The sequence below is a fragment of the Uloborus diversus genome, chromosome 2 (assembly GCF_026930045.1).
Source record: "Uloborus diversus isolate 005 chromosome 2, Udiv.v.3.1, whole genome shotgun sequence".
In the NCBI taxonomy this organism is placed as follows: Eukaryota; Metazoa; Arthropoda; class Arachnida; order Araneae; family Uloboridae; genus Uloborus; species Uloborus diversus.
The window spans coordinates 27,784,630-27,856,718 of NC_072732.1; the positions used below are offsets into that span (position 1 = coordinate 27,784,630).

At 31.8% G+C, this 72,089-nt stretch overlaps 3 protein-coding genes across 4 annotated transcripts in view; 2 read left to right on the plus strand and 1 right to left on the minus strand.

Moving 5' to 3' along the window:
- Positions 1–10,595: 10,595 nt before the first annotated feature.
- Positions 10,596–42,989, plus strand: LOC129216936 (zygotic DNA replication licensing factor mcm6-like). The gene is made up of 18 exons (XM_054851154.1): positions 10,596–10,726; positions 10,919–11,065; positions 16,510–16,620; positions 17,719–17,881; positions 18,947–19,086; positions 19,695–19,807; positions 20,068–20,213; positions 21,471–21,627; positions 23,900–24,041; positions 25,163–25,304; positions 25,388–25,495; positions 26,658–26,813; positions 31,967–32,095; positions 32,204–32,365; positions 33,194–33,344; positions 35,260–35,376; positions 37,065–37,201; positions 41,842–42,989. Exons 1-18 carry the CDS (start codon positions 10,635–10,637, stop codon positions 41,932–41,934), a joined length of 2,406 nt encoding a protein of 801 aa, XP_054707129.1. The 5' UTR covers positions 10,596–10,634; the 3' UTR covers positions 41,935–42,989.
- A 7,407-nt stretch (positions 42,990–50,396) lies between these two features.
- Positions 50,397–68,612, minus strand: LOC129216937 (F-box only protein 28-like). 2 transcript variants are annotated; one of them, XM_054851155.1, is made up of 6 exons: positions 68,516–68,612; positions 66,703–66,922; positions 60,597–60,845; positions 58,816–59,008; positions 54,043–54,190; positions 50,397–51,260 (listed from the first exon to the last, which is right to left on the minus strand). In XM_054851155.1, exons 2-6 carry the CDS (start codon positions 66,892–66,894, stop codon positions 50,777–50,779), a joined length of 1,266 nt encoding a protein of 421 aa, XP_054707130.1. In that variant the 5' UTR covers positions 66,895–66,922; positions 68,516–68,612; the 3' UTR covers positions 50,397–50,776. The 2 variants fall into 2 exon arrangements, with proteins under 2 accessions (XP_054707130.1, XP_054707131.1); XM_054851156.1 differs by lacking the exon at positions 68,516–68,612 and adding an exon at positions 68,215–68,466.
- Positions 68,613–68,844: 232 nt separating this feature from the next.
- LOC129216939 (double-stranded RNA-specific editase Adar-like) overlaps positions 68,845–72,089 on the plus strand; it is a 21,356-nt gene continuing 18,111 nt past the window's right edge. Inside the window, exon 1 of the mRNA XM_054851157.1 lies at positions 68,845–68,978. Coding sequence (XP_054707132.1) covers positions 68,931–68,978 — 48 coding nt within the window. The 5' untranslated portion in view covers positions 68,845–68,930. The remainder of the gene's footprint in view (positions 68,979–72,089) is intronic.

Here is a 72,089-nt window from a genome sequence, read left to right on the forward strand (position 1 = left end):
AAGTATCCGAGTTATAACAACCACCTCCACGCTTAACGTCTCAACATTTCGCTTATGTTTTAAAACTTCTATAACTGAGGACAGCTCCTGAATCATAGACTCTTCTTCTTACATCATACTACCAGAGACAAGGGTGGTTCTAGAGGGGGGCCATGTCCTCTCCCAATCTCCTTGTGATTGTAGGAATTTTTTAAAGAAGAATAAAAGAAGAAAGAAAATATGATGAGAAGTTAACAAAAGAAATTAAGAGAGAAATTATGTCCTTCTCCTCAAAACAGAGCTATTATTTCCAAAATTTTGCTCCATCATTAACAGCATTTCTTGGACGATCTCAAAATGCAACTGTCCTCAGAGTATAGCTACTGATCGCGAGACCAAAGAGAGCCGTATCTTGTGTTTTATGGCTTTAATTTCGAAATTTTTCTGGGGGAGAGCCCTATTTTCCCATGCTAATCCACAATCACCGTAAAAGATAACCAAAAATTACATTTTTGAGCAATTTTCAACGGAGATTAGCTTACCCATCCTTGTCTTTAACTTGCCCAAAAACAGCCTAATTAGCCTTTTTGGGAGCTTCGATTGCAAAAGATTTCCGATAAGACTCCCCCCCCCCCTCCCATCGCGGCTAATATCGTGATTATATCTTTCAAATTATGATAGCTCACGAAGTTCCATGATTTTCTTTAATACGTCCAAATATAGCTTAAAATTGGATTTTTAGAGCCTTCAACGGCAACATATTTTTAAGAAGGGAATTCCAAGCACTCTCCCTTTAATGTCAGCAATCATTGCCAGGAAGTGCATTTTTAGGCAAGCAGAAGAGCTAGAAGAGCACCCACCCCACCTCTCCCAATGGGGTTGTTTCCAAAATTTTAAAAGTATTTTTTTTTCTGAAAGGACATGCTTAAAAATATAGGATCTAACTATTTTTTAAATAATTTGTTTCAGTTTAATATTTAAAAAAAATTACTTAAATCGGTGTGCTTTCATTGTTTACATTTCTTGCCAATGACATCACAAATGATGAAATGCCCTTCTGTGTTGCCATTCACAGAGCAAAATATTTAATTCTCATCTTTACTCGTGTATTAACAATATTCAACTACAAAAGAGCAACATATCGCAATAATGCGTGAAATAATTTTTAATCCGATAAAAAATTTAGTAGGTTGTTTGTTTTTGTTTCTTACTTGAAATTAATTGAATATTACTATACTTGGCTTATCCTGACTTTAAGCTGACATCTTACTGTAGTTCAAAAGGACAGATTATCTTATTTAAACTCTATCTTAATAATTTTAAGTGCAATACATTTTAAATTTTCGCAATCTGTACAGTTAAATATTAATTATTGCAAGAGCTAATTTTTATAAAGGACGCACGTCCCCCAGCTCTGGTATATAGTATACATCTGAGAAACAGTTAACAGAAAAACAGAAACCTAATGTGCTTGAGATCAAATCTTTCGGTTAACCCTTTTTTTTTTTTTTTGAACACATATCTTAAAAATGTTAAAAATATGTTTTCAAATGCGCTTCCGTTCAGATTATTTTCATTTACAGTACAATTTCATTTTTCCGAACTAGCGGGGACCAAAGGCAATCCGGATAATGAAAATCCGGGTAATTTGTAAAACACATTCGTAAATAAGCAGACTTTTTTTTTATAACAGCAAAAAACGCTGTAACAAAATTACATAGGATTGTTACTCGCAAACACTTAATTATTTATAATTCAGCTGCTGTGGTGTAGGAATGACACTCCAAATATGCCATGTTGTTTATTAGATGACTATAATTTATTGCACGTCCTATGCAGGAGTTGTGTATTTAATAGAGTGGTCACAAGGTACATGGAGAAAAACTTTTTTTAATTAATCTTTTGCGGCACCCCCATAAAATGTGCCAATAGATTAGAAAATGTGATTTGCAAAGTTTCAAGTCATTTCGATGATGTTAACACGTGCCGCAAATAGGCTAAAGTTACAAAAAATAGCAATTTTTAGAAAAAAATCGTAGTTTTTCATCTGTAAAACCAAAACTATTCATTCTAGAAACTTCGTTCTAGTTTCATTTTATAGGGAATTTCATTCTCTTTAAGTCTAATTTCATTTAAATTCTTGTAAAGATTGATTGAAAATTTTTCAGGATTTTCCAAGTCAGGTCGTAGCTAATATCCTCAAAATCGCTTAAAAAGAATGAAACATTAAAAAATAAATTTTATTAGTTCTTTTAGTTAATGGTTGTAACCCCCTTACAATGCTAAGTAATCAGAGCAAAAACAGCAATATTATCAGTAATCTATACAGTAAAACCCCGTTACAACGAATACCGATACAACGAAATATCCAATTTAACGAAAGAAATTTTCAGCCCTGATTTGATTTCCATCACTTTGCTTGAATTTCATTACTACTAAAACCTCGTTACAACTAAAAGTTCTGGTAATTCGAAGTTCGTTGTAACAGAATTTCACTGTACAATAGTTATGTCTCTAAAACTCAAAGCTAAAACAAGCAACTGCGTGTAAAACTTTTGAAATTAGCTGTAGAGGCCATAAATACGGAACGTTGCTTTATTCCTTGGTAGTCAGAGCTAAGCAATAGCTTAAAAATCCCAGTCTTGTAAGGGCTTTCGACCCCCTAGAGAAAGGAAAATTTACGATTCCCAGGAAAGTGGTCTGTGTTCTTAGACGGGGGCTTGTTAGTGCTTCTGCAGTGCAAAACTGCGTTTTGTGAGTACAGTTGCTACAGAAAATGTTTTTGTATTTAGCAAATCTCTACCACATTTTAGAAGTTGGTTTAAAAGAAGATATGATTTTCAAAAATAGGTACGTCAACTAGTCCTCAATCATTATTTTTCAATAATTTCAGGATGAATGGTATAGATAAGAAGCAATCCAAAGCAAGTATAGCAGATTAAAAACAAAATAAGCAATCCTGGTGATATTTCAGGCTTTCTTTTTGAGAAATAAAATCAGTAGCAGCAAGGGATGACTACAAGCAATTCATTCAACTTTACCTAACTTGTTTAGGGAGTCTTTCCCCAAACAACGTTACTTTTCGAGTACCTGGCGCAATTCATCGCACCAGATGGATGACAAAGGCCATATGACGTAGTGAGAAGCAAAGGGATGTAAGTGGATTTTTAAAAATCTTTATAAAACCATGGGCGGATTTATGGGGGGGCAGGGGGGGCAACGCCCCCCAGTTTTGGGAGGATTTTATAGTAACAACACTTTTTCCAAAAATTAAAAAAAATTTTTTTTTTCTTTTTTCAATAGTTCAGAAGGGCATGGGTAGATTTATAGGGGGGAGGGGGCAATGCCCCCCAGTTTTGGGAGGACTTTATATAGTAACAACACATCTTCCAAATCATAAAACAAAAAAATCATGACTTTTTCTTTTTTTGAATAGTTCAATGAAAATGAAGAGAAAAGCGAATGTCCTTTTCTGATGGGAAAAAAGAAAAGGGGGGGGGGAAACCAACATTAAATACAAATAGTACAGCTGTCACTGGGGTGCTGAAAATGTGTCTAAATTCACTATTTTGGACTGAAAACCATTTGGGCGAGTATATGAATGAAAATATAGGCTAAACGAGCTATACATTAAGCTGCAACACTTCATAATAATTGACGATTATTTTAACAAATTAGATCCTAAAGCAAAGAGGAAAAAACACCCCCGCCCATTCGCGCTAACAGAACGATCTACTCGTTATGATTTGTGTCCGAATTTCAATTATATTTTTGCATGATATTTATGTTCTTAGTAGATTAATTGGTCTTTTGGGAAATTCTAAAAAACATAGTTTCTCTCTTTTTTTTAAAGAGAGAGAGATAGTAAATACTACCGCAAACTGAATAAATTTCAGTTATCTGAGTATTCTGATTAAATGAATCTTTTAACTTAGAGGGAGAGTACAATTTTACTTACTTTATAAATACTGTTTAAAAAGTAAGGTAAGTCTTAATCATCTAAGTTTAAGTGAGTCAGTCCTTGTCATTATTGAAATCTAAATAATTGAGTCATCAAAAGTTTTGCAAAAATTTACTAAAATTTTATAAAAGTCTAAAAACCTAACTAAGATTGGGGTAAAATCGTAAAAATCCTTTAACCGTAAAAACTGACGAATTTTCGTAAAAATTACAAAAAATCATGCAAAAAGTTGCAAGTAAGAATGAATTACAAACAGGGCCGAATTTGCCTATAAGATAAACAAGCTATTGCTTCAAAGCTTAAGGCCCCTGCTTTGAAGTGGGTCCCTAACTCCCCAAAAATAAATTCATGATTCGTTCCTTAAAAAATGGAAATTGCTTGAAAAAACTAATTTCATTTTTAAGTGCTTGAAAACCTTGAATATTTGGAAACGTGAGGCTACAAACCTTAAATTTTAAAATTTCTAACAAATGGTAGAAGGGGAGGAATGCCAAAATATGTCAAATTCAGCTCCTTGCCACATCTTGTATTAAAAAGGTAAAAATCATGGTTCTCACGTTTTTGACATATTATTTGAAATAAATTTTTGTGGCTCACATGCAGGGGCGGCATTTCAGCATTTCATTTGGGGGGTCGAGTTTCTTAAATATGAGTTACCTCAGTATGGTAGGGTACAAAACACACACTAACAAGAGGTGGTCATAAAACGGGTCTAATATTAACAAAAAATAATGTTTAAAAAAACATGATAACTTATAAAATGAATTAAAATTTATGACAAAATTTTAATTCGTTTTTTATGAAACACCTTGATACAACAGTTTTTACCTTTTAGTGAATTTTTAATGCATACTTTTCAGAATTCAGAAGAACAGGATACCATGCACTAATCCATCAATGCCCATGTTAGCGCTCTTTTGCCATTAGAGATAAGATAAAAAAAATTTTGACCCATGGTGCTTCGAAAGTAATTCTCTAAGCACCTGAGACATAAAAATGATCTTGCTCAACTAGCGGAGCTGGTTGGAATGGTTAAGCAAATAATTGAGGGAACAAAGTTATGCTTAAAAATATACTTTTCAGATCTTATTCTTCGAAACCACCCAGGCAACTTTAAAAATTGTAAGGGGCTTCATTTTTCATCATTGAATAATCTAGTCTCTATCTAAAAAACTATGCTATCTGACTCATTGGAATATTTTATTTTTTGTTTTCAACATCCAACTCAGATAATATACAGAAACATATTCATCAAATCTTGGGTTAATTTCATTAAAAACTGAATCTATTAGTTTATACAAAATATTAAATCAATGTTTGACTTTTCATCATCATGTAGATATCTTTCACGTATTCTAAATTCATTTTTTTTTTAAATTGGCGCAGAGAGAAATTTTTTTGAAAAGTTGCACGCTTGGTTAAAATAAACATCCAAGTTAAAATCATTTACAGTTTCAATTGTAGACTGAACTAGAGCTTGAATATCCTAAAAATAAAGGTTAACGGATTGAAGATGTTTTGATAGAGTAAAGCATTGTTCAAAAACTTTCCACGCTATAAATAAATTAAATAAAATTTAAACGCAGCCATTTATGTTTAGAGGGCACCACCTTTCTCATCACTGAAAGAATCGTTTTGCAATAATTCTGCCAGGCGTCAAATCACTGCTTTGAAATTGTCGAGAAATGCTTTATGGTTTTAACTATTGAAGTCACAATCAATAACTATTGAAGTCACAGTTTCACTCAAGTCACAGTTAAAGAACCCCAGAAGAGAAATTTTTTGACGCGCGATATTTTTTTTTTTTCAAAAATAGCATGTATTTTTAGAAGTTTATGCAAAAGAAGGCTATACGTTGAGTAGCTGTAATGTTTCTACTTGAAGAAAGCAATACATACTCAATAAATAAACATACACTTAAAATATAAGGGTAACAATCAATGTGAAGTCCCAAAGAATTTTCATTTGAAAATCATGCATACCACTTACTTGCACGAGCCGCTCATACTGTACATACCATCGGTCCAGATCCAGACCCGGATCTGCGTTCCCATAGATCCCGCAACGAGGGGTGGGGCAAGTCCTTAAGGGACCCAACGGCCCAAGATATTGAAAAAAAAAGAAAAGAAAAGAAACTAACACTAAGGCTTATTAACGTTGCAAATATACACTGATGGCCTTTGGGGAGAGCCCCTACAGATTTTATTGCAGGGGATCCGAAATTTATAGATCCGGACCTGATGGGTGTTTTGTGTATCCCATTGGACACACAAAATGAAGAATTTAGCCTATATATAGGAAAATTACTTCTTTAGTTAAAGCTCACCATGGTTCTACGTCAGTTTTTCTGTGCTGAAAAGGCCAGAAAGTGCTCCATGAATTCAACGGAGAACACATGCTTGTGCCTGGAAATGTGTCAAGTTTCATCAACTACTACTGAGAACGAGAGAGATTTTTTTTTAATGAACGTTAATTTGGAATTTACAAAGATTGAATTTACCTATTTTTTATCATTCTGCTCAAACAATTTGGGGGTGCGATCGCCCCCTCTTTCCCCCCCTATTTGCCGCCCCTGCTCACATGTTTCATATCTTGCTATTTATTCAATCCCGAATGCAGTATTTTGGAAATTCTTTTGTATTGATTGCTTTTATCTTACTTCTTCTGCATATTGTCTATCTGTTTAGCACGGAAAAAAATACACACTACTTCTATTTCTTTTCGTTTTCTGTCCCACTTGCAGCTGAAGAAAAGTTGTTGTCATGAGAAATCTATGGTTTCTTTTTTCTTTTAAAATTAAAATTGCTATTTCTCACAAAGTTAGAACAGGACTGTAAAAATGTACAATCAAGTACTAAAATATCTGAGACTGGAAAGTACAAATGAAGTGCGTTAAATAATTTTATTTATTCTAGAATCCTTGAAAATAATTAGATAAGTCTTTGAAAATCCTAAGCAAAGTGGGCTCCAATTACTTCTACTGCATATTGTTAATCTGTTTAGCCAGGAAAAAAAAAAAGAGAAAAATGATACACTACCTCTATTCCTTTTCGTTTTCTACACTACTTATAATTAAAAAAAGGTTGTTGTAATGAGAAATCAAGAGTTTATTTTTTCTTTCAAACTTAAAATGGCTGTTTCTTACAAAGTTTGAACAAAACTAACTGTATAATCTAGTTATCAATTTTTATGTCTATCCAATTAACCTTTATAAGGCTTCAAAATGCAGACTTTTATATCCATTTTACAAAATTTCCTCCTGGGGAGAAACCCCCGGCCCCCTAAAATTGGAGATATTCTATTTCCCACTTAAAAGGAAGGCCTGCGTCACTCTCTTCATACCAACTCCCTCTCTTAAGGTCAATTCAAAAAGGACACCATGAAAACACGCATTAATGAAAACGACACACAAAAAAGTAAAGCTTATTCATCACAGGAAACAGACAAAAACATGGGAGTGGGCAATAAAAATGTTGCTAAAGAAAAAAAAATCCTGCCCCCCCCCCCTGGAACTGTCCTAAATCCGCCTAAGTATAAAACGCGTTTCGAGTTCAGATCCTAGGCTTTCATTTGAACTTTTTTTCTAAATCATGCTATATAACAGCCCCTACCAGAGCTACTAGTACCATCTCTTGCCCCTAAGCAGAGTAGAGGTTCCCCTATCATTTGTAATGATTATCTCCAAAATTTTACTTCTGTCAATTACATCCCTTTGCTTCTCACTGTCTCATATACTCTTTGAAAATGTATCTTTTCATGGGTCAGCTTTCCTTAATCGATTTAGAGATAAAAGGTATTGAAGATATTTCGTTGTTTATCATCGATATTTACGGAAAAGTATGGTTTATTGTCTGCGATCCAGCTTTGGCCCCCAACCAAGATCTACAGTTAGTAAAATCCTTGGTTCAATACTAGAGTATTTATGAAGATGATGTAGGCACAGAACTACATAAAATAATTAGCCATCTGTGGTCCTGAACTCAGAGAAGGTTGCATTTTACTTTTTTGATGATACTTAAAAAAAAAAAAAAAGAAAGAAAGATCAAAACAAGGGAGGCTGCAAAATTAAAATCTGAAGTAGGAGATAATGCAGATGATTGTGATGATAGGGATACAAAGCACAGCTCAATCTGAAAGAAGCTTAGTTTATTGGACAGAGAAGTAGATATTTTTTTCATTTCTCCTCCAACTATTTTGAGATTCAATTTTTTTTAAAGAGATTCGAAATCGATACAAAGTTTTTAAATACTAATCTTGATGAATAGTGTAGAAACCAATATTATATTAAAACTAAAAAGATAGTAAACAGTTTAAGGGTTGTCAATGTCACAGCAGAAAGAGGTGTAAAACTAATTTCTAACTAACTTGTTTCTATCACAAGTCATGACTGAATGCGCGCACAATTTTTCCATATTCATCAAAATCTACCATATCGAAGCCATTTCCGCTTTAATTTGTCAGTGAAAAGTAATAACATAATGACGTATGTCTTTTCAGTGTATGTCATTTAACAGTGTAAGTAATAAAATGCATTAGATTTTTTTTTCTTTTTTGTAGTTAAAACTCTTTGTTTTCTCTTCTAAACAGCTTAGTTCCTTTATTTTATATCAACAATTTGTTGCATTTAATTTTTAAAATACCTCCAAATGAAGCCTTTTTAATGGATAAAATGAAATTAACATAGAGCAAATAAATGTAATTCCTTATTGATGATATCATCCATTACCTGACCTGAATAATGCCAAGAACCATTCTGTAACTTTTATTTTAAAAAAATGGATAAAACATCTCATCACGAGAATAAAATTTCCTATAAAAGGAGACCTGAACGAAGTTTTTAGAATGAAAAGTTTTGGTTTTAAAGAGGAAAAACTACGATTTTTTACTAAAAATCGCTGTTTTTCGTAACTTTAGCATCTTTGCGGCACGTGTTAATATTATCAGATTAAGCTGAAACTTTGCAAATCATGTTTTCTAGTCCATTGGCACATTTTAGGGGGGTGCCGCGGAAGAAATTCGAAAATCGAATTTTTGTGACCACAGTATTTAATCAAAATGAAGAGCAAATATTTGGTTCATTGACAGTTTCGTTCCGGCTATCATAATTTAGAATTATATCATTTCAGTGAATATATTTTTTAAATTTAAAAATTTGATCTGGATAAGCCGGAGATTTGGATAAACGGGAGCAAGACTTCTACTGTAATTATAAATATGCATCAAAAGTACCAAAGAAAACTTCAAGTTTATAGCCGTACAAAATTGCTGATTTCTGACACATTGATTGAAGTTGATGATTTAAGCATATTAAAAATATTGTGTGGGTGGAAAAAATATATTGTAACTAAGTCGAAAATGTATCGTTTTAGTTCAAAATAGCCCTAGTATTTCCTAAGGAAAAATTGGCAGCCTTCTGAACTTTAAATTGAATCTCCTGTAGCGCGAGATTTTTTTCCAAGAATGAGAAAAATTATAAAATTCAACAAATTTGTATTACATCATTCAAATTATACAAACAATGCCTTACCTGCTCTCCTAACGTCTTTAGCATTTAACCACGATGATAAATGAGATGAAGATTGTTGGGGGCCTTTTTTTCGTGGTCCTTCGCTCTCTTTCTGAATTCAGCTTTAAATGGTTTTTTCGACATATCTTAAAATTGATTTAAAACTATACAATGTGAGAAAAAAACATCCTGAGAACGGAGTAAAAAGCAGAAAAAAAGTTCGTGGTACGAGCTAGAGAAGATACACTTTAGAGAATGGTTCTGTTGGATAAAGATAGTGGCTCCAATTCCTAAGCCATGGGCTACGGCCAAGGGAACAGTAGTGTAACGATTTTCCCTTAGGCCCTTGGGGTGGGGTAGACAAGTTCTCGTCATTGTAAAAGCTGAGAGGAAGACATCATGTTGACAGCTTTATGACGTTTAATTGTAGAAAAAGGACATTTGAGCATTTCCACTGTTTTGTATTGGTGTGTGCTTCCCTCAGCTTAGCTCTCATATTCCTCCTCTGAGAGGAAAATTCTTAGATAAAATATAACAAGTATTGGTCACTCTGAGAAAATACATTCATGCTATTTACTGCGCCCTCCTATTCTCTCTCTCTGTCTGTCCTTTAAACTCTTTATCCACATTAAACCATGCAAACTTTCTGCCAGCGCCAGCACAGCGTGTTTTTTTGTTTTTTTTTTTGAGGGGAGGGGGTTGGCTTTTAATAACTTGTCCTTTTTTTAAAATTAAATTTAAGCATCAGTTTAGCTCCCCGAAAATCTGGCGCCCGGGGCACGAGCCCCGTCTGCCCCCCTCTAGTTACGTCCCTGCCGCAACTTAGCATCACAATTCCTTTCCAAATATTTTCGTGTTGAGAGCGAGAAATTCGTTGCTCCTGAAAAACTCGCGTTATAGCCATTTCGCGTAAGTCGGATCGCGTTGTAGCGGGAGTCGACTGTATTGGAGTTGGGAATACAGGCCGACGCAAGTCCCAAGAATTAAAAATAAAAGAAAAAACGATTTTCTTTAGAGATAACCACTGTGACGTCACGTAGAGTCGCTTTGAAAACAAAAATCTCTTTAAAATGTAGTATTTTGTTTCGTGGTTGGCAGTAGGTTGTTGGCGGGAAATGTTGATGCTGTTCGCGCTCTTTTTGTGTTCCTTGTCAAAATATTGTTAGGAAAGAAAGTTTTACTACAAATATGGATGTTAATGCTCACCGTACTGGCCCAATCCGTAAAAAGGATGTTGTTGGGGATCGTATTCAAAAACTGTTCCAAGACTTTCTTTCTGAGTAAGTCAAAATTGTATATTTTAGTGAAAAAACTATGCATTAAATGTCTTTTGTTGTTTCTGTCATCGTAGTTAGATTGTTTTCATGTTTTCATTTTAGACATTTTTTGTATAGAAAAGTAATATAATTTTACATGTATTTATTATTAATTATCTTTAATGATTCGATTTGTTGCTACCTTTAATATTTTAGATTTAATGATAGTGAAGGGAAACCAAAGTATTTGCAATACGTCAAAGATCTTTCCCGTCCTGAAAGAAATACCTTACACGTAAGCTTTGAGGATGTGGGAAAATATAATCAGAAACTTGCTGCCACAATACAGGAAGAGTATTATCGGTAAGTTAAATTTAATTTGACCTCTAATATTTAATTACTTTTTCTCTGATGATTTTATTTCTGCCAGTTTGAATGTTACATTATAAAGAGTATTGTGTTGATTTAAGAATAAATCTTTCACGGAAAATAAGTTTTTATTTTATAATATTTTGTTAGACAACTCTTGTTTCTCTATCATTTGATTAATAAGCCAAATGGAGCCGGGTTTAAATGCCATGGCATATACGTGTTCGGTGGGAAATCTCACAGAGAAGGATATGTTTAGTTTTATAATTTTCTATAGCAAAAGTGAAATTTTCAGGTCCTACAAAACTGGTCGATGGGTGATGGGTTAAAGCTTTCATGATGTCACTAGAAGTTGATTAAAATTTAACCAAAATTGATTTTCAGCACAGGTGTGCACTCAGGTCTATTTCCTGGGAGGGACTAGAAGTTTTGCAAGAAACTACCATAGGTGAAGTGAAAGGCAAAATCAATAAAATTTCAAAAGGCCTTCCCCCGAAAAAAAAAAAGGTTAACAAGTCTACAATGCATTTACAAGTCCCAAAAAACGCAGTTTTAGGAAGTCTTTAGTGGCATCAGAGAATAGATGGAGGTGTGCGTTTCAAGAGAACTATCCCGTAAATGCTTCTTAAGCCTTGAAAACGAAATTTTTGGGATGTTAAGGGAAGATGGGAGGTGGGGAGGGGAGGCCTTCCCCTGGAGAAATTGCTTTCAAAATCGTAGTCTACTTTTCATTAACCTCAATTACCAAAATGGGTTGGGATCTCCCCTGAAAATTTTCTAAGTTGAGGTTTTATCATACAACTTTAGGCTATCTTTAGCAGTTCTAGGTGAATGGAAAGGTTCAGAAATCTCTCTGGAAATATTTTAGAAATGAATAAGGAAAAATGCAATTGTAGGTTATCGTTGGTGATATTAGTAAAGAGAAAGAGTTCAACACTTGAAAAATATTCAAAATCAAAGTTTTTCATAACGGGCCTTTTTCAACCAATTTTTTGTGACCTTAGGAATTTGACAGTTCTTATCCGGTGAAAATTAAACTTATCTTTGATGAAATTAGGATAGGGTTTTCGAATTGAATGCTCGGTCTTGGTAAATTTGGAAAATTCAAGGCCAAAAAAAAAAAAATAATAAATATAAACGTAATTTTTGACTTTCTTTGGTCAAGGGATTTCGTCTTCATGCTTCTGGGAGGGGCTTAAGCCCCTTAGCTCCCCCCATGGGTGCGCCACTGTGTGTGGCACACCTGAAATGCACCTGTACAAGGCACTGATGCATTTTTAGGAGGGGCCTTTTATACTTTTGGGATGGGTTCAGACCTCTCCCAAAAAATAAAAGGCGCCTCTGCCTTATAGTGCATATGGATTACATTATTTTCAAACGTGAATTGGGCAAGTTCTTACATGTAGCTTGGGCTCTTCGGGAAATTAATTTGATGCTCCTGGTTTTGAGAGGTTGTATTCACTGTAGAACGTTCATCCATAATCAGAGCCGTGTCCAAAGGGAGAGTTTTAGGGGTTAAACCCCTCCCATTGGGGAAGAAATATATGTCAAATGAAGAAAATGATTGACTTAAATTAACTTTAATGTGAAAATCTGTGTTTCGTGTTTTTTTTCTCTCTCTGAAGTTTTTCTGTAATTTAACTCAGTAATTCTATACTTTTTTTTTCTCAAACTCAACTCAGTTAGGCCTAAGCGCTTGAATTTCTTTCTTCTTTTTTAACTTTAAAAAGTTTCACATAACATTCAAGTATTATGTAATTTACAATTGTTAAAGCTTTACCAACTGAAATAATATTTTGGAAAAACTATGGTAGTAAAACCACTGAATGATCTACCAATACAAAGCATTAAATACTGCTTATTGTGAGTAGGTAATGAGGAATTTAGCATATGTTGCAGCTGTGAAGATTTATTAGTGATTGTGTTTATTTAGTAATGTAATTTGCACCTACAATAAACTCGTTCTTATTTAGTTTACAAGTAATTACTTATTAAGCATTATTTCAGAATATATATACATTCTACGTTATTAAAGAATTTGTGGAGAGTTTTTAATACTTGTTGCAATAAATCGCATAGTAAACAGATTTAATTAAAAAGAAACAAACAAGGTTTGATTAAAGTGAACCTGTAAAATGAAGGAATACTTAGGTCATTTGTGCAGCCTGAATTATTCTTGAGGGGAAGCAGCAGTACTTACAGGTGGATAAACGCCATGCTGGAATGGACAATTTGTCGTAAAACTAAAGGGTTGTGAGGGTTGAATCCCCCCCCCCCAACAGGTGAGATTAAAACCCCTTTATTTATGAAAATCTGGACACGGTCCTGTCCATAATATCACCTCCTGAGCCAGAATGATGCATCTCTTAAACTTTTTTCTTAACAATTCATTTATTAGCCTCTCAATATAGCTATAAATAAATATATTAATTCATTTTTTTACAATGAGCAATTGAAAATTCATCCTAGGGTAAAATGTCTGTAATAAATAACGAGCTGCAAAACAAATATAAAATAAATGCTCCTAAGAAAACAGGGGTCTGGCCAGAGGATATTTGGGTCCGTTAACGGACCCTTCACAAAAATCTGATCAACCAAAACGGACCTTTCACAAAATTCCGATCAAACAAAACGGACCTTTCACAAAATCCCGATCAAACAAAACGGACCCTTCACAAAATTCTGATAAACAAGATCGGATCTGTCAAATTGTTTATTGAAAGAGCAAATCTGAAAGCAAAATAACGCATACTTCTGTGTATAAACCGATAATTTTTGGAACTTTTTTTTAAGTCAAAGTAGAGGGATCAGCTTACTTTGAATCGGCTACTTTTTTACAAAATCGGCTAATTTTGAAAAAAAAAAAAAAAATATCGGCACTCTTGGAGCTGCAAGCACTCTTGGAGCTGCAAGCGATAAAAAATGGCTACTGCCAAATAAATATAATGGTTGTTTGTTTTATCACAGCTAATTAGCAGCGGTGTTTTTGTAAACTTTTCTGAAAAGGCATTGGTAAGCACTTTTCTCCGCTCATGATTTAATAAACAATAATAATATATATCTGCGAAATGAACTTAGAACTGCAAAGGGATAGTAAGGGTGAGGAAAAAATATGATCGCTTCAGATAGTGTTACCAACTTCAAAATTATCACAACTTAGCGTCTGGCGTTGAACCTTTATAATGACTTGATTAGAAAATATTCTCATCATTTTGCCAGCTTGTCAATATTTGCGTTTTTACGGTGCAGTGCGATGTTTAATTGTTATTTTGGGAGAAATTTATGTGGGTTTTGATTTTTCGATGCTAACAAGGATGATTAACTTTAAATAAACTCTTTTAATTACCTTTTTTTTTCTTTAGATGTCTACATTTTGAAAAATGCAATCTTTCAACATCCGATATGAGAATCATATTTTGTTCTTTTTTCAAGCTAACTTCGCTTTATTAGGATTCAAATAAATGAAAAGTCTCTTTATTTCTGTTAGAACTCTCATTTCAAGTTTTTAAAGCAAAATTCCATTTTCTGTTATGAGTCAAAACTTAAAATGCTAAATAGATGGTTTATTTTATTTTATTTTTTGGGTCAACTGTGTCCACAGATATTAATGATATGTTTATTATAGGACTCTAAAATGCAATTTAAAAATAATTTTATCAAAAATATTTCTTTTACAAGCTGTTTTTATACTTTTGATGCCTTCACTTTGAGAATTGCGATCTCTTTGCATCCGCTATGGGAATCCGATTTTTCGAATTTTTAATGATTATTACGCTTTGTTAAGAGGTAAACAATTGAAATATCTTTTTATTTTCGTTAAAATCACGGAATTTATAAGTTTTAAACGAAATTCTGTGCTTTTCAAGAGTGTCTTGGGTCAAAAAGTTGAATGCTGAACCCTATTTTGAATTTTATTTTATTTATTTATATTTTTGTTACAATTATTTTAAGTACTGTACAGAAATATATCTAGTATAATTTAACATAATGTAGAATGGTAGATAAATATTGATACTTGAAAGAGCGATGCCCCCCCCCCCGCCAAATATCAGAAAAAAAAATCCAGAATGATTTTCCCAACGTAGAAGAGGAAAACACTCAACTTTAAGTTTAATTGATGCAGTTTGTGCCATCTCTAAATTCTAAAATTTCGTTTTAACAAAAAAAAAAAAAAATTTTTTTTTTGCGAAATTTTTTGGTTTTTCGCGAAATTTTTTGGTTTTTCACAAAATTAATTCATTTTTCACAAAATTATTTGATTTTTCACAAAAAACGGACCCTGTGAAAAATCCTGGACAGACCCCTGGAAAAAGTTATTATTTTTAAAGTGCACCTTGGTTTGGAGGAGAGGATAGGCGTATAAGGAGTAATTTGATAATTCTAGAAAATTTCCTTTATAATGATGATGTTGCCGCCTTAGCTTTATTCTTTTCAGATTGATCAATGTTCCCCAGTTATTAAAAATCTTCGTAATTAATATTACTTGAGTATAAAAGGAAAACATTGTTATTAAAATTGGATTGTGCAAACATTGGAACTGGTGCACAAAAAAATTGGAGCCAAAGGAGTTGTGGAGAAGGGGGAGAGGAACATTTAAAGCTAAATTTTTGGGGCGTAAAAATATTATTGGATTGAAACATGGTTGCTGATACGAGGACCTCTAAAAAAATCGGAACATGGCTTTAAAATCTGAATAAATTCATACAATCGACTCTCTCTTTCTAATTCACAGTTCCTTATTAATTCAATACAAGTTAATGGAATACAAATATGAGAACAAAATAAAACACACTTATCGAGACATTGATTCTTCTTTCTTTAAACATGTGAATTGATCACTATTATTTTTCAATGAATCGTTAATTTTTAAAAGCAAAGTGGAGGAGTAAAACCTCTTTATGTATGGAAATAAGTGGATTGTTGTCCTGTTCGAGCCCCCTGTATGTTCAGGAGACTTTTGACAGATGAAGAAGAACAGGAAAAGGGTGTTAGTCCTGCAAAAATCCATGGGATTTACGCTGTTTCTGAAATAATAGATTATTTTAGCAATTGCAAGTAAATGTTCAAGTATAGCCACTTCAGTTTGCCAGCTCTGTTTTTATTTCAACTTTGATACATACGCGGACACTGTTGCAGGGCGTTGGTCCTATTAAAATCAATAAGACCTACGCCCTTAGTAAAATCTATTCATTTGCTTTGTTTATGTAAGACCAATATGTAACTCAGAATTTTCATTTGTTTGAAGCAACCAAGTATCACTTTGTGTCACATTTTTTTAAACAGGTAAAGTACGAAAGTAAGTGTCGAAACACTACTTTACATTTGCTTCTGCGACCAATTGTTCTGCAAATCAGATAAAGATTTTTTAAATACTCGTCAAAAGTGTTTATTTTTCAATTTCATTCTTATTGACAAATAAAATTTCTTTCTTTTTTCAGGGTTTATCCATATTTATGCAGAGCTGTTGCTAACTTCATGGCAGATAAAACTGTCTATGTTCCTGAAAAAGAATTGTATGTTGGTTTTTGTGATATACCTACCAGACATAAGTAAGTAATTGCTGTATTTCATATTTTAGCATTCTATCGTCAAATCTTTGTTGAAGTATGATCTATATTTATTTGGTGAAAACATTCAAACTTGGGATGTTTAAAACATTTTTACCTTAAAACTGAAAAAAAAAAAAAAAAAAAAAAAATCTATCCAATGTTTTGAGTTATGAAGATTTTTTTTTGTTTTGGCATGTGTGAAGCTACTCTTGGCTATTTTCGGTCATTTATTGGATTATCTGTGATTGTTCTGCAGCAAAGCTAGTTCTTCCACAACATGTCTTGCTCTCTGCCACATTCTGCTTAGGAGCATACAACTTGCTCAATGTTCGCAAGCCAGTGCAAAAATAAGAATTTTTATACTGGTGTCATGATTATGCCTAGGATTAGTGTCTAGGCATCGAAAAAAACTATTTATGTGTCATTTAAAATGACTCAAGTAAAAAAAAATATTCAATAAAAATGCTACATATTGTGGGCAACATGTTCAAAAAATCTATAAAATATATTGGGCGAAAAAATAAAAGAAAAAATTGAATGTACTTGAAAATTAGTTATTCAAATTTGTTCTCTATCAATTGGGGGTCTCAGTCATGATGAATTGCGAAAGAAAAGCTTTGATTTGATCCAAAACTTTAGGTGTCTTGTTTGGGACATAGGATTTTAAATAAATGTGTACCAGTCATGTAAACTTGAAGTGCCAAGTCTTTAAACTCCCCTTCTGAAAGTTAAATTAACGACCACTCTTTTTAACACAGGTTTCAAACAATGATTGAAAAAAAAAAATGATTGTTCACTATGGCCCTGTAATCGTTTGAAATATAAGTCCAAAATTTTTTTTAATTTTCCTATTGAGGTGAGAGAGGCAGTTAAGCAGCTCTCTTCCCGACAACTTTGGAAATTGAAGTCCTAAAAGTGCAATTTCAAATTATTTTTAGTGACATTAGGAAAGAGCTTGAGGATTAGAAGTTATACTCTAGAAAAGTTATACTCTATGGGCATAGCCCCACATTGGCTATGCCCATATTTATGACCAAAATGTGTATGAATGCTTCATTTCATTTTAATTACAAAGCAATTAAACTTTGTTTTTTCCAGAGTTCGTGAGCTGACTGCCAATAAAATTGGCACATTGCTACGAATAAGTGGACAAGTTGTAAGAACTCATCCTGTTCATCCTGAGCTTGTTATTGCCACCTTCACTTGTCTAGACTGCCAGACTGTCATTAAAGATGTTGAGCAACAGTTTAAATACACTCTGGTAATGGTTTAAAAGATTTTTGTTATTGAACTAGTTTTATAAGATGTATTGCATTTCATTACTATATTGTATTGATTATGTTGTATTATATTGTATTTTGATGTGAAATTTTATGGCAAAAATATTTTTTGCAGATTTTATTTGTTGTGTAATATTTAAGAAGAAAAAATTCTATTTATTTTTTATGTAATAGCTACAAAATAGAGTAAGTGATTCCACTTGAGTATGATGTTAAATATTCATTTCTACATCTTTATACAATGTAACTACATGTTACAAAAACATGGAAAAAATGATGAAGTTTGAAAATCTGGCCTGAAACTAAAAAATATGTCACAAAAATTTAGAATATAATTTTTCCATCCCAACAAATTTCAACAATATAATTTTGAGTATGTTTGACCAAAATGTAGTTATAAATGCTTGTTTTAATTTAAGTAGTAAAAATCCAATATTTTCGTGCTGTGCTTCTTCCTCATGACAATTTCAAAATTTTTTGAAGATTCTAGCTCAAGTCTTAATTATTTCACATATACAGTAATATTAATACTTTTGATAATGTAAATGAATCTTCTGTTATTCTTTACAGAAAAAAACAGATAAAAACAGAAAATATAGTTATTAGTTTTTAGATTTTTCTACGCTATTGTTGGAATGTATCTGAAAATTTGGAGCAATGTTGTTTTAGTTTATATTTTACTAGTTAACTAAGATTATATTGTGTCCATTAGTTTTCATTATATTGAATGCCTATTTTTTTATTTAAAAAATTGTATTAGTAAAAGTTTGTATGATTATATATATATATATATATATATATATATATATATATATATATATATATATATATATATATATATATATATATATATATATTTCATTCTTGCGCATTAAGATAACGATCATGGTAAAATTATCATTTTTTGATACCTTAGATGTAAAATGTTTCAACTCATATTGTTTGGTTATTAGACAAGACTTATCTTTTACTTTGTAGTTTTAAAAATGATTATCGACTTGAATTTTTAATTATTTGTTTTTCTGATACTATTTTATTCTATTTAGCCAACCATATGCCGTAATGAAGTTTGTAATAATAGAACTCGATTTCAACTTGATGTTAATAAATCCCGTTTTGTAGACTTTCAACGAGTCAGAATTCAAGAAACTCAAGCAGAATTGCCAAGAGGTAGCATTCCAAGAAGGTATTGTGGTATTTCTGAATTTTCAAAGTACAAAGTTCTAAATCATTTTCTGGTGTTAACATTTAAGTGAAGAGGGAAAAAAATATATGTAAATTAATTTTTTGGCATAAATGCATTTTGAATCATTCTAGACTTTAAAAAAGGTAAGATATTGACACTAATATAAAAAGGTGTACAATATGAAAAGGATGCTAAAAAGTTCTGGAAATGTTAAGGTCCAAATAATTAGTAAATATATTATGGATTGAACATAAGGTTCTGCAGATTACAAAAGAGAATTTACAACAACTTTAAATTTTTAGCCTTAAAATAGCCCCAAAGAAGAATGCTGCTAAATTTGTAACGTACGTCGCAGGCAGGAACAATTTTAGTCAAATGATTTTACGTTGCAGAACATTGTCAAGTATTCTGCTTTTGGGTAAAATAGAAATAACAGTATCAATTACTATAAAATAATGTTTGCCTCATTGTAAAATTGTAACCAAGTAATATTATATATTGTGTAGTATTAGCAAAATGGATAATTTTAAATTTACCTTTTATTATTATTTTTTCAAAGTTAAAGATGGTTTAATTAAACTTGCAAATAAATTGTTTACTTATTTTAGTGTGGAAGTAATTTTAAGAGCTGAAGCTGTAGAAATGGCTCAACCAGGTGACAGAATTGATTTTATTGGAAGTTTAATTGTAGTTCCTGATGTCAGTCAACTTGCAATACCCGGTATGTCTGCTAAATAAGAATGAACCGTTCATTACTTTGTTTTTATTATTAGTTAAAACTTTTTCATTCTTGTGTTAGTGATTTACCATATTTTCAAAAAATCATTGTAACATTTGTTTTAGGTTTCACTTTTTATGATTTGTTTTAGATATTGGGAATGAGTAATTTGCTAACTTTTCTATTTTTAATATAAATACATATAAAGCTTTTAAGAAAGTATTGTTGTTGAACATTTATTTATCTTGGACATTGTTTTGTAGGAGTACGTGCTGAATCCAGTGCACGTCACAAAGGAATGGAAGGCTTTGAAACTGAAGGTGTCCGTGGCTTAAAGTCTTTGGGTGTTCGGGAATTATCCTATAAAACTGCCTTTTTGGCAACAACTGTTATTCCTACAGAAATTCGTGTAAGTTTTTGTTGTGTTTGCATAGCAGAATTGCATATTTTTGTCTGTAATTCATTATCTAATATCTTATTTGTTAATTTAGTAATTTATTTTGAAAGGAAAATTTGCAAATGTCATTCAGTATTTTTTTTTCTTTTTTCTTTGCATTGCAAAAAAAGTTACTTTTTACTTAATCGCGCTAAGACCAAATATTTTAGAGATGTTCCTGGGATGTTGCTGGTCCCAGAAAGTTTTGCACTTTTTTACAAAGCAACTTCTAATAAATCTAAAATTGTATGTATTTGAATGAAAAGATTGGAGTTTGAATATTTAAGCTATGTTATTATGAATAATTTAGTAATCCGTAATTTGCATGAATGTTTGGAAAATAACAAAATCTTACAATGTGATAGCAAAGGTAAATTTTTTCATATTCCTGCACATCATTCTTTTAGCATTTTCATTAAAAAATTCGGCCTCAAAGTTCTTCTCGCAGGAATGTGCTGATAATTTTGCATCTTTGAGAAATTGTGGATACAAGGAAGCAAAAAAGTTTAAAACTGCAAACATTACACTATCAAGCAAAAAAAAATGCATCTATTTTCTTGAAAACATTAAATGAAATGTTTTTTTCCCCTTTAAAAAAAGACCATTTTGTTAAGCAGTGAGCACTGCTTGTTGAAAGCTTTTTTAAAACATAGTATTATCAGAAGCAGTGTTTTGTTTTTGTGATAAAGATTAGGTTTATCTTTAGGGTTGCAGTTCACCTGAGTCCCAAGCAGGGCAGGTTTTAGACCCTCAGGTGCCTTAATCACTAAAGAGTTTTGGTGCCTATGCATATGCATGATTCGAAAGACATTAAAAAAAATTTCTATTGAAAATTTTAAAAAATATTTTGCTTAGTGTTGTGTGCAAATAAGCTATGATTAATACATTCTGCTAATGATGATACAATTTATTCTTAATGCAGTAGATACATTTGTTATTGCAAATGAATATGATTCTTGTAATAATGCTGATTTTATGTACTGACTGCCACATAATTTTATGGTGGTGGAAGGACCACTAGAGTAAACTGACTGTCATTTTCTGTCCAGAACTGAGTTTTTTTCTTATTTAATTCACACTTCTGAATGAAATAATTAAAAGATTAAATGTTCATATATTCTGCTGTCCAGAACTGAGTTTTTTTTAACTTAATTCGCACTGCTGAATCAAATAATTAAAAGATAAATGTTCATATATCTGCTATCTTACACATAATTTTTATCTTTGCAGACTAGTGCTGTTGAGATGTTATCCACCGAAGCTTTGCGGAATGGGGATTTTTCGCAAAGAGAAACAACAGCACAGGAGTGGCAAAACATTTATAACATGAGTTGTGACAATAATCTTTATCAGAATTTAATAAAAAGTCTCTTCCCAACAGTACATGGTATGTTACTTTTTGCATTTAATTTTCCTTTGCTATCAGTCAAGCTTAAGTTCTTTTGCCCAAAATCAAAGTTTTGAGTTATGGGCCTAGTGAACCTATTTTATCATTTTCCTCTCTCTTTATTTATTAGTGTGTAAAAATATTTTTCATATCTCTATTAACGATACAGTATTATTTATTTGCTGAAGTTAAGGAGAAGTGAAAGCAGACCATTCATCAAAAATAGGCAAAAGGAACTGCACCGAGGGGGCAAAATTTAGGGGTGCCAAATGTGGTTGTTATGCCATCATGTTTTATGAATTTTGAAAATACAGTGAAACTTGAATAAGTCGAACTTCGATGAGCCGAAAACTTCGATAATCCAAAGTGAATATTTGTCCCCGTCTTACTGTATGGAGAACTAATGTTATTTATTTTCGATAAGACGAATTTTGTTGTGTCGAAATATTCGATAAGTCAAATTTTATTTCATGACTGTCGTCAAAGTTTCCTTGTTAACGTAACTCTATAAGTCGAAATCTTTTCCTTTTTTTTTGTTCTCCCCAAAAAGTGAACAAAAAGAAATTAGCGCCATTGCATTGCATCAAAAGGTTCCCAGACAAAGTGGATCAAATAAATCTCTGAGCCGATTATTAGTGCATAAATTGGTAAGCTTTTTTTTTTTTCGTTTTAAATTATTGTTTACTTCATGTCCTTCCATAGAAAAGAAAAACATGCTCATAGGGGGAATTAAGGCCTTGATTAAGGACAGTCTGAAAATGGGACTTAATAAATGATCAAGAGGGGTGCGTATATTTGGGCTTGTGGAATAATTCTACTTTTATGGGAAACGGGTGAGGGGCAGGGGTTATGAACTATTTTTGGAGATGTTTGTTTGTTGCGCCGTTTCATTGATTCCTGAATGTTTAGATTTGTACTTCAAAACAGATGAAGAGAATATTTAACCTTTTAAACTACCAAGAAAAAGTTGCATTTATTCGATTGTAGTGCATCAACAAAAGAGGAAAATTTCATTAAAATTTGATGTGCCTCTAAGTTTTCAACAATTTTAAAAAATCGAAAAAACGTTTCGATTGGCGGTGCTCCCTCTTTGATGCTTTTCCTCCTTCTCTGACGCTTTAAAAGTATCCTAGGACTATTTAACAAAAGAACAAATTTCTGCAAAAAGCAATGTTTGATAGAGTTTTTTTAAATATGTTTTTTCCCTGGTAAGTAAAAATTGTTTTATCCAACATAGTTGTAAATTTGTTTTCAAACCTGTTCAAACTCTTGAATTCATATTCTACATTATTTATGTCATGTATTTTCTCATCAGGAATAACAGTAAGGTATCCTATACGGTTGCTTTGAAGTGGCGATTTTTTATCTTTGATACATTATTCTATCACTATTTTGCCCATGTTATAAATTTAATGAGTGTCGGTGGTGGTATTTGTTTTCGTATTCAATAAGACAAATTTTCGAAAACTCCAATTTTTTTTCCGCATCCCCTGCAACTTCGACCTATCGAAGTTTCACTGTATATAAAATTGAAACGCCATTGAGCAATAATCTTAGGCACAGGGTATTCCACCATATGCAATTATAATTTTAAACTGAATGTTTTATATCTTCCAGTTCATAGTCCTCTGATAAATGAAAACTTTAAGTATATTTTTATTATTTTTTTCAAAGTTTAGTTCTTGGGAAATGAATCCTGAACATCACTGCTACACTATACTGATTCAAATTCTTGTTTAATGAAAAAGAGTGAGTTTCATAATTAATCTATCTTTGGACTGGTAAACTTTTCTTAAAAATGGCTAAAAAAGTATGCATCTGCTTTATGCAAACAAGTAAGTATTTATATTTACCCTAATATTTTTCCTCCAGTCATTATTGTTTTGAAACATCTCTTTGACTCAGCAGTAAGTTACTGCCCTTAAACCAGGACTAAGGGAGGACCTCATGCAATGTACCGAGAGCTCGGTTATGACATTCCGAAACTGCAGTTTCATCTTTGTTAGATTCATCAGTCTGGTAATCAACTCTTACAATAGTTGATAACCGAGCTGGAAGCAGACGTTCTATCATTAAAGATGAGATTACTAAATGTTTATAGTTGAAATGTAACAGCAGAACATTTTTATTCCACTATAATAAAGGAATGAATGGAGCTTTTTCGCAAAAATCATATTCTGAAATTTTCAGTGCTAACATTTATAATTGAAATATTAAGAGTTACATTCGGTCATTTTTAATGTGTCTTAAAATACTATTTTTTTTTCATTAGGAAATGATGAAGTCAAAAGTGGAATTTTGTTGATGCTCTTCGGTGGTGTCCCGAAAGTAACTGAGGAGGGAACTTCATTAAGAGGTGATATAAATGTGTGCATTGTAGGAGATCCCAGTACAGCTAAAAGTCAGTTTTTGAAGTATGTTTTTCTTTCTTTTTAAACTGTGCTGGTGTCACTAAATGTATTACATGTCAGTGGTGGCCAGGGTTTAAGCTGGGTTCAAAAAATCTTTATCATAAAAGCTAAAATTAAGAAAAAAGTTTTAGCAAATTGCTAAAATGTTACACATTCTCATATCTTTCTATATGCCGCTGTGTGTTTCAACTCCAGCAGAAATTAAAATTAAAATTTCTTCATTTTTAAAGATATAAGTACAGCAGCTTTTTTTTAAAGCAAAATAAAAGATCTTGGATTGTGCTTACCATTAAGAAAACACATGCTTAGTTTTTAGAACGTTACAGTCCCCTCCTCCTAATAATACAGTTTTAGGGGGGGGGGCATAATGCCGGATAAGAATAAGTATTGTAGAACTTAATAGTAATTTAAACATCTTAGTTAAGATTTAAGTTTACTATGGGCATGCTTGCTTCTTCTCTTGGATCATAGATGGTTCCCTTTTTTTTAAATTGCTGTATTTTTTATTTGAGCAAAAAAGCAAAAATGCTTTCGCAATTGGTAGTGTTTTCGCATTTTGCAAAAAATGCGACCATAGCGGAAACTCTGGTGGTGGCTAAGTTGTCAATCGTTATGATCAACTTTATGTGATATGTCCCTTTCTGTGTTCAAAAATTTTACCTTCATGGTTAAGAAGAGATTGGAATAATTTTATTAAAATAATTTAAAATTTACAGCTTAGTGCAATTTTTAAATTATTGATACAAAAAATAAATACATATTTATGCCATGGATTTGTGAAGAGCTGAATATGAATATGTCAATTTCATAGTTTCACATTTAATTTCATATGACTCTAATAAGTCGACTTCGATGGGCTGAAGTTAAATGTGTTCAACGAGATTCAACAAGTTGGTTTTGGTTGTCTATAACTTTTATTAATGTTGAGCCGTTTAAAGAATCAACCCAAACATAACAGAGATTATCCAAAGCCAAGCCACAGTAAGTCTCTAGCTTATGAGGTTAAAGATATGGTGAAAATTGTTGTTTGGCTTTTCTGTGTTTAACTTTTGAGCTTTATGCAGAATAATTATGTACGCCTGTGAAAACCTTGACAGTGTTTTAAGTTCATATTTCTGTTTCAGGCAAGTTTCTGAATTCTCTCCCAGAGCTGTGTATACTAGTGGAAAAGCTTCTAGTGCTGCTGGTTTAACAGCTGCAGTTGCGAAGGATGAAGAGTCTGGAGAATTTGTCATTGAAGCTGGAGCTTTGATGTTAGCAGACAATGTAAATTTTTATTGCATTTGTTGTCATATAGTTTTCCCATTTTGTGAAGTCCCCACACCTTTTTATTAATCGTTTTATTTTAGGGTGTCTGTTGTATTGATGAGTTTGACAAAATGGAACTAAAAGATCAAGTGGCTATCCATGAAGCTATGGAACAACAAACTATTTCTATAACTAAAGCAGGTGTAAAAGTAAGTCTCAAAGTTAAAAAAAAATACTTAACAATACAGTTAGATCTTGATGTTGATGGTACTATTTAATATTAAACTTCCTTGTTAAATTATTTTTACATTCATTATCTTTAAAAAAATCAGACACCCCCCCCCCCCCCAGACATTGGTACTGTCTGTTTTTAATATAGTTTGAAAAAAAAAAAAAAAAAAAGATATTTCAGCATATGACTGTAAATCTTTATTTACTGTAAAATTTTCCTAATTTTAATCTGCATTGGTTTTGCTTTATGTAATGCATTTTAGACAACAAATTTCCACTGGTCTTAAGTGAACAACTATATGAATTCCTTTAAATGGTAAAATGTCAGTCTAGTTTAAAAACAGAAAATTCTTATCTCCTCTCTGAAATTGCACATATGGGTGCCTATGAGCAAATATTGTTATCTTTTGTTTATTTATTTTTTTAAATGTTGTTTTAAGAAATTTTTATTTTTATGTTATGTTGAATACTTTTAATATTGTTATGCATTCGGTACAACTTCACACTTTCTTTGAATGACGACACAGTTCTTGGAGATTTATTTACAACTATGTACAAGAAATTTCGTTAACAACTGCTAAATTCACCATAGCAATTAGGCAAATCTCAACTAAAACCGCATACTCAACGATGGCACACGTATTTACATCCAAATACGCAAAAACACAGCGAAATGCCTCACAATAAACAGAGCAACGCTCAGAGGAATCTCAGACAGCTAAAAGCATAACTGACTGTCCTTCAAACGCCACTCGGCTTTTTATACTGCTTTGGAAAGTTCAACAAAATTCGAAATACTTCTCCTATTTTCTTTTTATTCCATTCACAAATCTTATCATTCAGAAATGGGGGGACCGTATACTTCAGTCGAATGTTAGGGGATTGTATGTACATTACAAAAAGCTATTTACAGGTTACGGTACTAAGATAATTTTAGATGCAAAATAATAGAACAAACGCCAAATTTAGTCTGATTACAACAAATTAATCACAAAAGTAATTACTATTTTACAGAATTTGTAACAATATTTTTAAATGATTGTGTATCTAGGGATATCTCCTAACTATATTTTATGCTTACTGTTTTCACTTTTATTTTGATTTATCGTGATTTTTCAAACTCTTATCTTTTTCCTCTAGGCCACTTTGAATGCTCGAACCTCCATCCTGGCTGCCGCTAATCCTATTGGTGGAAGATATGATCGAACTAAATCCCTTAAACAGAACATTGCCTTGACAGCGCCTATTATGTCCAGATTCGATCTGTTTTTCATTTTAGTAGATGAATGTAGTGAGGTTCGTAATTTTTTTTTAACCCATATTTACAGGGTGGGGGCATTCCACGGTATTTTTGACATTTATGTAGAGTCCGTAACGTGACCTTTTTTGCCATAACTTTTTAATTTACTGTTTGATTAGCATATTATTTTATTTTGATCTTTTCCTACCAACACACCAGCTGTCAAAAGTGAAAGAAATAATTTATTCACTATTGAAATGTTAAGCTAATTTTTATGTAACTCCTTGCACAATCTCATATTGAATCTTATTTCTTCTGCTGGTATATCTAACGTTTAATATAAAAACAAATGCTTCTTTCAAATAATCAGTAATCCAACGTTATAAAGCACAAAATTGCAAATTATTGCAGACATGTGTTTCGGTGTTACAAGGAACACCTTTTTCAATGCAAAGAAGTGTGAGCTTCTGGATGAAAAGTCATCCGAGAAAAGCAACACGGTGGAACAGGAGATAGTATAAATATCAAAAAATAGAAATTAAACAAAACAAAAAAGATAATTTAATAAATTTACCAGCGGGAAAAACTATGTTCCTGTGAAAACTATGTTTTCCTGCATTTCTCCATTTGATACATTGCTTCTATACATAGTTTTTCCACTGGTAAATTTATTGCTAATTTATTCAGAGTGGTTTCATTTTTGGACTTTTTGCATTGTTTATGGGATTTCTTGGAAAATTTATTACTTAACGGTTTTTCCTGATGGAATTATATAATAAATTTTGCCTCCAGGTGTCATTTTATCTTTTTTGTTTTGTTTAATTTCTATTTTTTGATATTTATACTATCACCTGTTCCACCGTGTTGCTTTTCTCGGATGACTTTTCATCCAGAAGCTCACACTTCTTTGCATTGAAAAAGGTGTTCATTGTAACACCCAAATACGTTTTCGCAATAATTTGCAATTTTTGTGCTTTATAACGTTGGATTACTGAGTATTTAAATTGTCAGCACAAAGGTATTTATTCGTTAATTGATTCTTTGTCCACCAAGGAATCACTTATCAATCTAGATTGATTTCCAGATACTTACACTTTTATAAATTCCCAAACCTCAGCCCCCCCCATTAAAGATTGTCTCAAATAAAAGTTTTTTTTTTTTGGGCTTCCATTTCTAAAAAAAATCCGGAGGAATGCACTTTAGCGGATCCCTTATCGTAATTTTGTCAAAGGTGTCCTATAATTACTTTTTTTTGACTTCAATTCAAAAAAACTTTCCAGGAGAGAGTCGCAAACCCCACATATTATCTAAGATCATCTAAAAATGAAATTTTTGTAACTTCAAAAAACTTCCTGTACTAAAAAATACGTTCGAGATGCGTGATGCACACTTTGCGGTTTCCTTCCAACACAATAAAGGCCAATTTACGTTGATTTAAACACTTTTAGATTGCTCAGTATAGTCTATCTTAAGAGGCAATAGTTTGTGCTAAACCTTATAAAAATTTAGCTTTTCTAAAAGAAAGAAAAATCTTTAAAAAGAAAATGGGGGCATTTTTTTCTTTTCTTTTTCTTTTCTTTATTCTTTTTTTTTTTTTTTAAATAAATGAGTGGCAGTCTACTGCTGAAATTTTGTAAATGATTGAAACTTAGCATTAACCCATTAAGCGCCAAGTCTCCCATTTTGGGAACCTTCAATTAAGATTTTTTTCTTCATCAAGTAATTAAGATATCATTTTGAATTTTTTTAAAATGAATGATAGAAAACCAAACTTCACTGGTAATTTTTTCAAAAAGGTTTGGAATGTAAATTTTTTTTTGAAAAATTTTCAAATTCTGCAAAAAATTCTTGTTTTTGCATTACATGGGGAAAAAATTCCCTAAAAATAATAAATGCAAATGCAGGAAATTAGGAACATGGAATATGAAGTTCAATAGACCTTTTTTCAAATCACAACAAACAGGGCCCAAGAAAAATAATTTAAAGTAGTTTTAGAGGACTTTATTTACTGAAGTCCCAAAATGGGAGACTTGGCGTGTTCTGATTAGCAGAGCACGTCATGCCCAGTAGAAATCGTCTTCACCCATTTTGCATGAATGAACTCTCCCTTTTTTTCCTGTTGAAGTCACAGCCCCTTTTGTAGTTTCTCATTGTAAACACTCTTTTATTGTTCAAGGTCAAGAGCAGGTGCTTTTATCAAAACAAGTGACATTTCATTCGTTTAGAAGAAAGTTCTGGAGAAACAGGGGTGCCAATACTCCCTAAGGAGGATGACGCATCTCTCTGAATTTCTACAGATCACGAAGGAGATTTCCGTAAAAGAAGTTCAAATTCCCTTTGAAACTATTACTCCCCCCACCATAAAATAATTTTATAGCTCAGTCAGCTCCATGCTCCCCTTCCCCTTGAGGGCGCTCCCCCTTCAATTAGGGAGGTTGAATTTCAATAGAGAAATTTCTTCACTTTTTTTTTTTTTTTTGAAATCAAAAATGTAGTAAGAATTTTTGACTTTGCTACGAGCTTCAAACACTATTAAAATAATATATTTTAGCTTAAAACAAGAAGATGAGTGCAGGATCACTTGTTTGTGAATCGCCAAATTCTTTTCAGATAGTTGAGAAAAAAAACTTTAATCGAAATCGTTTAGATCAGATATAATGCGATAACTGTCTCACTTTATATTTTTACCATTTATCGTAATTTGTTGGATGAAATCGGAGAAACTATGACCTTTGATAATTCCTCAATGCGAAGCATGCTAGACATTTATCTCTAAAAACATTATGATAATAAATAAATCATGTCATCAAACATGTTGTGAAGCAACCGAAATGTTAACTGCAAAAAAACCCTTGCCTATAATAACACAATTACACCATCAGGGAGCCCAAAAATATCTTAGTTCCATTTTATAAGATACATTTTATATAGTGCTCCATGTCCTTGTCATTTACCATTGCTCGATCCCCCTACATGATTAATAGAAAAAAGCTACCTCTTCTCTTTTTGTGTATGAAAATCCTAAGGCTTTTTGCTATAAGGTAGTAAAATGTGTGGGAAAAGTTCCATTTTGTACAAAAATGTATAAGAAAAAGGAATTCAACACGAATGAAAACCAGACGCGGAGTGATGTAAGGGCATAGGAGGGGGGGGGGTAGACGTTCTTAAGGGGGCCCCAACGGCTCAAGAAATTGAAAATAACTAGCATACTAATACTTATTAATGTTGCAAATATACACTGCTAGCCTCTACTGCTGGCCTCCACGGCTTTTGTTGCAAGGGGGCCCAAAATGTATAGCTATGGGTGTCATGAAAACTTAAAAGTTTTACATTTTAAAGCTTGAATATGTAAAATATGTACATAAAGTACCAATACCTAGCCATATTAATTACATAAAAACGATTTTAGGGCTTTCTAATTGAATTTAGCCAGAAATTATTCAAGTATCAACATAGTGGCAGGGATATGTATGTTGTCCATATTAAACGCCAAGTGTCCCATTTTGGGACCATACCATATCTCCTAACCTAATAAATATTTTTGCGAAATTTCAGCTACATATGATTAGAGATGTGTATTGAATATCAAAACACATGAAAACTTAAGTAATTTCAATGTGGTTCATATAGCGGCGCTTAATGGGTTAAAGCCTAAGGTGGTTAGTTATCCAAAGAAATATAAATATGTTATAGTTGACATTTTAAACAATTTTCAAACAAGTATTTTGCACATGTTATAGGTACTATTCAAATTACGTGAAATACACCGCCAGCTCAGTCATTTCCAGCCGAGGACTGCAGTTTCGTGCTTATTCTATATTAGCTACCAGTTTGTTTCGCACTCTTGGCTTCCTTAAGAGGTTTTCCATCTCCAGCTCAGTCGCTTTCCTATGCCGGGCTGGTGAGTGCTAATAAGCACGAAACTGCAGTCCTCGGCTGGAAATGACTGAGCTGGCGGTGTATTTCACGTATTTCTGCTTTAGCCCTGGCTAATGGGCGGTAATTTACTGACTATTCAAATTATTTCAAAAAATACGAGTCCAAGTTATTTCTTGTCACTTGGCGCTTAATATATTGAGTTGGTTGGGGGAAAGTGGAGCCTTTGTTAGAATAGTTGGTTTTGAAACCTTATAGAAAAATTTTGAAGCAAAAAAAAATTTAATTATTGACCTTCATTTATCTTGGACTTAATGAATAAGCAAAATTCATCGTTTCCTAAAATAATGCTTTAAGTATTTTTAAGTTTTTTTCAAAACTGTGTTAAATTATATGAAGGTCCCACTACCCCATACAAAGGTGTAAGTGGACCATTCACCTTTTATTTATTTCCATTATTATTTTGAATTGAAAATGCAAAAATTAATGCCCAAATTTCTAAACTACCAAAAAAAAAAAAAAAAATTTATTATTATAAAATAAATAAAATAAAAAATAGTTTTACTTTTAAGTTTTTTTTTTTTTTTGTTTCTTTGTTTGTTTAAGTAGATATTAAAATGTCTGTCTTAAAAGCAAAAATTATTTATTGTTTTATTTGACATGCTTCTTGAATTTTTTATTAATTTAATTTAGAGAGCATGAGATTAGTCACTCGTTTGATACTGCATTTCCATACAGGTAAAACGCAGGGAATTATTTCCCCGCAACTCTGCTATTGGACATTAGTTCTGCAAATAACAATAGGCTTATGTTTTTTCAGGTTCAACACAGTATACAAAAAAAAAAAAAAAAAAAAACGCTATGAAAAAAAAGAGATAACTTGTAGAGATTTAATTCAGATGCATTGCTTTTCACCATACAGAGGAAGAAGGGGGTAGACAGCTTAAGACTATAAATTTAAGCACACATTCAGATACTTGACTATGCTTACAGTTTTCTTTCAAAGCCTCTGCAAATTTTGCTGGTTTTATAAATTAAATTCAAACACTGCTTTTTAAGTACTGGATGAGATTTTTTTTTAACATTGGAGGTCAGCAAGTTGAATTGACCGTTTCCTTTTGAGAAGTCCGATATAAACCAGCATTCAAAACATAACTTTCAGGAACTGAAACACTAAAATTGGTGAATATGGCACTAATGATGTAATTTACTATGTGTAAGGTATTTTAATCCCTCCTCGACATTTAAAAGATTAAAGTTTTACATCTGATTTTTCTTTTAAATATGTCTTTGAACTCTTCAATTTGTTATTTTAATGCATTTAATTTTCCAGGTAACTGACTATGCAATTGCAAGAAGAATTGTTGATCTGCATCAGAAGTCGGAAGAATCCATTGAACGTGTTTACACACTTGATATGATATTAAAATACATATCATTTGCACGGCAATTCAAGCCAAAGGTTTGTGATAATTTATAGCTGAAATTTTTATTGATCTCATGCCAATATTTAATTATTTTATTTTTGAATTTATTTATTATTAACTTTTTACTTCTTACAATTGTGCAGATTTCTGAAGAGGCTCAGAAATGCTTAGTTGAGCATTATCAAAATTTGCGTTTGCGTGATGCTGCTGGAGTTACGAAGTCTTCATGGCGAATCACTGTTCGTCAGTTGGAGAGTCTTGTTCGTTTGTCAGAAGCTATGGCTAAAATGTACTGCAAAGAAGAGGTAATGGTTTTAGGTGTTTAAGATTAAAAATTTCACTTTGCTGAAATGCCAATAAAAGTACAAGGTTCAAAGTGAAATTATACAAAAGAATCTCAAGAATAGGGACATTTTGGACATTTTGTCGCTAAATTTGTCCTGCTTTGGAGGTATTGAAGTTGATGCATGCATATATAGTTATGCAATTTGTTTTAATTTAAAAATGAACGTCTGACAACATTGAAGTTAAAATGGTGAAAGTGATTTATAAAAAGTTTAATGACAATAATTTTGTAAGGGCAAAGCTTTGTAACTTTCATTTTTTGCTAGTAATTCTTTGTATGCTTAAACCTGAGGTCTCGATTCACAGGGACTGGACCAGAGAAAACGTCCCTTATCACATTTGTGACAATATTTTGAAATCTATTGTTTCACTTCAAAGAATGTAAAATCATTTTTAATAATATTGTTTCCTTGTGTTTTTTGACTCAAACTATTTATTTATTTCATGTTTGATGTATTTTTTAGTATTACATTTGCTATGTTATATCCCTTTATCTATATTTACATAGAATTAATTCATAATTAAATAATCAGCTTAACAAGCAATTAAACTAGTGTATAAATTCTACCCTTTTAGCTGTAGGTACGATATAAAAAATTATCTACTCTGACTCAAGATTTTCATAAATTTAGTGAGTATATTGAAAATAATTTCTTTAGAAAACTGCTGGTTGTGTTGTAAACCTTTTTTTTTTTGCTATTAGAAAACTTTTGCTTTAATGCATCTTTCAGTAACAAGAAATTTATTAATTAATCTAAACGTATTTAAAAATTTCTTTTGAATCCTAGGTACTGGCCAGGCATGTTAAAGAAGCATTTCGATTGCTGAACAAGTCCATCATTAGAGTTGAGCAGCCTGATATTAACTTGCAAGAGGATGATGAAGATGACGCAGCAATGGAAGTAGATGAAAATACTGAAAATGTCGCACAAAATAACAGTAAAGATTAATTTTCCAAACTTCATTATTATGTTTTTAAATGGCGATCATTATTGTTGAAATTTGATTTTCTTCCAGTGTTGTATTCTTTTTTCAAAAATGGATGCAGAATAATTCTGCCTTGAGCAGGTAAAAGGCAGTAGCTGCAAATATTTCTTTTTTTTTTTTTTTTTTGTCATTTATTCTATGTTAGTTTGATTGTGCAAGCTTGCTTATTTGGTTTCTGCTAAAAAAAAAATAAAAAATAAAGGTCCAAAAAAAAAAAAAAAAAAAACTATTTCCAATATTTCCCTATTGTTAGTATGGAATCCAAAGTGGGTTTCTTCAAATATCTGAAAAGCTCATTTCTGCAGATACTGCTGTTTACCTGCCTGCTGCAGAATTGCTTTTAATACCTGGATTGAGAGGTGCTAAATTTCAAAATAAAAATGATGAACCATATTTTTCCAAGCACATGGTACTATGGTAAAGCAATGTGCTTAATGAAGACATCATGCATGCATATATTGAAATTTTGGAAAATGTAGTTAGTCAGCCCTGCTGTCTGCAAAGTAGGATTCTTTATTTATGCAGTCAAACCCCATCAACACAAACTCGCTTAACACGAAATTTCGCTTAGCACGAAGTAAATGCCACTCCCTATCTGATAAAGCTACAAATTAGTGTTAAATCAATCGCTTAACACAAAGAGGATTTAGATGAATTTTCGTATAAGACGAAGAAAATTTTAAGGGCTTGAAAAAATGGGAGGGGGGGGGGAGAAATTAAAACCTCATTCTTTTACATGCAATTACTGTTATAAGATCTGCACTGGAACATACTCGACGTGAATGGTAGCAAGCAAATTTCTCGTTGTTTCAAGAAAAAAACTACCTAAAGCTGTAGGCTATGCTTACAGTAAAAAAGCTTGGATGAACAGTGAAATCTTTACCAAGTGGCTGATAAACTTAGATTTAAAATTTCATTGTGAAAAAAGAAAAGTGTGTCTAAAAACAAAGTGTTTTTTTACCCGCCAACAGCGAACATCCAGTCTTTCGATCAAGGAAAAATCCAGATGTTTGAAAATGCACTGTGGTAGAGAAATGCCTCGAATAGCCATGGCCTGTTTTGACTTACTTGTCTTACTTAAATTATATATATAAATGCTTGTGTCTTGTGCGTATATTTTTGTACAAATGTACTTTGATCCCTATATTTTTTGAGTCTCAAAAACAAAAAAACCTTGTTTGCTTACACAAAATCCGGTGAACTTGGAAATTGTTTAACACAAAATATTTTGGCGTCCCCGTCGAGTTCGTGTTAACGAGGTTTGACTGTAATTTGAATATTTCAGTATAGTTTTAGCTTAGAAAACCGGTTTTGCAGCATTTTACATAGGTTTTTCTGACATTATGGGATAGATGCCATGTGTATCCTTACAGTTATACAAGGATCTAACCAGTAACTGTATTGGTTGAGTACATTATCATGAATTTCCCTTCCTCTTTTAAATTGGCTATACTACAGCCCCGCAAAAGAACTTGCCCGTTAAGGTGAGCCCATTCATTAGAAGGGGTTGAATTTATTTGAAAAAAAAAAAAAGATTTGATCTATTGAAACTGTAGATCAAAGCGCAAAATGGAGTGGAACAAGTGTATAGTTCTAGAATTTTAATTTTTATCTATGTTAATGTGGATGGTTTTTGAAAAAAATATTAATGCATGAATGGGAAAAGCACAAAAGTAGAGAATGTTCTGAACCAGGTAAGTTTTAAAATGCTGAGAAACGAGATTTCATTGTACCTTTTACTCCTTTAACTAATCAGTAGTTTATATGCTTCATTGTTACTATATAATGATAAGGTTTATTTATGTTTACTACTTTAACAACACTTCTGAGTATCATTTTCTTTATATATGAAACTTTTATTTTGTAGTTCCAAATGGAATTATCCCACCATCTGAATCAGATAAGCCTCAGAAACTTGTACTTAGCTATGAAGAATACAAATCATTGTCAAATGTTCTTATTTCACGTTTACAGAGAGAGGAAGGTAAGTCAGTGATGTATTATGAATTTGGAACTATTGCTTTTAGTTTAAAGTAAATAATATATTAACATCCAACAACATTAAATTAACAGAATTTCATCTTTTGAAGACTTTTGATTACAGTGAATATAACATGCATTTGTGTCAGCTTCCACAATTATTAAAAGGCCCTTAAAAGGTAGAAAAAAACTTTTGCAAATGTACGGCCAACCTTGTTTATAATGACAGCATATAAGGCAGTTGGGCTTAAAACAAAGGTTTTGTTTTTAATATTATGGGTAATTTGTGTTGTGCTGTAAGGTAAAAGAAAAAAAAAGTTATTATTTATTTATATCTTATTATTAAAGGATAAATTTTGCTGAAATTATCCCAACATTTTAAGTAATAACTTAATAATGAGAAATATCTTGTATTTATGTAACTAGGACCTTCTGTTATAGCAACCAATTTCCTGTGGATTGTGGTGGTTATAACAAGCATTTATTGCATTTAAATATGTATAATATATTTTAAAATATGTTCATTGCAGATTATTCTCTAGAAAATAGTTGTATATAATGGAATTTAGTAGCACAAAATGTTATCCTTGTACACCATGTTCCTGTCGCTTTTATTCTAAGAGTAAGTTTAGGCCAGCTGCAAAGTTAGTCATTGAAATAATCAATATTCAAGGAAATTCGCCAAATAAATTAATCATGTTTCAAACAACAAAACTTAAAAAAAAACAGACATTCTGATACTTCTAAGTGCACAAAAGGTGGTACTTGTAAATGTAACTTATATCATGTTTTTTGGAACCCTGCATTTGACTAATTAGAGGCTAAAAAACATGATTTGAATATTATTGTGAAAATACACTATTATATTATCATTTTATTCTTTATACACGCTCCACACAGTTTTATGCTATTTTAGATCACCTTTCTGTATATTTGAAAAATTTCTCTGCTTTTACCATACATAGGTTGTGTTCAATGAGCGACAGTAGCTCACCGGTTAAAATAATGACGTCAAATAATGAAGTCGTCTCCAATGCTTTAGCATTAGCTGACGCCACTAGCTGTGACGTGATCAATCGATCAGTCACTACTGGTTGAGCTCGTCAAACGTGAGCTTTTAAATGTGCAGATCTACCAACGTTCCCGATTTAGCCCAGAAATGCTGGGTTTTTGCCGTATCTTTCAAGTTATCAGATTATTGTGCTTTTTTCTCGAATTCCACTAATTTTTCCGTCGGTGATAAAAAAAAGTTGAAGAGGTTCAGATTTTCTTATGTTATGAACGACAGTCTACCTTTACCTACTGCAAGTCGGTAATTGATTCGCCCTTCCAACGATTGCTATTCAGACGCCATAGATCGTTCTGTGACTGCGCCAAGCAGAACATTGGCAGTTCTGTATGTGTAGGATAATGTAAAAAGCTATTTATTTAAGAAGTGTTGCTTCTAATGCCTGAACAGGAGTAAACAATCCCATTCTTTTGAGTTATTAAAAAACATTATTTAATAGATGTAAAAGGAAGTAGTGTGGAGTCCATACTAGGTTTTTTCTATTATATTTTGTAAAAAAATGTTGCAGATGTTAAAATTTGACCTATTGAAAAAACCACTACAATTTGTCTTTGAACTTCTCTTGTTGCAAGCTTGACTGATTAATATTTACTTGAGTTATTTGCCTGTTTTTTATTGTTTAGAAGCAGAAGGAGGCATGAAGAAAGTTGAATTGGTGAATTGGTATTTGAAAGAAATTGAAAGTGAAATTGAATCTGAAGCAGAATTAATCAAGAGGAGATTTCTAGTGGAAAAAGTGATTGATCGCTTGATTGACCACGTAAGAGAATCTGAAAATTTTATTTCATTACTTTTATGAAAAATATTTTATCATTTTTAACTTTTTTGAGTTGAATATTTCACAGTTACTAACATGAAAATCAATGTACATTCTTTTTATTGATTTAGTTTCCTATTTTAAATAATACCAATTATACTGGTCTACAAAGAGAAACTTTTTTCCTTTACATGGAATAAAATGCCTGATCTTAGCGTAAGATGTTGCGCTGAATTCAAATATGTAAACAGTTTTTCTCAATCACCCATAGATTTTTTATAACACTGGGCTAAAGATGAAAACAATATAAAAAAACCCAGAAAATTTCCAAAAAAAACACGTTTTTTTCCACCAAAGGGGCTTATTTCCCCTGCGGAAGAATTGAAAATATGAATTTTTTCAACTTTCCAGAAAGTTTATTGAAATTTTCAGCAAAATTGATTACAAATTTCTCATACTTTAATTCTGATGCAATTCCCCCCCCCCCCTCCTTGTACAGGATTCGTACGTAAAAAAAACCTTTAAGAAACCCTTATTTTCATCAAACAAAATTAAGGTCCTTAAAAAACCCTTAAAAAGTCCTTAATTTTCTGAAAATTTCCTTATTTTTAAAAAAAACTACATTGAGTTCAGTCGCCATTTTCTTATTTCCCCCCCCCCCCTCAAATCTTCATCTTCTGCCATATCTGCCGAAAGCATATGTTTGGAAAACATGCCAACGATGTCAAACACGTGTTTTGCCGAAAATTGCATGTCTTGTATGAGATTTCAATCTTTTTGCATCCTGCAAAAGTTTCAATCATTTTTAATGTTGGAAGGTTTTTTCACCATATACTACTTTATATATGCTTATTTTATTCATTATTTCAATATTATTTTTATTTCTTAAATTTATTTTAGAAAATAGCAGTAGTCAGTCAAAAAAAAAAAAAAAAAAATGTGGTCCAACTCCCACAATCTCAGATTGTATGGAAACTTGGCATGGTTACTTTTTTCATGTATTTAAGAAAGCATTCAAAAAATTTATGGTGAATCTCTAATGGTTTAGGCTTTACAGCATGTAAAATTTTTGTGAAACATTTTCAAGTTCTTTTTGTCCTGAAATAGTATTATAGAATTTTTTAAACCAAATTATAAGCTCCAATGCAATGAAAAAGGATAAACAATTATTAATACTTATAATTATTTATTTTCAATTCTCGCTGTGAAAAGTATGTTCTACCACATGAGGAAAACCTATTTTTTTTTAATTCTGTTGTAAGTTTTTACTTTACAAACATACCTAATTTTGAAATTTACGTTCTCATTTTCAGTTCCTTCAATCAAAATGTTTTTAGTTAAGAAAAGCTATTTTTCTCTAAAAAATATTGGAAATTGATATTATAACTGAAATTTGAGAAATAAATGCAATTGCTTTAAAACAGTATGTGCCATCTATTGTATTAATTACTACCCAATTATTTCAAACATAATTACTAGGGGGAAAATTTCATATTATCTTTGAAACTGGTAAAATTGCCATTTATTGTTGAATTTTGGATTGTCATGGACTCCAGGGGCTTATTTGATCTTATCCCTTTCCTGCGTGATTTAAAAAATTCTTTTTTTTTTGTATTCCCTCCCTTATGCTCTCTGACCACTCTCATCCCTGTCATGTATGAATTTTAAAATATAATTCACTGATAATTTGCCTCTCCCTGCATTTTGGGAGCAATTTTATGCATTTGAGTGAATATGTGTATATATAGGGGAGACTGCGGACACTTGATCCCTAGGGATACATGATCCCACAGCCAAAAAAGTACCAAAATAATAAAGTAGAGATTTGAAACCTGACAATTATGTTAAAGGTATACTTGTACATAAAAACTGGCAACACTTTGTTTTTCTCAGTCATTTTGTTTTAGCTCAAGAAATGATTGTCTTTTTTTTATTAAAGCATTCTGAAGTTTAAATTATCTGTTTAAGCTTCTAGCATTAATCAGCAAGAATTCAATCACTTGTACAATGTGGGGAGGGGATGTTGCTCCAAAGATGCGATTTTTTTATCTTTACATCAATAATGCGTAGAAATTCTAGTTTTAAGTATTCAAATTCAGCACCAGTGCTACAAAGTCTCCACTAAGTTTTTGAAAAGATTTAATTTAATATGAAAGGCTAGTAGAATAACAGGTCCAGTCTTTTTTTTTTTTTTTTTTCTTCTTCTTGCCATTGCTATCCCATTCACATAGGAGAAATCAGCATTATATTAATAAAATTTGGCAGTAAATAAAAATTTGTTTCATTTTAGGCCCGAAATAATTGTCCCATGATATGTGCTGTACTAAATTTTATCTAAAAGACTCACAAATCTCCATATGTTTCCTTCATTTCGACTGATTATGCTAGTGATACCAAAGGCAAAGTGTTTGAATCATGCTATAGTATAGTTTTTAAACTAATTTCGAAAGAGTTAATAGTTTCATCTGTTTTGATATTAAACTACAAACATATTCATTTTAGAGTCAATACTACAGCGAAACCTGTGTAAGTTGACCACTTGCGTAGCACTACTTTATTGGTCAACTTAAACAGGTGGTCAACTTACAGAGGTTTATTTATACGATCAAGGCTAATTTCGTGCCTGGAAAAGGTGGTCAACTTAGACAGGTGATCAACTTACAAGGGTGGTCAACTTTGCAGGTTTTACTGTATTACGGTATGCTAAAGCATTTTTCTTAGAGAAAAATCTATGAATTCTTTATGCTTGTATTCAGATGTAAAATTACTGAAAATGACTCTATTCAGGGAGCGTATAACAAAAAAATGGGGTACCATTGAGACTGACTACCATGTTACCACTGCAGTAAAAGCAAACCTGACTATCTATCTCCACATTTCTTGTCTTTATGACTCAATTTTAATTGTTAGTTATGAGTTTTTATCTTACGTAATATAGGAAAGCACGGGAAAAATAAATCACTTAAAACCTATGATTACACAAAAACTGTGGGTGGTTGGGAAATTCTGATTGAATATTTGAAATCAGAGTCAAAAATTACCCTAGAAAAACCATAAATGTTTCATTTGACAAAATCTTTGTATACCAGTCTATTAGTTTCTAACATGATGTGGTATAGGAAAGCATGGGAGAAATAAATAATTTAATACCTATGATTACACAAAAACTGTGGGTGATGGAGAAATTCTAAGCAGATATTTGAAATCAGCGTCAAAAATTACCCAAGGAACACTATAAATGTTTCATGTAACAAAACCTTTGTGTACCAGTGTTATTTACCTACATTCAACTTAGTACAGTATTTTTTTTTATTTTTAAACCACTGTTTAAGTTTGCTTTTAAATGTTCAATGTCAGAATAATGCTTTAATTTTTTGATACACAGTAAAATTATAAAAAGAAAAGAGCCATTGACCTATTAGGTTTTAAGTAAGATAAGCACACCAGTAGTGGCCAGTGCTTAGTAGTGCTTCAGTAGTGGCTACTTCAAAGTTTGTTTTTGGAAAAATAGGAATTCAGGTGTACCAATGGATTCAACCATGCAGGAGGTAATACCTCCTGCATGTTTGATGCACTTTTGAATCCGTTGAGAAACCTGGAATCCTGTTTTTTCAAATATAAACCTTGAAGTGGCCACAACTGGCGAGTTTACCTTAATTTTTAAAGCAATGTGCAAGGGTTATTAGGTTTAAAGCGGCTATTCTTAGCGGATTCCAAATACTACATTTGTTACGGGTGATTTCACCATGTGTGGAACAAATTAGGCTAAAATGTTCCTTGCATTTTTGTATATAAAAATTATTTAGAGCAAAGAGCTAAAATATATTTGATCTAGTGAAAGTACTTTACTTGTGTGTTTTTCTTTTAACATTTTTTTTATTTAACATTTTTTTTTATTTAACATTTTTTTATAATCCCAATATCTTATTTGTTATTTTTAAATCAAGTTAACCCCTCACATGTAGAAGGGGGATGCACTACTAGAATGCACTTCTAGAAATCAGTTTTAGACTTCTCAAATCAAGCAAAATACCCTCTGAATCTTTCCGTTGTAATATTTTAAAATATATTCTTTGTTTTTTTTTTCTAATTATATTGTAGTGTTAGTTTTCAAAAAAGAAGGAAAAAAAAAGACCATTCTGTAGTCCTGCACATGACAGCATTGTATTTTACTTCAAAAGTAATATCTAAAAAACAAAAATCAAGAAAAATATTTTAGGTTATTAGTTATTACACACTTTGAAATAAAATATTGAATTTAGTAATTCTTATTACCAGTAATTATTTTCCACTTACAGATTTTGGTACTGTACTACACTGCTATTTGTTTAGTAGCTGAGAAAATATTTTCTTTTCCTTTTCTCTTTTTTAAAATTAAAATTTATACTAAACTGGATTGTTTTGACTGTGAAATGTTGATATTCAAAAAGGCGAACTTGCAGAAAAATCTTAAAATTAGCATGTTTAAATTTGAGCTAAGGATTAGTTGGTTTTGGTAACTTTAAGCTATTGAAAACACTTGGCAATCAAATAAGTTCCAGTTTAGTTTCAGCTCTATCAATGGTAAAACACATAAGAATTAAATCTGTTTAGTATTATATTAGTACTATAAAAAAATTATTATTATTATTAATTATTTATAGGACCATGTTATAATTCCTCTTAAAGAAGGTGAACAAGACGAAGAAGATCTAATATTGGTTGTCCATCCCAACTATGGAAATCTAGAAGTTTAGTCTTTTTATGCTGTATGTTTTTTTCAATAAGCATTTGTAAGAATAAGTGTTGAACTCTAGTTGAATATTTTCTTCTATGGAAAAAATTTTATATGCTGTTTTTATTGTAAAAATGCCAAATATTTTATGCTGATATATTGAGTCTTTGAAATATAAATACTCAGTTTTATACAACTAAATTTTATCCAATCAGGTTGTAGGGAGGAGGGGGGGGGGGACCTAATGCATGTGTTGGAATTTTTCTTACTAGGTTTGAATTAATTTATGCATCTTGAGTTTTCTATTCCACAGAATACTATTATATGTTGCAATTGTAAATAGCATACTATATTTTTCTCCTGATTGCTTGCATGTTTTCCACATTGTCGTAAATATTCTAAAAGTATTCATCTTTTCATCCTACCTGTGTCTCATTTAATGAGCTTCATCATGTTTTGTAAAAAGTATAATAAATTATTGAACAATAATGGATAAAAAAAGTGTTTGTTTTCAATGAATACAGATAAAAGCAGTATAAAGGTTAAATTATAAACAATTATTTGGCTTTCAAAATCAAGAGATTTAATAAAGAAATATTGAACATTTTTATTCAAACAAATGATATTTAGCTATGATTTTTCAAGCTAGTATTCTATTTGTATTTAAAAAATAAATAAAATAAACTATTGGATCAAAAAAAAAAAATCAATGAAAAAATTGTATTTTATTGTAAAAGTGCCATAATTTAAATACCTTGATTCTTTAGAACTCAAATATGTCACCTTATATGATCTGATTTTATCTAATCAGGCAGAGAAAAATTCAACATGAAAATACTTAATGCATGTTGGAATTTTTCTCACTGCCTTCAATTCATTTATACATCTTGAGTTTTAAATTTTATGGAATACATTTCAGAATACTACTATATGTTGCAGTCATAAATAGCAGTATCTAGTTTTCTCTGAATTACTAGCATGTCTTAACACATTATCATAAGTTCTATTAAATATGTTCATATAAAATATGTTTCATTCAGCCTTCTTTCATTTAATGAGCCACAAAACTGAAATAGCTTTATCATTGTAAAATTTGTAATAAATTATTCAATCAAAAGACTGAAGTGTATTTTTTTATTCCTAAATACATTTGAAATTAATATAAAAATCAAATTGAAAACAAAACAAAAAACAAAAAAAAAAGTTTTGCACCATACTTTTAAAATGCTGAATTTTATTTGAACATTCTACTATTTACACCAAGCACAATTGTGTTTTTGCTGGCAAAAAAGTGAAAAAAAGAAAAAAAAAAAAAAAAATTGCCCAAAGTTAATTGTTCCCACAGTTCTTAAAATTTTTTTTTTTTTTGAAACATCCTTGAAAATAAGAGAAAAACTAACCTTTTTTTCATTCTTTCCAACTTTTATATACTTCATACTCTTGGAATATTGCAGATCGCTGTTGGGAGTGTAAATCTCAATACCTAGTATTTAATGATATTTAAAGAAAAAAGTAATTTAATCAAAAATGGGATGGTAAAAACCATAAAACGTATGCACTTTAAGTTTTGTGATCCCTCTGTTAAATTCACCCTTTTTTTTCCTTTACATTTTATTTTTAGTTAATTCTATTATTTAGACATTACGAAGTTTGTGTTGACCATTATTTATCATTTTTATGGTTCATGCTCTAGGCTTGCACGCTCGCCATTTAGCTACACTTTTTCAAAGGGTTCAATCCAGAGTTTTTTTAAAACTTTATAATGATTTCAGAAAGTAAAAGTGCTCTAAGAATGAAGAATGTTTAGGATGGAAATCAGGGAGTTTTGATGGTAAAATTTTGCAGAAGGCTGGAAATTTAGTGTTACCTAATAAAAAGTTAACAGACTTAGATTCAATTTAAATATTTTATTTCATTGAAAAGACATTCAACATTTATAGAATTGAAGATTATGAACTGAATATTATTGCCTTTCTAAATTTAAATTCTAATTTCAACAATAACCCATTTGTTCCAAAAATAAAACTACTTTTGTCATAATATATGTCAACTTTTTGTGAATCTTTTCAATTTTGAAATATGGCTCTATGAATCTGAACTTGCACATTTATTGACTACTACAAGTTATTCAGTGGCAGCGGAATAGGCTCAAGTTTACATTCAGAGTATTTATCACTTCTTAAGCAGCTTTTGTATATTTTGAGGTGTGTAGACTGGACTGTGGACTTTCATAAACTTTTCTTATTTACTAATTTTTAAATTTACTCGAGGACAGCTGAAATGCCTTATTGGCTGAACAACTAATACATACATATGAATAATTTGCGCACTTATAAATGATCTGCGAACCTCAAATATTTTAGAACTTAATAGTGCAACCTAAAATTACTTTCTGGATGGTGTTTTTGTCCTAATCGCCCTTATATTGTAATAAACCACCGTATTAATATTGGAACTAAATGTTGAAGTTTGTGTGTGTGGGGGGGGGGGAGGGGGGTTGACTTCAAAAACTCCTCTCTGGCAATGCCATTGAGCTTGGGTATTTTGGTTTATTCCCATAAAAGTTAAAAGCACTTATGAAAGGTTTTTTTTTTTTTAATATTAATTTGCTGATTCTAGAACCATACATACTTTGAATGTGGAGATTGCAAAATTAAACCTCTTGGAATCTGCTTCTCTTTATGACCAAACTTTTCAGACATTTTTAGAATAACTTTCGACACAGTAGATCTTTCATCAAAGTGTCTGTTGTTGTAGAAAAAGCAAGTTTGTTTTCCTACACTTTTTTATATTACAGTGAAACCTCTCTGAGCGGCCAGCCCTTTGTTCCGCTAAGTTTCTGCCATTGAGAGGGGGTGGCCTCTTTAAAGGGTTTTCGTTACAGTTGCAATGTAATTCTATAATACACAATGTAAGCAAGTTCAACACATAGAATGAAGTTTGAGACCGTTCTATAAGGGAAATGGTATATTGTTTAATTATTGTTTATTTTTGGAAGAAAGGATACAATTTGTGGCTTAAGTTTTTAATCTTCTCTAACAATGGTTTTCAAAATCAAATTCAAAATGTTGCTTGTTGCAATTCAAAATGTTTTTCAATTCAAGATGAAAGAAATTGCTCTAACCAATATATTTATCACTGCATCTGAATTTCCGATGACTTTATTTGTTATCTCAAAAATCAGTTGAAAGTTTAGTTTGCTCAGGATTACAAAACGTGTTAGTAAAATGATTGTCTGAGGCCGAATTAGTGCCTGAAAGGCATAAAAATGTATTTGCTCAAAAGATGTTAATAATACACACAGGGAACCAGGGTTGGGTTTTGGACAGTCCTAAACCCGTTTTGGACAGGACAGGTGGTTTTTACCGTCTTAAACTGTCCAAAAGTGTCCGAAGCTGTCTTTAACTGCCCAAAACTATGCTTAAGCTAAAGCGGAGTAATCTAATCAATTCATATTTACTGCAATATTCGTTCTGCATAAATATAGATATTAATGAGGTTTGATTAATGAGTATTTAATAATATTTTTTTTCCAAAATGTTTATTTAAAAAATATTTTACTTTAAAAAAAACGGCCAATAACTCAATTACATAAAAACCTCTTTATGTAACAGTTGGTAGAGCTATGAAAGGAAATTCACAACACTACCAAGACAACTAATTTGTTCCATTTAATAACTCAAAGGAATGTTATTAAATGTGCAGTATTTAGGTACAAGAAAAAAAAAATGCAAATAAGTTTTACATGATGTTTTATCGAAAATTATTTTTTAAATCATAGATTAAAGAACAAGAAATTGATGACTAAACACTTATATTTTAAAACTTGTGCTATTCTTGTTTTAGTTCATATTTTTAATACAATACATTATGTTACAAAAAATGTAATTTATTGCATTTAAGTCAATTACTGAACTATATTTTGAACACTTTCTTTTGCACACATGCATAAATGTCAAAAAATTTGTGTGTTATGGGGAAAAAAAACTCATGCATACAAATGGAAATTTTAATCAATAATTCTATGTAACTAGATTAAAATCAGCTGCACAAATAAATTGAATGTTCACCATTGAATAAATGTTGAATGTAAAACATTTTATTCTGTTTTTAATGTTTTCTCACAAAAAACAATGTGTCTAAAAATATAGTTTTGGACACAAGGGTTTTTGACAGGACGGTAAAAACCAGGGTTTTTACCGTAGTGTCAAAACCATGCCAACCCTGCAGCAAACTGATTAGTTAATTTAAACCAATCCCAAACTAATATTAAATTTGATTGAAAAATGCTTATTTTCGCAGACTCGTTAACCGGAAGACGTCTCTCAGTTGGCAGTGTAATTATCAAAGCTCTCCATTGCTGTTTCGTGCTGGAAATAATTCGAAATCATACTCTACTAACTCTCGCCGATTTTCCGCTTTCATATTGCTCAGAATTTCAATACGTAGTTCGAGATTCATAAAATGATCTCCGACATTGTTGTTTGCAACCCAAATTTCACATGCACACCAACTAATAAACGTGACACTTTTACTCCAAAATTAACGGAATTCATTAAAGGCTAATAAGAATTCTCCTCTTTGAACTGAAAGGCTGCAGATTAGAAACAGAAAGTGAAGAGATTTTCCTGAAAAGTGGAATGGACGCATCCACTTAGTGACCGTTCAGAAGGGTTGGGTGGCCGTTGCTAGGGGCGTTTTTAACATTAAATCCATGGGCTAAAAAATCCGTGCTGCAAAAAAGTGGCTGTTAAGAGGGGTGGCTGCTTAAGACAGGTGGCTGCTGAGAGAGTTTTCACTGTATTGCCTTTTTGCATACGATATTTTTAGTACAAATTTATGATATTGCCTTCAAAAAAAATTTCTTCTCCCTGAAGGGTATGAACCCTGGACAGGTTTTACGTGCAATGGTTCCTGGATACCACCATTTTTCAACAGCCGTTGCCTCTATTGAGTTCACAAAAATCCATAATTGCTACTATTTTCTAACGTTTGGTCTTCTACTCATGGGCATTCCCGTTAGGGAGGGATCAGCATAGACGCAACAAGATAAGTTTTTAGTTGCCTCCCCCTCTTAACATTTTATGTTATTTTCAGTCATATGGCAGAAAAAACGGTTACGTAGCTCTCCTCTGAAAATTTTTTTTGAAATTAAAGTCAAAATTGCAATTTTAAACGATATTGATATTATTTGGAAAGAACTTGTGAGTAGGAGGTTCTCTTCTAGGCAGCTCAGGGTTCGTACAGGTCATGGAAATCCTGGAAAAAAATAAGCAAATTTCCGACCTGGAAAAGTCATGGTAAATTGAAATTTTCATTAAAAGTCATGGAAATTTATTTAAAGTCATGGAAAAATGTCCTGGGCAAAGATAAAGTAACAGTAGCAAAAAGAGCATTAGAAATCTTGAGATATTTAACAGTTTGCATATAAAATCCATTAAAACTGGAGAATTGAACGATCCCCAAAACAAATCTGAATTTTGAAATCTCATTATGTCCACTACCGTAGCAGCTGCTCGTCTTTTGTTTGAAACGTGATTTTATTGCTTAGATATCACTCATTTTGAATTTACCATTATTCTCAACACATTTTATATTTTTCTAGCTGCATGGCCTGGCGTTGCACGGTCTACCTCAAAAATATACGTGTATTCAGCGATCCAAACATTTTATATTAAGATATAAATTTTCCCATTTTTATAATTTTTTATTACTGACCTGCTTCAATAGTCATAGCATGATGTTATACAGCATAAAGCCTTCCTCAATAAATGGACTATTGAACACAAAAAGAATTTTTCAATTCGAACCAGTAGTTCCTGAGATTAGCCTGTTCAAACAAACTCTTCAGCTTTATATTATTAGTATAGATACTCTCTTTATATACAGGGTGTCCCAAAAGGTCGTTTACAAACTTAACATGCTGGTCTGTCATATCATGATGAACAAGATTTACATAGTAACATAAGTTTGAAAATACAATGCTGGCACACTACATACACACAAAGCCAGACACTAAAGGATGCACAACATGTCGCATATTTATTACACAAAGACGATGTTACGCAACATTTTAGTTTTCAAGGAAGGCTTACAGCTGTTGTTGAAATTTGCTGCCTTTAGCTGTCATACACGCGTCGCAACGACAAAGTACCGACCGTTGTAATAACGATCCATTCGGATAATATTACACCGATCGCTGCGTTGTCGTTGTAACGTGATTATGAGAGCTGACAGGACGGAAATTTTATCAACTACTTTAAGCTTTCCTTAAAAGTTAAAATGTTGTGCAAAACTGTCTTTTTGTAATAGATATGCGACATGTTGTGCATCTGTTAGTGTCTGACTTTGTGTGCATGTAGTGCGCCAGCATTGCGTTTGGGAACACATGTTCCTATGTAAATCTTGTTCATCATGATATGACAGACCAGCATGTTAAGTTTGTAAACGACCTTTTGGGACACCCTGTATATAGTAAGGAACTTGCATGCTCCTGATTTTGCCACGCCCACTCAAAAACGCAATAGGGTCATTTCCAAAATTTTAAAAGTTTTTTTTTTCTGAAAAATCATGCTTAAAAACATAGGATCTGACCATTTTTTAAATAATTTGACTAAGTTTAATATTTAAAAAAAACTTTTAATCAATGTGCTTTCATTGTTTACGCTTCTGACGATGACATCACAAATGATGAACTGCCATTCAGAAGAGCACAATATTTAATTTGCATCTTTACTCACATGTACTGGCAACCATATGGTTGATAACAAGTATAGAGCGCAACGTTTAATTCGCTTCTTGATTATAATAACGTGGTAGAAGAAAATGAAAGTATTTTCTGGGTCCATGTTTTTTTGGCTTATTCTATCAACTTCTGTGGCTAAAAGTAATATTTTTGACTGAAGGAAACAACTCCATTGCATCCAAGTTTGTTTCCATTACTCATAAAAAATTTATCAGAGTTTATCTGAATTTGTTGAATTTTTTGGAAAATAAAAATCTTTAGTCAGTCAATACATACGACTGAGGATACGAGTCCTGACATACGGCCCTCAAAACTTATCCATGCGACCCACTGCTACTAAGTTCAAAGTCAGGAATCAGATTTTATGTTCTGGAATTCCTAAACCTATTTATATACATTTGAAAATGTGCAAATAAGCAAACAAAAAAATTTGAATCAGAAGATTTATTCACTACTGAATGTTATTTTTTTAATATCTTTTTTAGAAACATGAGTTTACTGAAATATGTAGGTTTACCTTAAAGAACTTAAATACTGTTAAATTATGTGGATGATTAAATGCACTGTTGACATTAAAATGCAACTTTTGAAGCAAATTTTTTGAAACTTAGTAATGACTTATTTAATCCTTCTCCCATTCATTCTCATTCTGCTACTTTATTAAAAAAAAATTGACATTTAAGCATCATTGTACAGTTGGATCCAGACTTACGTGAGGGATGCGTTCCAAGACTCCTCGCGTAAGTCGAAATTTTGCATTGTGGAAAAGTGTTGTGTATATGATTTTTTTAACTAACATAACCAATCATTTTGGACATATTTAAACTGTTTTAGACCATTTTTTAACTATATATTACCGTTTCTTACATAAAGAGCGGAATTTTTACCGTATTTTTTTAAAAAGCTGCATTATTCAACATAAAATACTGTTACGATGTGCAAAATCAATGCTCAATGGGAGAGAGACATAAAAAGTAAAACAGTACGGTACGTACAGTACTGCACTGTAAAAGTACTATATAGTAGATACAATAAGTTACATTTATAACTTAAAAATTGAAGATGATTTATGCTATGCAATCTGATCGTCATTATAATATGTTTTTAAATACAGTAGCTTCACATTTACTTTTATAACATTTACATCTATGGGAACACCTGTATTTCAGAGTCTCTATAATCTACAATACAAGAGCCATTTTCCAATTTCATATTGTTTGCATTGCTGAAACACTACTCGGCGAGCTGTATACGATTCCTTTTCAAAAATTTTCGTGCTGAGAGCAGATTCGCTTTAGCTCTAAAATTCGTTGCTCCTAAAAAACTCGCGTTGTAGCCATTTCGCGTAAGTCGGATTGCGTTGTAGCGGGACTCACTGTATTTTTACTTCACTTAAATTTATGGAATGAAAACATAATACTAAGTCAGTTTTTTAGGTGTACACTGATTTTTTTCAGTCACAAGTAAGTACTTCCATGAGGTAGTGCATTCACATAGAAGTTTTGCTAATGCTAATTTCCAAAAATTGGCAAGTACTATTCTCTCCATGTAACAAGGTCGAGAATTTTTATGAAGTCATTGAAAAAGTCATGGAAGTTTTTCATCCAAATAGAGTATGAACCCTGGCAGCAGTAGTTTCTCCTCTCTGCCCCCCTCTGGCTAAGGTCATGCTTCTGTTTTAAAGAATAAAAACTCTTTTAACAAAAGTAAATATGAATACTTTATTGTAAATGTAGTACATGAAGCATCATGAAGCTAATACATGTATGACAGTGAATGTTTGCAATTAAATTAATAAACTTGAAACATTGCACTAAGCATATAAATAAATATAATATGCATAGAAACATATACAATTTTATAAACTGAAAAAGTTTTTTTTTTTAAAGCTTGCTTTAATTTCACTTTATAAAAATAGGAAAACCAAATGAATCTATGATCCACAGAAATAAAGCATTAGTTATTAATGGAAAATAAAGTCATGTTCATTTAACATGAAAGGGCTACTTATCTTTCAAATAAAAAATTCTTGATTCAACTGCTAATAAAATTATTTCAAAAGTGCTTTTATGAATTGATTTATGCTATCATGATAAGTCAATATTTCAAATTTAAAAAATCATGTACGCTTCCTTCGTTTCTCTTGTAATTCATATTCACTCTTTGTCACAGTTGAAGACCTCTTACGCAACCTACGACTGTGACACAATCTTGCACTAGAACTCGACGGCCTGCATCTTTCAGAAGAAGTCTTCAAGCTGGAAGTGCTAGATTTGGGTGTATGAGATCCATGGACAGTAGATTGTCTTTTGTTTTCTTTTGAAATAAGTTCACTGACAGCAGGAATAACTTTAGATTGCAAGGTTTCGATTTCATTGTTTAACTCACTTGTGGCAGTTGATTCTGGTAACTCAGAACTAAGCGCATCTATTTCATGCTTACAAAAATTCAATCCCAGTAACATTTCATTCATTTCGGGTATAATTGACCCTTCAGAATTCTTTTGTTGCCATTTTGTTTGGTGCACAATTTCTTCTAAGGAGTTAATCTTTTGCGCAAGAATTTTCACAGAGGCCTTGACACTTGACAGTTCTTTTGCTTGTCTGAAATAGAGAGAAATATTTTTAAATCACACAATAAAATGTAAAAAGTATCTTCTGGTAGAATAGAATTAGGTAAAGTTAGTAGTGCCATAAATTTACAAGAGTTTGTAAAGCTTTTCTCCAAAATCCACGATGTGTGTGAAAACGGCTTAAAATTTTGTTTTTTAACTTACTTTAATTTTCACAGCAATTTACTCTTACAAAATTTCAAAAATAATTATGTGGTAAATATTTCAGGGAATAGATAAATAGCAAAACAACCTTTAAATTATTCAGTTATAAGCCCTTTCATGCAGGGGCAGATACAGAAATAATTTTTGGAGGGGTTAAAAAAAAACTGCAAGGCCAGGGAAATTGAAAACTGCAAGGCCAGTTAATCTGCTTTTAAGTTCATAAATATTATGCACCGTGGACGTAAAATCTTGTTACGAATTCTGTAAATAATTACTATTTACAGAATTTGTAACATTGCCCCCCTTCCTAAGGACTGCACATACCGGGCCGTACAATCCCCAGAAAGGACGCCAAAGTTATATCACAAGTTTACAAATATACACATTAATTAATACATGGGACAGAAAACACAATAATAACAAGAAATATCACTAAACATTAAAAGCAAAAATTATCTACAACTTTTAAGCTTTCAACCATGGTTGTTTACGTAAATACTCATGAGCTATGGCCATAATATGGGGCTAACCGATCATAATGTACAACCCTAGGTTTTGCATTAGTTGATTTTTGGATCCTCACTACGACGTCATTCAGTCAGTTAAGGACTTTATAGGATGCATTTCAATGTGACCTGCAATTTGGGTGAAAGACCTTTCCGTCGGATGCGATTCCATAACCAAACCTTGTCACCTTCATTGTTTAATCAATATATTTTTCCTGAAAAATTGACAAAATGTGTTCGCTGCACACATCCAGCTGGGTTGAGTGGAACTTAAAGAACTACAACAAACGAATTGTTAGCATTTGACTTCTCAGGTTTTGAAAACATATAAGCTAGGCTTTCTTTCTTATGAGTACACTGATACATTTTTCTTCCCTCTTTTTTAAAAATTCAATTCAAATGATGAAATTCTTAATTTTATTACTGCAAGATAATTTTCGTAATTGTCATCCTATTTTTTTTTTAAATTTGTTGTAATTTTAGCTTCATTACGCTATTTTAAAAAAATTATTAGATTTATTTATAAAATATAATATTTTGTTCACAACTGTATTCGATAATAAGAAACTGATCAAAAACGTAAGTTCATGAAAGTTGTGTACATTTTTTTTTACATAGTGAAATTTGAAACTATGTTATTTTGTATTCACATTATTATAATCTAATAAAGAAAATTAGAAATTGTGTTTTTTTAGAAACATTTTCTAGAAAACAAAAATCCATAAATAAATTGCTGATCTAATAAAAAGTCTATATATTTTCACAGAGGGATGAAGTATCCCCCATGTATCCCAAGATGTGGGGATACATGATCCCCTTATGAAATTTTTAAAAAAAATTATTTTACCAAAACTGTTTCATTTCAACTAATAAAACACTGTCAGATAGAGGAAAAAATTACCTTTCTTCACATACTTTTTTTTTTTCTTTTAACTGATAATTTGCGGCAGAGAAAAAAATTGAAAACTAAAGTGGGGATCAAGTATCCCCAGTCTCTCCTACATTACTCAGTACACCACGCATTTAAATCCAAAATATGTGAAAAGAACAAATTCGAAAATCACAGCGCAGGCACTAATACATTCACAGACAGCAGTGAAAAACAAAACTAAAGAGTTAGAAAACAAACTGACTCCCCCATTCACAGGATTTGTGGTGTTTTATACCGCTTTGGAAAGTTTACATTTTATACCACTCTGAAAAGTTCCAAGAAGTTCTATTTCTTTCTGGATGTTTTGATTTGATTCCATTTACAAATCTTATCATTCAGACATGAAGGGACCATAAACTTCATTCGAATGTAAGGGGGTTATATATTCATAACAAGAAACTATTTACAGGTTACATCACTAAGATAATTTTAGATGAAAAATAATGGAATAAACGCCAAATTTAGCCAGAATACTACAAGTTAATCACAAAAATAATTATTATTTACAGAATTTGTAACAATATCTTTAACATTTCAAGCCAATTAAATTAGGAACCTTTTTTAGCCGGTGTTAATTAGTAACATTGTCATAATGATTATAACATGATGGCAAGGTTATTAAATGAAACTTATACCTCATTTGAGTTTTTATAAATTAACTAGAAAATCGCCTGTCAAGGTATGATGGGTGGAAATTGCTTTTACATTTGAACGAAGCCATTGCCTGTTTGGTGATATTTTGATAGTTTATATTGTAACCCTAACTCCAGTGGACTAACCCTAAACTCCAGTAGATAGCGTTCATTGTTGACCATTTTTTTGTTTCTTCATTCCTCTGAAATGACAGTCTTACCAGTAAAACAGTTAAGTTACCGGATCAAGTTCAGCCTAGTCACAATAAAGCCTTTCCCTGCACGTTACTCTGCATTGTTTTAGTAGCAAATAACACAAAACTTCAAAAATACATCACTTTTTAAATCACAAAGCAGAGTTGGGAACCCTGTTAACTGAACACCAAACATACTGACAGATAGAACAACAATTTTTTCCCCTAAAATAACCCCTTTCCTTTATAGATACATTTTCTTGTTTAATTCATTGTTGTTTTCTAGAATAATTTGAGGGCTTGTATTTCATAGAAATTTAAAAGTTAGTATTACCAAATAACTTACTTTTTTACTAATTGGTTTATTGTTTTCACTCTCTTGATTAAACCCTTAGCTGGATTTGGAGTAGATGGAGGGGACAACGAAGTTTTGGATTTACCCCCAGCAGTTTCTTGAATAAGTGAGAGATGAGATTTTGAGGTGGATGAAAAACCTATATTTAAAAGGGTTGCACATTAGTTTTTCATAAAGAGCATAAGAAATTTATTTACAACCATTAAAAAACAGGTAATATACTTTCAGTCACATGCTCAGCCATAAAAATTCAAAAAGAAGAAAAATATTAGTTTTCTTTATATAACTTGAAGAGATACAAATAGAGATACACTTTCAAAAATTCATATTTTAAAGGGTTTCACCAATGGCTTTTTAACTTTTGTCACAGAAGGGTCATTCTCCAGAAAACGTAGCTTTTTAATGAAAATATTTTTCAATTTCAAAACTTTTTTTTTTTCATTCTTACATTAAAGTGTTATCTACTAGAAGTAACCTTAAACAATGGTCCAGCTAAGTTCCAATTATTTTACTCATAAATTTTAAAAAAAATAAATAAAAATGCCTTTTTTACGGAAATAAAAAAAAGAAATTTTTTTTTAATGTTTAAAAATTGTGGCCGACTTAATATCAAAGTAGTAAGTTTGTTAATTGGGCAAACAATGAGCAATTTTAATGATTAGTGGGAATTTAATATTAAGCTCTCTTAATTAAAGTATGGCTTAATTAGTAGTTATTGTTTTAGTTCAAATATGAGTTAAAAATAATATTTAGTAAATTTGAGAATATACTGGCAATTTATAATTGTGAAGATTGATGTACAGTAGACCCTCATTTTAGGCAGGTTATTAAGTTCCACGGAAATGCCACGTAAATCAAAACCGCATAAATTGAGATGTAATAGTAGTGGTAAAATAGGAGTTAGGTTCCACAGATTAAAAAAAAATACTTCATTCTAGTGATGACTAATTGTATAATAAGTTTAATGTATACTTATATCGACTTTTATGCACAACGTGCATAAAGAAAACATAAACTAATTTTGTGTTCTGTTTATAAAGAAGAGCTGGCTATGATAGTCTTTTGGCAGCCATTAAGAATTTTCCTCTAATTCTTTGCAGAGCATTAACAGATCCATGATTACTTGTGTCATTTCCATGATAAAATCTTTCTTCACTAACAAATCAGAAAGATTATTTATATTGTCTAGGAATGGTTCAAAATTTTCAATGTGAACGTTTTTGGTTGTGTGTCACCGAAGCCAGTATCCTCGTTGGTTTTGCCTCCTTTGTCACTCCTAAAAGCTCTTCTTCCAGGGAGTTCTGAACTGTGTGAGTTTAATAATTTTACTTCTGGAAAGAGCTCTGGAACCAATTGCATAAAATATCTCCAGAGGTCCAAGTTCGGTTATTAGCACGCCAAAATGCAGTTTATTACGTGTAATCTGCAATCTTAAAAGAGTTTGGATTTTGAAAGAGAGGAAAATGTTATCTGTTTGCATTGCCAAATCCGCGTAAAACCGAAACTCATTTGCGTAAAATGAAATAAAGCTGACAAATCTTAAACCGCGTATAATCGAAACCGCGTAAAACGAGGGTCTACTGTATTTAACCTCCATCATTTATTTTCACCTCACAAATAATATTGATATGGTCTGTCCCGGAGGTGAGGAATTTTTCATTAATATAAGCGTAATGGATACATTTTTCAGGGAAATATGTTTTTTCTTCGTTGCTACAAGCTGCACATGTCAAGCATATGAAAACATGTTCACTTCTATTTTTTTTTCATTTTGTTGCTGGTCCCATAAATGTATGGGTGATACAACTTTTAATGGAAAATGACAGCAAAAACATACCTTTTATGCGACAAAAGTTACAAAGCGATTGATCTTTTATTTCTCGAAAAATTCTTTAAAATGTGAATTTTTGAAAGTGTCCCAATACTTTTGGTTTTATAGTGTATTTTTATTGTCAACATTTTCTTTTCTTATAAAATAATAATTAGTGTAGCTTCCAGTGCTGAAAACTGCCATAGAGGGAAAAAAAGATGTTCTTTTCATGTGCTGGAGATCATTACATCCTTATAGTCCCAAATTAGATAGCATATTTGTTAAACCTTCTAATTTTGTTGGAAGATATTTATTTTTAGCACACACCTTTTTGCTTTCTGCGCAGAAAATAAATATTTCCTATTTGGCTTACATTCTAATTTACATTTCCTTCCACAAACAATCTCTTCTTTTGGTGACATCGATACAAGAAAAAAAAATCATTAAAATAGCAAATTTACATCATGCTGGCATGAAAAACCATGATGAGACCGAAATCTATTTTAAATTACTGATGCATTCATCTTAAAAGTTTAAATGCAACAAAGCCTTCTCATTTTACAGTTGAGGCAGATGAAGTGTAAGTGCCAAAATTGAAAATTTCGAGATACCCAGTACAAACGGTAGCTGAACTTCTTCTCTGTTTCAGGACACTGATAGTACTAGTAGCCCTGGTAAGTGTTGCTGTACAGCACGGTTTAGAAAAACTTTTCAACTAAAGCTTACTTAGGACCAAAACTTTAAACGCGATTTGCCCAAAACTTGAAAATGTCCACTTACATTCCTCTGCTTCTTACTGCCTAGATTGAAAAAGGAGCAACAATTTTAAAAGACTTTTAACTGTTTTAAAACTATTGCTCCATTATGAATTATTTGAAGTTAATAATAATACTGGGGGGAAAAAAAAGACATACTTTGTGACAGTATGAGGAAAATAAAAACTTAAATTTACCAATTGATTTCTCTATTAAAATTGATCATTAAGAGTAACTGAGCAAAAACCTATACCAATAATATAAAGAAGAGTTTATTTGTTAGAACGCGCTAATCTCAGGAACTATTGGTTCGACTTGAAATTTTTTTTTCTGTTGAATAGTCCATTTACTATGGAAGACCATTGGCTATTTTTTTAAAAATCAGATTGACCGAAATATTTGCAATTGCAAATTAAATGTTTAATTAATTGTTTAATTCTATGAATTCCTAATAGATTGTGGGGTAAGTTAACTCATTGAGAGGGCATTGGCCGACAGTGTTGATAGCTGCGAGGAACCATGTCGCATGGCTCGGATGCTACGCTATTGTGGGACTGTTATGGTCAGCGAACTGATATTTGAATGCGTTTTTCAGATAAATAATTTGATTTTGTACGATTTTTCTATTAGGTTTTGTTTTCCTTATTACTTCAACGTTTGTTTTTGTTCCCATAGTTGAAGATAGTTACTTATTAAGTAATTTATTTGATTTGTCGTATTTTTCAATTGTGATTGTTCTTAATACTTTTTTATTATAGTACTGGAAAGTCGCCTGTCATGGTTTGACTGGTGAAAATTTGCTTCTGCATTTGAATGCAGCAATTGTCTGTTTGGTGATATTTTGGTAGTTTAAGTTTTAACCCTAACTCCAGAGGATCATCCCTTAACTTCAGTAGATAGCGGTCATTGTTGACCAATTTTACTTTTCTTCGCTCTCCTAAAATGAGTCTTACCAGTAAAACAGTTAAGTTACCGGATCGAGTTCAGTCTTGTCACAATAAAGCCTTTCCCTGCATGTTAAACTCTACCAAATCAAATTATCATGCTGTGGCGCTAACTCGATCGCAAGCTACTCGATCATTGGCTATTATTTATATGAGAATTGTTTATTTGGTGAAACATTTTAATTGCAGAAAAAAAAATGCTTCACTCCCTAAAGGGCAAGGCTACAGTAGCATGGTTGCTTGATGCATTAAGGGTTGAACTAAACAGTTGAAGGATTATTTCGAGTTTTAAAGCTACTGTTAATTTTTTTATATGTTTTGGCAAATAATTTCAAATTCCAGAGACTTTATTAGGTTTTCTGAAAAGGTGTGTATGCATTTTAGTTGAAGAAAAATTACCATTTCACACCAGAAGGTGGAGGAGGGGGGGGGGATTTTTTTTTATTCAATGGACTTCCTTTAAGTTCTTAGCATGGGCATTGCCGTGCAGGTATTGCTGGTCAAAAATAAAGGTAGTAAAAATGACTTTCAAAAGGTATAGTATCAATATATTATGAAAGGAACACTATTATGCATATCATTTTAACACGTTTAGTTGCAAATCCAGGTGTTTAGGTTGAAAATCGTCCAAATATTGGATTGTTTTTTAGTCACCAAGATTAAAGTAAATGCAGCAGCTTCCAGGATTGAAATACTTTGCTAGTTTTTTTCCTGGTCTTTATAAGAAAAAAAAATAGTCTTTCACGATTTGTAAGCTTTTCAATGCAATACTGAAAAGAGAGAAGGGAGGACAACAGGCTCATTAGGTTGGATACGGATGGAGCAGCAACATTTCTGTTTTTATTGATTAACTTCCAACAATGTAGATTATCTTTTAAAAAAAGCACAAATGAAACATATTGCTTATTTTAGAATTTTTTTTTTAGTTTCGAGGGAAAATGTAACACGTAGGAAATTCAAAAATCAAAAACTTACAATCTGGATTACATTAATATTATTAGAATTTAGAAAAACTGGAACCTGATGAAAAAAAATGTGAAAAGTGGAGAAAACACAGATTCGGGGGACGTAAAATCCAAGTTTCACCATATTTGCATTTTGTGACAAACTACTATTCTTACTTTCTCAGGGGCATAGGTCTATTGAAATATATAAAATTTGATAGCGACAAACTTGACACTCTTAAGTATTCATAATACACAAACCATGGTCATTGAAGTCCTGCTAAACACAACAATTTACTAAGTATACTTACAACTGAATGTTGGGTATTCAAACACATCAGTAGAGAAGTAGGAAACTTCTGGTAGGCCAGGTTCAATGTGTTCCTTAAAATACTCCATTGCCATAGTAGATAGATCAAAAAGCTCATCAGTAACTTTATAGGCACGACTTAAAGCGGAATTCTTTTCCACATAATTTAGTATTTTGTGGATTTCATCTAAAATCTAATACATACAGCAATATGAGAATCTATGAATATTCAACATGAATTAAAATACTCAACATTTGACAGATTAATCAAATTTGATAGCTCACAAAATGAAATGGAAAAATAAGTTTAAAGTTTCCGGGATTATTTTCATTTTCATTGCCAATTTTATTTTCAAAACATGGTTACATGAATGGCACATAAATAGAAAGCTGTGTCACGTAAAAAGTAAATTCTCATGTACACAAATCATTTGTCTGAAATTTATTACATCAATTAATTTGAACCAAAACAGAAAATATTCTTCACCAAAGAAAAAGAAAATCTGAATGGTTTGGAAATGCAAAATAATAAAATTTGAAAAAATAAATAAAAATTTACGAAACAATCAACTTGAATTTAGCTAATAGTTTTCAGAATATTTGTTTTAATCAAAATTTTGCATGCAAATGAAATACATTTACAGCCCAAGATAGTAAAATTTGAGCTTTTCAGAACAAAAATTAAATAACTTACTGCAAAATACCCTAATAACAAGAATAACTTATTACTCTAAAGCACTGATTTAAATGTAAAATTATGGCACAAGAACCACAAAATTAGCACTCCTTAGTACGAGCATTAAGTAATGACAAGTGCTACAAAATACGCTGGGGAAATAAAGATTAAAGAATGATATTAATACAAATCAATACCTCATATATTGGATTGAAGCAAATGATATTACCAAATAGTATAGCAAATTGAACGACAAACAGTGGAAAAATAAATATTGAAAAATATTTCACAGAAGTAAATAAAATAAAGGGTTGCAATTTATAAAGTCATATCCTCAACATATATACAGTAGAAGACCGTTATAACGCCGACCTATATAACGCAATTCTTTATAAACCGCACTACTTTTCAAAAGTAAACAATAGGGTTTGAAGTTTGAAAAATCCCTCTGTTTTGCTTTGCAAACATAAAAATTGTTAGGCAAATTAAATTTTGAAAAATTTTCATCTTTCCATCTTATTTCAAAGCTTTTAAATTGAAAATTAGTACTCATAGTAAACAGAAAATGCCAGATGGCTCTTGAAAGTGTAGCTGTTCTGCAAACCATGAAGCTAGCATAAGTGCAGGATTTTGATTGTGAAACATATTTATTTGTGAATAACTAACTGTAATAATGGTGCTTTAATACTCATTGCAGATAAAACTCATTCTGTAGTGCTAATATATAGATATATTCTGAATATTAGTTTCAAAATTTGTGAAATGATCTATATAACGCAAAAACCTATATAACGCAAAAGCTCTGGTCGCAAGGTGTGCGTTATAACGGTCTTCTACTGTAGTACAAATCATTACTTTTTAAGTGCATTTTTTTAGCAAGCTGATACTTTATATTATGATACATAATGATTCTTTGTATTCAAATATGTTAAAATTAAAAGTAAAAGCTTAAAACTCCAGGAATAAAGAGCAAAAATATCACATCTATGCGGATAGATTCAGCAATTTTTTACATTGAACTTATGAACACAACTAATTATGAAATTCATCTGCATTATGTTATGAACAGTTTAGGCTTTTAAACATACTTTGTGATAACAACTTACTTCTCCTGCAAAAAAGCAACAGTATTTTCTTTCCATATGCTTTCCAAAAGTCATATGTAACAGCGTCAATCTCATGAACAATGTCTCAATAATATCGCATTCCCGAGCCAAGGGATGTTTCCTTCTTGAAGATTCTCTTCTCGGCATTTGGGCTTTGATGCTTGAAAATTTATGTTGCACTATTACTCGTAAATGATTGAATTCTGAATTGAGTAAAGTTGAACACATGTTGTTAAAGTGTTGTGAAACCTGTAAAAAAAAGGCTTTTATTTTAAAAGAAATATTATATAGTAAACACAGAAATTAAAATTGAGCTCCAACACTGCCATTTTTTTGAAGATACCTGGATCAGTAGATATTTCTTTGAAAAACAGGTGAAAATCAGTAGATCTTTATACAGTCAAACCTCGTAAACTCGAACTGGACAGGGGACGGCAAAAATTTTTGTGTTAACCGATTTTTGAGTGAACCGATTTCAAAGTTTACTGGATTTTGTGTAAGCGCACAAGTTTTTTCTGTTTTTGTGTCTCAGAAAATATAGGAACCAAAGTACCTTTGTACAAAAATGTATACCCAAAAATCAAAATTTATAGTTTAAGTAAGAAACACAAGTAATTCGAAACAGACCATGGTTATTCGGATCATTTCTCTACGACAGTGCATTTTCAAACATCTGATTTCTCCTTGATTGCAAGAATGGATTTTCCCTACAGTGTTGACTGGTAAAAAAACACCTTATCGCTTTTAGACCTTAAACCTCTACATTGGCAGAACAAGTGTCAAGGATTATACTTTTTTTTTTTACAATGAAATTTAAAATCTAGGTTTGTCAGTCACTTGGTGACAGGGTTTAAGCTGGGTTCAAAAGTTCTTTAGCATAAAGCTAAAATTGATGGAAAAATGTTAGCAAAATGCTAAAATGTTACATTCTCATATATTTATATATGCCTCAGTGTGTTTCATCTCCAGTTGAAAATAAAATTCATATTTCATTTGTGACATCCTTGAAGAAATAAGTACAACAGTAATTTTTTTAAAAAATAAAATAAAAAAAAGAAAACATGATTGGTGTATAGAACGTTGCAGTCCCCTCCTCCTAATAAAGCAGTTTTTGGGGGGACATAATGCTGGATAAGACTAATAGTTAACTATACTTAATTGTAGTTACTGGTCTTGATCTTTATTGCAAATTTACAATCGAAATAATCACAGAATCTAATATAAAAAATTTGAAATTATGTTTTCAACTTGAAAGAAATGAAACTTAAATTATAAGTAGCCTTTTGACAAAGTTCAATAACAATAAAAAATGAAAAGAATCAAATTCCCAAGATAAATGAAAAATGTGAAACAATTTTATTTTTTATCAGAAATATAAAAAGGAAGTTAGACTTTTCAGTGTCTCCTCAGTTTTACTGACAAATTGATTGAAAAGTTGCAATTTTTGAAGAATGATCCATATATATATATATATATATATATATATATATATATATATATATATATATATATATATATATATATATATATATATATATATATATATATATATATATATATATATATAAAATTAAGCAAACAAAATTCCAAGTATTAAACAAATTACATAAAATTAAGCTCTAGTTTATTGAGCTTTATTTGAGCTCTAGTTTATTGTTTTTAGTTTAGCAAGTGATGCTTTTGCCCAATGTTACTCTATATTGCATGTACTGGAGCTTAAACATTCTCTTCTAGTTCATAGTTAAATTTTTGGTCTTTTGACCATAATTAATGAATCCTCCACGGCTGATGAGCTATGGATTCACTCTTTAGCTTCTCCTATTAAATAGCTGTTTGCAATTTTCCTTTTTATCTTCATTAATCATTTTTTTATCATCATGTTTAATATTAATAAATCAATTTATTTTACACTGAGAATGTCAACTCAATAAAATAAAAGTTGTAAAAAAAGAAAGAAACCAGTACAATGTCTTTTTTCTACACTGAATCAACTAGTTTTAACACTACTACATCTCTCCCATCTGCACATGCCCGGATCTGTGTAACCTCAGACCCTGCAGTACAGGGGGTGGAGCGTGTCCTCAATCGAAAGGACTGAACCATGGGTGCAAGTGTGGTGATGTATTCAAGACGGAAAATATTTTCAGCCCCCTCCCTGGCATGCGTGCTTAAGGAAAAATTTTATGTGTATAAATGTTGTAGGTTTTTAACAATGCCAGTTTTTGAATCTGTGTTTGATTTGAATTTTAAGCCTTTTAAATTGTAATATTTAAGCATCTTGATATCTTAATTCCAAAAAACCTAAAAACCACCAATAACGGGGGGTCTGGAGGTGATCCTCCAGATTTTTTTTAAAATTGAGGTTCAAAAAATGCAATGGTAGGCCAGTTTGGTAAAGTTCAGGGAAAGAAGGGGTTCAGGGACTCTTACATCAATTATTTCAAAGTGATAGTCCCAAAATCAAAATATTGGACGACCTTCCTTCAAAAACATTAGAGAAAGGGAGGGTGGGGTACGCTCTGGGCTCTCCCTGAAATTGAAGCTTTAAAAACGAAATCGTACTCTATCTTTCTCATGTTTATACACTTTTTGACTGCATTATCGAAGGGATGGAGTTCAGGAACCCTCCTTCGGCAATATTTCGAAATTGAAGTTCCAGTTTTAGACGATGTTGGATAATGTTAGGGGTAAAAGTGTTTGCAGCTCCCTGCCATTAGTTTTTTGCCGATCGTAAACATTTTTATTGCAGCAATAAAATCGCTTGGGACATAAGATTTTCCCTTTTGCAACATAAATCAGTTCTGATCGGAAAGTCTAGCCAAGGTAGCGCCAACAAACCAGAAAAGAAGGAAAGGTTGGGGAATGTATGGGCGACTAATGATAATGGACTAGCACCTTACAGTCTTCATTTGAAAAAGAATTCTTTTATAAGATAGCAGGTGGTGAAATTAGCAATAAAAAAACTGCTGAAGTAGATATATTTTTTAAACCAGGTACACTTTCTAATATTCATTAATTAAAAAAAAAATAGAACTGAATCCTTACCCCAGGCAGGGCCCCCGAATCACATTCCTCTTAAGGAACTCAAATATAGCATAAAAGTGGTGTTTTAAATATTTCAGCATCAAAAAATTTTCGGAAGAGAACTCCTGAACCCCATTCCTCTGAGTTCACCACAAATGTCCTAAATTTGAATTTTTAAGGTTTCAGTTTCTAAATTTTTTTCTAGGAATAGTAACCTTTTTATTTATAAACATGACTTATTTTAAAACTTTAATTTCGGAAACTTTTTGAAAGAAGCTTCCTATACCCTACCTCTTAAGTCATTCAAAGACAGCCCAAAACAAAGCTCTTAAAATTTCAGAAACGGAACTATTTCGGGTTGGGCAGCGGAATACCCCCTCCCCCCCTCAATGTGTTTACTAAAGACTGCAAGTTTGTGTTTAAGATTTATTTTCCCATTGAAAGAGCAACTCCCCACATCACCAAAGACAACCCAAAGTTTTAAATTTTCAATTTCTAAAATGTTTCAAAAAAGACCCCCCCCCTCCCACCCCCTGAATTCCCTATCTCTTAACTCACTCAAGAATAGCCAAAATAGCATTTTAATACTTCAGCACAGAGAAATTTTGGGGGAAGAGAGCACCCAAACTCCTTCCCCTAAGTTCATTAAATTTGACTTAAATTTGCCGTTCCCCCCCTTTTCATCACCGAAGTTTTAAGAATTTAAGTTCCAAATTTATTGAGAGAAAACCTTTGAATTCCGTCTTCTTAAGTCCTCCAAAGACGACCTAAAGATGAGTTCTGAATACTTCAACTTTGAATATTTTTCGGGGGGGGGGGGGGGACCCCAAGTTGGTCTAAAGTTGCGCTTTTTAGACTCCAGTTTCGGAATTTCGCCTAAAGAGAGCCCCCCCCCCTTCTTGACATTGCAAAAGACAGCTTAAAAGTTTGAAGGCTTCAATTACAAACACTTTTCGGGAGAGAGTCCCAAATTCACTTTTTCTTAGGTCATTTAAGTATAGCCTCAAACAGTTTTTAATACATCAGCTACAAAACATTTTCAAGTTAGAACACCAAAACCATCTCTCATAAACTCACCAAAGATTGCCTAAATTAGTGTTTTAAAGACTCATTTTTTATTTTTTTTAACCTCCCTCTCCCCACTTTTACATAATTAAAGACAGCCTCAACATTTTTGACTTTGAAATTTTTAAGAGTTTGCAGAGGAGAAATCCTGAACCGCTCCTAGCTTCAAAAATTGCTTTCAGTTAAAAAAAAAAACAGATTCTCTTACCAACCCTGATGTATTCACACAACTTAAAAATTCAGATTTATTTCCTCAAAAAATCAGTCAAACCTTTCTATCTTGTTGCATCAAAACACTTCCTCTAGATTTAGGATGGAAGTTTTTTTAGCATTATTTTACCATAAAGCGATGTGTGTTCTTCCTCTAAATGCTGAATCTGGCTTTTAAAATGCTGTATACCGAATGTCAACCAAATAGATAAACACAGCTTTATTTACTAGCTTTTTAAATAAACTTAATAATGATTATATAAAAAAAAACCCCACTTCCCATGACAGATTTAAAAAGATGGCATTTTTCATAGGAAATATGAACCGAAAAATGTAAGAGCTTTTCAGGATTGAAATAATACTAGAATTACTGGAAGCAGATTTTTTTACAGCAACCTGCGACAGATTAAAACTTTTAAAATAGTCTGCAAGATAAACCAATACTGATTATTTTAATGCATTTTACCATCATGGGCGGATTTATGGGGGGTCAGAGGGGGGCAATGCCCCCCAGTTTTGGGAGGACTTTATGTAGTAGCAACACATCTTCCAAAAATTAAAAAAAAATCATTATTTTTTCGTTTTTGAATAGTTTAGAAGAGCATGGGTGGATTTATGGGGAGGGGGGGGGGCAAAGGGGACAATGCCCCCCAGTTTTGGGAGGAGTTTATATAGTAACAATTTATCTTCCAAAATCTTATAACAAAAAAAATATCATGTTTTTTTCTTTTTTGAATAGGAAGTTAAAGTTTATTTTTTTTCTTTTAAACTTGAAATAGCCGTTTCTTACAAAGTTTGAACAATACTGTACAACTGTATACTCTACTACTCAATTTCAGAGACTGGAAAGTGCAAATTATTAATAGGTTCTAAAATCCCTGAAAAGAATTGGCGCAGTATAGCCTACAAGGACTCTTGAGCCAAAAACCCAATCTAACCAACCAAACCTTGAAAATAATTAGACAAGTCTTTGAAACTCCTAAGCAAAGTGTGCTTCAATTTTATTTCTTATCAAGTGTATAGATTAAGAATTGTTCAAATGGGTAGTATGTTACTTTCTTGATACCTATTCTCTAAATCAGTGCACCATTTCTTTTAAAGTATTAACTTGCATCAGAAAGCACTTTTAAAGCGTAAAACTTTAAAAAAAAAATTATTTGCCTATTATTTCCAATTAACCCTTATAAGACCTCAAAATGCAGAATTTATATCCATTTTAGATAATTTCCTCCGGGGGAGTAACCCCCAGGCCCCCCTAAAACTGGAGATATACTATATCCCACTTAAAAGGGAGCACTGCGTCACTCTCTTAATACCAGCCCCCTCTCTTTTAAGGTCAATTTAAAAAGGACAGCATGATTACACACAGTAATGAAAGCGACACATAAAAAAGTAAAGAATGGCCTTATGCATCACAGAAAACAGACAAAAACATGGGAGGGGGGAGGGCAATTAAAAATGTTGCTCCAAAAAAAAAAAAAAAAAAATCCTGCCCCCCCAGGAACTCAGTCCTAAATCCGCCTATGTTTACCATTAATTTTATATAGGTTTCTCGTTAGCAGCATAAAAACAAGACGCTATACCAAAACACTACAAGTACTATGCTACCTGTAGATTTCACAAATCTTCATTAACTAATATTTAAGATTATTTTTCTTTAAAAAGTTTAGCTTTTTTTCGCCTCAACTGAGAAATAGTCGGCAGCCAGTCTCAAGAATCTGCGAGATACATTGCAGTGTCACGTCATACTGTTTCTGGGCTAGATTGAAAGAGCAAAACAGCATTTAAAAAAATAATAATAACTTACCAATCTAACTTTAGCTATGTTGTCAAATGATAGATATCTTAAAATCGTATGAAAAATCTCAGCAGGCAAATCAGTTATTTTCGTATTACTTGTTTCTGTGTGTTCATCACTTGAAGCAACACTGTTCTCTAAAGCAATAGCAACGCTAGAACTGCTACAACTTGGCTGCATTTTATCAAATTTATCGGCCATCAGAATTTGCAAAATATTTTCACACTACCTGAAAACAAAATTAATTTTTTAGATTTCTTATCTGAAAACTAATTAATATAATTAGAACTTAAATTTTAAAACAACATTTTTTAAACAAGTAATAATTATTTTTCTTATTTTATAACCATATTTTATACAAACAAGGACACTATACAGTCAAATGCCGTAACAACGAACTTCAAGGACCTGCAGATTTTGTTCATTGTATCGGGAATTTCAAACAATGTAATGGGAATGTAATCTGTGCTGAAAATTTATTTTATTGAAATGGTATATCACTGCGTTGGTGTTTGGGGTAACAGGATTTCCTTGTATAAATAATAACACAGCAAAAAAACCCCTCCCAAAAAGCTCCTGACGACATTCTTGCAGATTTTCATGTAAAATGACCGCAAATCCAAATGTGACCAGTTTTCCCCCAACCAACCACTACTTTTGGGAGAAGGCAAACCCCATTTTTTTTGTTGAAAGTTCTATAGCCATCATTTTTATTTAAAGAGGAAAGGAGCATTATATTAACCATTAACATTCTTCTGAGGGGCTAGAGAAGTGAAAAGGATGAACATTCTATAATAAGGATGGGAAAACGAGGTATTCCCCAGCAAGGCCATAGACAGGATTTTGTTTCAGGAGGGGGGGGGGGTGTTAATTTTAGACAAAAATACGGTGCATTGGTAGACATCTTTACTAATAATAAAGCTGAAAGTCTGTCCGGAGGATGTCTGGATCTCTATGATGCGCATACGCATAGCGCCTAGAACGTTCGGCTAATTTTCATCAAATTTGGCACAAAGTTAGTTTACAGCATGGGGGTATGCACCTCGAAGCGATTTTTCGAAAATTCGATGCGGTTCCTTTCCTATTCCAATTTTAAGAACAAAAATATCATAAGATGGGCGAGTAAATTTCGAAATTATCATAACGTGGAACCTTAGCATGGGAATAAGCCAATTGGCGAGAAAATTCACCATACATTATTTGTAAATATACAGGCGAACCAAAAGACCTTTTAATTTTTCTATTACTGGCACAGCCGTGCGGGTACCACTAGTATGGTAATAACAGGAGAGCAAAACAGAAAAATGAAAAAAAAAAAATGGAAGACGGAGAATGGGAGGGGGGGGGGTAAGTTTTTCTTTTGAATAGTAATATGATAAGACTTGCACCATTAGTAGTTTTCTGTACGCTTTGAAATTGAACTGAAAAAGGAATGACATTTATATTCAAACGTAAGACAAATATACAATCAAAATGCACCAATATACAAAGAATTAGAAATTAATCAAATAGAAATACTACCGCATAAACAATTGTTTGGAAATTAGCGCAGCAGCGCAACAATCTCACTAAAATATTTCATTCAGTTCCTATGCATGGATGTAATGCATTCACTACGCACTTAAAGAAATAAAAAAGATAGCGGGTAAACTATTGAAGCAAGAAATGATTTACAGATTTTCCTCAACACTTAGCAAATATTCAAATATTATATTTGAGCAGGAAAATTGAATTAGAAAGTTGTTCTACTAAAGACCAATTCAGTACACTGAAAAGAAAAAAAAAATTAAAAAAGGTACATGGCCATTAAGCCTGAACATACTCTTATTTTCAATCATTAATCCTACCGCATTCTGAAAACAAAAAAGGATTAAAAAAATCTAAAAATTGTAGAATTGACGTGCCTAGAAGAGGAGGAGTCTATTAGTTGAATCGGCTCATTTAAAGCCCGGTACACCCGAGAGTTCACCCGAAAGATTACAGATTGGCGTTTTTTAAATTCGTTAGTTACGTAAGAATTCCTCTTTTAATTTAATTAGTTTTAAACAAAATATTTAAAAAAAAAACATCATGGAAGAGGGAAAGAATTAATCTACGCTTCTCTGGTGAAAAAGTCTCTCCGTACTCTATACTCCATGCTGCTGTTGCTCCACAGACGAAGTCTCGCGTTCTCTACGGTGGCGGCCGGTATTGCATCAAAATTTGACATTTGAAAGTAGATATTTTTCGTTAAGAAAATGGATAAAAAAATAGAAAGTGAAGTGGGTGACCGTGATCCTGAAACAGTAAGTGTCATTTTGAAATCAATAAATAATCACAATACTGTACCTTTTCCTTAATCCCAACATGCCGCAAGTACCACTTTTCGGTAATGGCGTCTATTGTAGTTATCTTATGGACTGGTTGACGGTATATAAAACTAAAATTTCGATTTAACTCTGTTTGATGTTTACTGTACAAGATTATGCCAGATCTCTTGATCTTTTTTCTCGTGTAAAATTCTTCTTTTGAAACATTGGGAGCTTACGAAATTCCTCCATTTATATTTTCTGCCTAAAATGTAATTCCGTCTATGTTAAAAAATGAAAAACCAAAAACTTGCATTCCGATTATGCATTCTACAATGCAAGAGCAAATAGATATACAGTTAATGAGCAAGAAAAAAGTGTTGGAAAGTCATTTGAAACTGTTTTGTATGATCTGTTTATTCTCTCATTCATCATACGAAAAATTCATTTTTTATAAATTCATTCATTTCAAAATCCCCCCACTTTACTTTCATTTCTTCTTGCGTCTTAACTGCTCACGATCGAATCAAATGATGTTCTTTCCTACGAAAATGCCAGATTTGTATTGGAAATGGATAAGTACACTTTCCAAAGTCATCATGATGCCATCAATTTAGGGTATCCTATAGGTTTTTAAAAGGACCATCCACAAAACTCACTTATTCATCAATAGTTGACTAAGTATAATAGTTAAAAAATGATGGGAACCTCAGACTGATCCTATGACTGACTTTTAACCAAATGGATTCAGATTATATGCCTTGGGGCAATTCCATGATAAGGTCAAACAGATGATCAAATTTTCAAAATTAAAAATTCTAAACAAATGAGGTGTCATTTTGAAGGTAAAGAGTTGTATGTTTTGAAATGCCTGTCTATAATTTGATCACTTCAGTTGCAAATATGTTACAGGAAGTTAAACAAAGGTCAACATCTTGAGTATTTTTAAACAATATTTGGTGACTCTCGAAGAAATTCTGTTTTTTTCTGAAAAATACGTACTAATATTATGAATTGAGAAGAATAACCATTTAAAGATACAATGTGTTGCTGGTGATGTTGCAAAAATGTCAAAATAAAATTCATTTTGATTTGTAAACAAACTCCTCTGGGGTACATTAAGTGCTTTACGTCCGACACCAAAATGTGCAGTTAATTATGCTGAGCCAATAATTTTAAAGCTACATACATGTATTTTTCGGTACAAAGTAAGAATTTCAATCCCTTTGATGTAACCTATTTTCATTTTGTAACAAGTGAATATTAGGGTGGTCCAAAATTTCGAAGGTGAAAATTTTTTGAGTCCTACCCTCCCATTTTGTTTCAATGTGTTAAAATAAAATCAGACAAAATTTGAAAACATTTCGATAATATTTAGAGGTAGCTCAATGCAGATAAAGTTTTCATCATTGTTGAAGAGAACGCGTACGACCATTGACCTCACTAAGGTAAAATACAATTGCTATTTTTATTAACAAGAAAATAATTGCTTTATAAAGTTGCTATTTTATATAGAGACTTAACAATAGCCATTATGAAAATACAAGTAAATACATAAAATCTATTCCTTTAACAGTCGTGATCGAAAAAATTTTCAACTTGTTGTTGCTTATGTATGTATTCTTAATTGTTTTGGTTTTGATTTCATTTGATCGGAATGGCAGTTTGCACTTATATTTGAAATGCATATGTCTCTTTACTTTAAAATAACTGAGCATGGAAAACACATCAATTAGATCAAAATCAGAGGTTTATCTTCCTAGTTCAACCATTAGTGAGTTTACAGGTAGTAAACTACCTTAAATTCGTATGGCATTGGGTATGTTTCTTCATAACCATATTGAATTAAAGAAAACCGTAAGAGAATCTTCAAGAAATACAATAGAAGAAATAACAAAATTTTGGCAGAAAGCCAGAATACCCGTACAAAGACCCCAAAACTGTCAGCCCAAGTTAGAAAAACTTTATTAACAATGGAAGTTATTGGAAAAAAAAGTACGACACAAAAAAGTAAAGGTGAGCTTTGCAGGATTGGGGCCTAACTGACAAAGTTTCTGCAATGTGCTTTGACACAATGAGTGTCAATACCAGGGTAAGCAAGGGTACCCGTGTTTTACTAGAGCAAAAATGAAAGAAAAGGTTACTATATTTTCCATGTCGACATCACATTATGGAATTAATTATTGGTGCGGTGTTTAATAAATGTTTGGGTTTTTCTTCAGCACCAGACGTACCTCTTTTTAAACGATTCCAGGCCTACTGGGAATTCATAGACAAAGACAAATACATCATAGGCATCAACAATAAGGACATTTTAGAACAAGTGACAGATGTAAAGGATGATACAATAGTATTCACTGAAAGATTACTACATGACACTAGTGATGTAAAATACCCGGGTATTTATTTTTAGGGGTAAATACCCAGGGTATATACCCGGGTAAATACCCGGGTATTTATTTCAAAAATTTATATTCAACTAAAATACTTTTCTGTATACAACCAACAATATACAAAACAATAAATTTTTGCCCAAAAATTGTATTTTGATCACATATTTAAAGAATTATTGTGTGAAACAGCTTAGCAATCTAATATGATATTCACATTAAATGTGTTGGATATGCCTGATCAATGTCGATAGCCAAATTTCAGATGTAAAATGCCATTCTACAAAAAGTAAAAAGATTAACTGGTTACAAAAAGCAAACATCAATTTTTTAAGGTCCTAGTCTTTTATAACGCAGTAATATGTCCCTGCATGACATCAAAATGTAACGAAATGTCGCTCAATTTATTATTACTATTTATTTACCTATATCTTATGCAGAAATTTCCTCCAAACTTAGTTCAATTGTTCAGGTGTATTCTGTATCACACACACACATATATATATATACACACACACACATAATATACATAAACATTTAAAATTTTTAATCTTTTATTTTAGGATTTATGTTTAAAAAAGAAAATAGTCACCTTTTAATACCACCTAAAAATTTTTTGCAAAATGCGCAATTATTAGGGGATTTACCCTGCCTTCGGAAAAATACCCAAAAAAATATTTACCTTCCCACCCTACAGGGGAGCAAATGCAAATGAGCA

What these genes read in the sequence shown, in the direction of transcription:
- LOC129216936 (XM_054851154.1), top strand. Translation starts at nt 10,635, where the DNA reads ATGGATGTTAATGCTCACCGTACTGGCCCAATCCGTAAAAAGGATGTT. An exon ending in TCTCTTCCCAACAGTACATG is followed by an intron (nt 21,628 to 23,899) that starts GTATGTTACTTT and finishes TTTTTTCATTAG; the next exon opens with GAAATGATGAAGTCAAAAGT. An exon ending in ACGTTTACAGAGAGAGGAAG is followed by an intron (nt 35,377 to 37,064) that starts GTAAGTCAGTGA and finishes TTTATTGTTTAG; the next exon opens with AAGCAGAAGGAGGCATGAAG.
- LOC129216937 (XM_054851155.1), bottom strand. Translation starts at nt 66,894, where the DNA reads ATGGCCGATAAATTTGATAAAATGCAGCCAAGTTGTAGCAGTTCTAGC. An exon ending in GTTGCTTTTTTGCAGGAGAA is followed by an intron (nt 59,009 to 60,596) that starts GTAAGTTGTTAT and finishes TGTATGTATTAG; the next exon opens with ATTTTAGATGAAATCCACAA. An exon ending in TGAATACCCAACATTCAGTT is followed by an intron (nt 54,191 to 58,815) that starts GTAAGTATACTT and finishes TTTTAAATATAG; the next exon opens with GTTTTTCATCCACCTCAAAA.